Genomic DNA, 72,089 nt, shown 5'->3' on the forward strand with positions numbered 1-72,089 from the left:
CCACGCCTCCATGCCCATCTCCACACCTCCACGCCTCCATGCCCATCTCCACGCCTCCATGCCCATATCCACGCATCCATGCCCATCTCCATGCCCATCTCCACGCCTCCATGCCCATCTCCACGCCTCCACGCCTCCATGCCCATCTCCACGCCTCCACGCCTCCATGCCCATCTCCACGCCTCCATGCCCATCTCCACACCTCCACGCCTCCATGCCCATCTCCACGCCTCCATGCCCATCTCCACGCTTCCATGCCCATCTCCATGCCCATCTCCACGCCTCCATGCCCATCTCCACGCCCATCTCCATGCCCATCTCCACGCCTCCATGCCCATCTACACGCCTCCACGCCTCCATGCCCATCTCCACGCCTCCACGCCTCCATGCCCATCTCCACACCTCCACGCCTCCATGCCCATCTCCACGCCTCCATGCCCATCTCCACGCCTCCATGCCCATCTCCATGCCCATCTCCATGCCTCCATGCCCATCTCCACGCCTTCACGCCTCCATGCCCATCTCCATGCCTCCATGCCCATCTCCACGCCTCCATGCCCATCTCCACGCTTTCACGCCTCCATGCCCATCTCCATGCCTCCATGCCCATCTCCACACCTCCACGCCCATCTCCACGCCTCCATGCCCATCTCCATGCCCATCTCCATGCCTCCATGCCCATCTCCACGCCTCCACGCCTCCACGCCTCCATGCCCATCTCCACGCCTCCACGCCTCCATGCCCATCTCCACGCACTGTAACCAGTTGCTGAAGTGTCAGACAAAGGCGAAACACCCTCCAAAACATTTTTGTCATGTAGGAGTCGCTCTTAACCAGAGCGATTTACAGGAGCCTTGCTCAGGGGCACATCGACAGATTTTTCACCTTAACCGCTAGGCTACCTGCACCAGTCTTAATGGGCTGAAGTGCTCCCACAAACAGCCATTTCTCTAATTTTTCTGTTTCAACTTAGGACACTCAGAGATAATGTGTTCTTTCTCACGGCAGTAATGACAAACTGTAGGATACGAAAAACCAGTTTTCTGCGGCTCTTTATCTTTGGGCACTGTAGAAATGGACTGAAACCTTGGCAGTAGGAGGTGACTTCTCTGGATAGCTTTTTGCGTAGGGATAACTTTCGTGGAGGCAATTCTTGAACTGCTCTGTATGAATGTATTTAAATCATTGACCTCTTGAGAACCATACCACCAATCAAAAAGACATGCTTGCGAACTCAACATGGCTTTGTGATTCTGTCTTTCGTAATTTACGGAACTGTTGTCTGTATACCTCTGGGACCAACTCGTAAGCCCAAAGGATAGCAGCTTTAATAGTTTCAAAATCTGAACTCTGGTCAAGAGATAAAGTGGCGTACACTTTCTGAGATTTTCCCACAAGATCACTTTGGAGGAGCAGTGACCACTTATGTTACGGACATTTTAGGGATGTGGCAATCCTCTTAAACAGAGTAAAATATACAGTACCAGTCAAATTTTGGACACAAACCAAATGGGATGGCGATTCGCTGCAGAATGCTGTGGTAGACATGCTAGTTAAGTGTGCCTTGAATTCCCAAAAAATCCCAGATTGTGTCAACCTCAAAGCAACCCCACACCATCCCACCTCCTCCTTCATGCTTCACGGTGGGAACCACGCATGCAGAGATCATCTGTTCACCTTCTCTGCATCTCACAAAGACACGGCGGTTGGAACCAAAAATCTCAAATTTGGACTCATCAAACCAAAGGCCAGATTTCCACCTGTCTAATGTCCATTGCTCATGTTTCTTGGCCCAAGCAAGCCTTTTCTTGTTATTGGTGTCCTTTAGTAGTGGTTTCTTTGCAGCAATTCGACCATGAAGGCCTGATTCATGCAGTCGCCTCTGAACAGTTGATGTTGATATGTGTATGTTACTTGAACTCTGTGAAGCGTTTATTTGGACTGCAATCTGAGGTGCAGTTAATTGCCGATTTCTGAGGCTGGTAAATCTAATGAACTTATCCTCTGGTGTTTGCGACTGCACTTGAAGAAACTTTCAAAGTTCTTGAAATTTTCCGGATTGACTGACCTTCATGTCTTAAAGTAATGATGGATTGCAGTCCTTATTTGAGCCGTTCTTGCCATAATATGGACTTCATATTTTAGCCCTACCCTCACAACACAACTGATTGGCTCAAGAAGGAAGGAAAGATATTCCACACCTGTTAATTGAAATGCATTCCAGGTGACTACCTCATGAAGCTGGTTGAGAGAATGCCAAAAGTGTGCAAAGCTGTCATCAAGGCAAAGGGTGGCTACTTTGAATAATCTAAATATAAAATATATTTTGATTTGTTTAAATCTTTTTTGGTTACTATATGATTCTATATGTGTTATTTCATAGTTTTGATGTCTTCACTATTATTCTACAATGTAGATAATAGTACAAATAAAGAAAAACCCAAACTTTTGACTGGTACTGTATATTCACTATAACCCCTGAGGACTACCTGCCTGTGGCATGATACAAGTGAATCACACATCCAATATGGAGTCTTATGGGGCATTCTTTCATCCAGATCAAAGATGTGTGAGACCATAAAATAATCACAAAGAAATTCAGAAATATCAGAGGGACTTTGGGAGAAGTACAATGTAAACACGATAAAAGCATAACAACGTCAGTGAGATAACGTCGCTAGCAGATCACAATGAAACAACAAAGAAAATACCACATACAATGTTCATTAGCTTATGCACTGTGTGGGGAAAGACAGAATATGGTTGTGATCAAAAGACACGAAACAAGAACATAACAAAAACAATGGAGGTTCTTGTCCAATAAGGAATGTTCAGGAGGGGGGTTCCGTAGCAAAAAGAATTGCCACTGTGTGCCCTAATATAGGTTTTCCCAAACTCGGTCCTGGGGCACCTGCTGACTGCACGCTTTGGTTTTTGCCCTAGCACTACACAGCTGATTCAAGCTGTAATTATTTGAATCAGCTGTGTATTGCTAGGACAAAAAACTAAACGTGCACCCAGGGGGGCCCCAGGCCCGAGTTTGTGAAACCCTGCCCTAATGAACACGACCCAGGTCAGGTCAACTCTGGTTCTCATTAGATCATATTGTCGTCTTCAATATACCGGACGGGTCGAAGCCAATGAGGGTATGGAACCAGAGCAGTGAACAGTGTTACCACTGCTATAGTAGTTGAAGTATAGGGAGTGCTCTGTAGTGTTCTTAGCAAATATTCACATCACAACATAATTTGGTACAATTTATACAGAACATTCTAGAACTGATTGTCAATCTTTCATAGATTAAACCATGTTGATTTATAATTTCTGTTCAGAAGAAAATGGCTTTTCAATGCTCAATAGGTTTAATTTTAGCCCTGTGGGTACTTTCAACAGAATTCCCATTTTCAACTGAAGCTGCTCTCCAACTCCATATAATACATTATATAACTGTCAGCCCACATATTCTGTCCTACACAAGTCCTGCTTGTTCTACTTTGCGGTCTGCCCTTCAGTGCTGACTGAGTGAGCATCCTCTCCCACTCTATGTCCTCTCCTCCTCCTCCAGTCTCTCTCACTCCCCTTTTCTCCTTTGTGTTAGGAGCCCTCTATCTATCTATTTCCCTCCCTCCTCTCATCTCCCCTCCCTCCCTCCCTCCCCTTTCCTCTAACCCTCTCTCCCTTCCTCTCCCATTTCCTCTCTCCCTTCCTTTCCCTTTTCCTCTCCTCCGCCCTCTCTCCCTTCCTCTCCCCCTCCCTCTCTCCCTCCTCTCACTCTCTCCCGTCCCTTCTTCCCCCTCTCTCTCTCTGTCTCCATCTCTCTCAGCACTCTGTCTCCTTGCTGTTGATGCAGGCCTGTCTCTGTAGTCTGAAGGGTAGGGCCTTGTCGCTGTGTTGGACCAAGGGCCCGTGCTCCGTCAGGTCCTCAAAGATTGTGGAGCTGAACTCCCCATGGGAAAGTCCCCCTCCAGGGCCTCCTCATCAAAGCTGGGGTCCTTCCGGATAGTGGCCATGCGTGGGCTCTCCAGGGGGGGCAGGGGGCTCTGGCTGGGGATGGGGGTGGAGGTTGGGACTGAGGCCTCAGGGGTTGGGGCTGGAGCTGCGGCTTGGATCCGGGGAGTACTGGTCTGCTGGGGATCAGAGGCCTGGAAGCGCAAGACTGAGACTGCTCATAAACTCTGCAATCTGGATAAACACAAAGGGTCAAAGCCAAGGGTGAGATAACCAAGATGACTACAGTGAAGAAAATATATTTATACAGTGCCTTCGGAAAGTATTCAGACCCATTGACTTTTACCACATTTTGTTAAGTAACAGCCTTACTCTAAAATGTATTCAATAAATAAAAATCCTCAGCAATCTCCACACAATACCCCATAATGACAAAGCGAAAACAGGTTTTAAGAATTGTTTGCAAAAGTATTCAAAATAAAAAACTGAAATACCTTATTTACATAAGTATTCAGACCCTTTGCTATGAGACTAGAAATTGAGCTCAGGTGCATCCTGTTTCCATTGATCATCCTTGAGATGTTGCTACAACTTGATTGGAGTCCACTTGTTGTAAATGAAATTGATTGGACATTATTTGAAAAGGCACACACCTGTCTATATAAGGTCCCACAGTTGACAGTGCATGTCAGAGCAAAAACCAAGCCATGAGGTCGAAGGAATTGTCCATAGAGCTCCGAGACAGGATTGTGTCAAGGCACAAATCTGGGGAAGGGTACCAAAAAATGTCTGCAGCACTGAATGTCCCCAAGAACTCAGAGGCCTCCATCATTCTTAAATGGAAGAAGTTGGAACCACCAAGACTCTTCCTATAGCTGGCCACCCGGCCAAACTGAGCAATCGGGGGAGAAGGGCCTTGGTCAGGGAGGTGACCAAGAACCCGATGATCACTCTGACAGAGCTCCAGAGTACCTCAGTGGAGATGGGAGAACCTTCCAGAAGGACAACCATCTCTGCAGGACTCCACCAATCAGGCCTTTATGGTAGAGTGGCCAGACAGAAGACAGTCCTCAGTAAAAGGCACATGACAGCCCGCTTGGAGTTTGCCAGAAGGCACCTAAAGACTCTCAGACCATGAGAAACAAGATTCTCTGGTCTGATGAAACCAAAATTAAACTCTTTGGCCTGAATGCCAATGTCACGTCTGGAGGAAACCTGGCACCATCCCTACGGTGAAGCATTGTGGTGGCAGCATCATGCTGTCAGGATGTTTTTCAGCAGCAGGGACTGGGAGACTAGTCAAGATCGAGGCAAAGATGAATGGAGCAAAGTACAGAGAGATCCTTGATGAAGCCCTGCGCGCTCTGGAGCAGGTTCTCTGACTGGGGTGAAGGTTCACCTTCCAACTGGACAACGACCCTAAGCACACAACCAAGACAACGCAGGAGTGGCTTCGGAACAAGTCTCTGAATGTCCATGAGTGGCCATGCCAGAGCCTGGACTTGAACCCAATCGAACATCTCTGGAGAGACCTGAAAATAGCTGTGCAGCGACACTCCCCATCCAGCTTGACAGAGCTTGAGAGGATCTGCAGAGAAGAATGGGAGAAACTCCTCAAATACAGGTGTGCCAAGCTTGTAGCGTCAAACCCAAGAAGACTCGAGGCTGTAATCACTGCCAAAGGTGCTTCAACAAAGTACTGAGTAAAGGGTCTGAATACTTACGTAAATGTGATATTTAAGCATTTCACTGTAAGGTCTACACCTGTTGTATTCAGTGACAAATACAATTTGATTTGATTATTTACGTTTACATTTTTTATAAATTAGCAAAAATAAATTAAACAACTGTTTTTGCTTTGTCATTATGGGGTATTGTGTGTATTTATTTATTTTTATTTCACCTTTATTTAACCAGGTAGGCCAGTTGAGAACAACTGCGAACTGGCCAGGATAAAGCAAAGCAGTGCGGCAAAAACAACAGATTGATGCGGGGGAAAGATTGATGCAGGGGAAAAAAACAGAATAAGGCTGTAAGGTAACAAAATGTGGAAAAAGTCAAGGGGTCTGAATAGTTTCAGAATATTTTTTTTATTTAATCTTTATTTAACTAGGTCAGTCAGTTAAGAACAAATTCTTATTTACAATGACGGCCAAACCCGGACGACGCTGGGCCAATTGCGCGCCGCCCTATGGGACTCCCAATCACGGCCGGTTGTGATACAGCCTGGATTCAAACCAGGGTGTCTTTAGTGAAGCCTCTAACACTGAGATGCAGTGCCTTAGACCGCTGCGCCACTCAGGAGCCCGAATGCACTGTATATACAAAGATATATGGACTCCCCTTCAAATGAGTGGATTTGCCTATTTCAGCCAAACCCGTTGCTGACAGGTATATAAAATCGATCACACAGCAATGCAATCTCCATAGACAAACATTGGCAGTAGAATGTGCTTACTGAAGAGCTCAGTGACTTTCAACGTGGCACCGCCTTAGGATGCCACCTTTACAAAAAGTCAGTTAGTCAAATTTGCTGCTGTAACCGAAAAGTTGCTAGATCGAATCCCTGAGTTGACAAAGTAAAAATCTGTCGTTCTGCCCCTGAACAAGGCAGTTAACCCACTGTTCCTAGGCTGTCATTGTAAATAACTTGCCTAGTTAAATAAAAAATAAAATGATACAGCCTGGAATCAAACCAGGGTCTGTACCTCTTCCCCTACTGTATTTATTGATTTTGCTCCTTTGCACCCCATTATTTATATTTCTACTTTGCACATTCTTCCACTGCAAATCTACCATTCCAGTGTTTTACTTGCTATATTGTATTTACTTCGCCACCATGGCCTTTTTTTGCCTTTACCTCCCTTAGCTCACCTCATTTGCTCACATTGTATATAGACTTATTTTTCTACTGTATTATTGACTGTATGTTTGTTTTACTCCATGTGTAACTCTGTGTTGTTGTATGTGTCGAACTGCTTTGCTTTATCTTGGCCAGGTCGCAATTGTAAATGAGAACTTGTTCTCAACTTGCCTACCTGGTTAAATAAAGGTGAAAAAAAAAAAAATTAAATGATGCCTCTAGCACTGAGATGCAGTGCCTTAGACTGCTGTGCCACTCGGGAGTCCAATGTAGTCTACATGTGGTTTGGATTTAAGAGTTATGAGGGACAGGATTAATTTGGGAAAGCACAGGGGATTCGGTTTGAGGTCAGTGTTTCCTCCTCCCTTACTCAACCTCTTCCTGCAGTCTAGCTGACCTCACGCTCTCAGGCAGTAGGTTAGTATAGTCAGTCTTCACGTAGCCACAGACTGCAGGAAGAGGCCAGTCGGCTGATGTCCTCAGAGCGGTATACCAGCAGACGGCCATCGGGGGGCGCCGCCGTGAACCTCCATAGGGGCTGAGGAGGGAAAGAGATTTGATTTAATTTGATTTGTTAGGAGGTTTGATAAGGATAATGAGTGTGTGTGTCTCAAATGGTACACTATTCACTATGCACTACTTTTGATCAGGGCCCATAGTGACAAAAGTAGTGCATTATATAGGGGAAAGTGTACTACTTTTGACCAGAGCCTCGTGGGTCCTGGTCAAATGTAGTGCAGTGTGGAATAGGGTGCAATTTGGAAGGTAACCTAAAAACTCCAGTTGTTTATATGCAGTATGTCCACAACACTGAGGCATTTCAGATGATTGTCATATTGGTTTCGTATCATAATCTGTCGTTGAAATAGTACAAAATGATACCTCTATGTTGTACTCTGCTTTGTCAGTGAGGATGTGTGCCGAGAAGTTGTTGTCATCGATGTGCGCCTGTACTCTGGAGTTCTCCTCTCCTTCAAATGGACAACACTGAGTAAACAACGTTGCTGAGAAAGAGCACAACATATAAACATGGGACAAAGCCAAAGCAAATTCTTGAGGCTCTAAGAGACATTAAAGTGATAGTTCATTCCAAAATTAGATGTTCGCCAGATGTTTTCAGACCTCAAAAGGGGTGTAAAGTTGATGAGTCCATTTCTCAGGCTACCTGTAGATTCATCTATATGCCGCAATCTCAAATGAATGCACTTAAAGGCCCCTTGACAATGTATGTGACCTAAGTCTGATGGTTTCTGTGTCCAACCAGTGGCGTCTGTCTTACCAATGACATGGCCGTTGAAAAAGTTCTGTCTGTTGACCTCGTAGCTGTCCTCCTGTCCATCCTCATCCATGAACACGGCCCTGAAGTCTTCTGTGAACAGCTCTGTGTTGGTCCTCAGGTACAGCCTAAAATGCCTAGCACAAGTGAGAAACGGGGAATCACAATGCTCATGATGATTAAGACAAGCGACAAGTGCAACTGAGGCATTGACATTTGATGTACATCCCAAATGGCACCCTATTCCCTATATATTGCACTACTTTAGACCAGGCCCATAGGCCAGGCACAGCCTTGGAGTTCCTACCTCTATAAGTCAGTGAAGCTGAGATGTCGTTCAACATGGGTCTGTGTCTGGACATCCCGCCGCCGAACTGAGTGAGTCTGGAGACTGGCAAGGGGCAGCACCTCGAAGTCTGAGAGCATGGAACTGAGGTAGTCTGGGAGAAAAGCAGAGGAATAACAGAACAGAAAAGTACAGAACACATTTTTCCTCACTAAATTGCACCGACACAAGAATGTTCATATACCAACCTATTCTATCATATTCAACCTCAAACTATTCAGTTTTATTTTATTCTATGTCAGAACAGTTTTCTCATAACTCTCAGTGCCAGCTAACCCAGTGTTTAGAGAAACAGCTCTCTGCCAAATAATAAGGATGGTTAACCCACTGTTATTGGTTCTACTATCATCATTATGCTCCCATGCCATGCTGCCATGCCCATGATTGCTACATTGGCCCATACTGTGCCAGTGTGTGGGATGTTTGTGACCATTCCCATCTCAGGAATCATCATAAATAACTCATGACATTCGTTTAACGGAAAATCAAGTTAGGCTACTCTCCACTCACCATATTACGTATCTACGACCTCCGCTGCCGGTTTTGTTGCACCATCCTTTAAAAATAGGGACATTTTAAATAAATAGAATATTTGCATATCAGCATGTATCGGTTAAACAATATGTAAAAAAAAATCCATACACTGGTTAAAAAACAGCTTCGACAGAATTTGTCCTATCGGGATATGATCTTCCCAAAAGCGCACTTTTTTCTGCATACTCAAGGAAGGTAACAATGTAACGAAATTAGTACAGTGACAATATAACCAAACGTTCTGTCGTTCGGCAACTGTAACAGAGTGGAGTTCAGATTGTAAAATCGGACTTCTAGTTTGGGCCAAAAAATCATATTTTTTAAACCAGGGCCGCATACTCGGAAGTGTTGTGAGAGACAATAATTCACATTAATGATGGGGGGGATATACAGTCGCCTATAGTTCACTCGAGTTAATATTATAGCTCAATGACAGTAACAGGACGCGGTACTCAAATATTTATTTCGCAGTGAATCTACCTGCTATCATAGACTGATTTTACTTATGAAAATAAGAACTTGTTCTGTTCATCTGTCGATCTGAGTTCGGAAGATATTGCAGAAAATTGTAGTTTCGGTTACTGCAGCACTCTTACATAAGGATAATAAAAGTTTAGCAGCAGGAGAGTGATTTCAAACACGAGCAACATCTGGGCTGATACATTTTTTAATGCTTGGTCATCCCATTTTAACTTCTAACATTTGCATTTAAAATCTGAACCAATATTTGACTGGGTTGTAGTGTTTGTAGACCCATAATGTGAAATTACTGTCCATTTTACAGTCAAATATAACTTTTTATTTTTGCCATTTACTGACAAGACAATGAAATAACCTAAATGATTATACAGTTCCATTTGCTTGACATCTATTCCTGCACAAACGGACATTACATAATAAGTGTCAAATTAAGTACAGTATGACATACATTAAATTGGCGAACACTATTCGTGAAGTGATGTGAGATGGGCTCAAAAGCCAGCTATTTTCATTCTGAAGTCCCTAGTCTATTAATATGTCTGGGATTTAATGAGGCTACTGGGACATAGTATTCCCACTCTGTATGAGGATACTGTATGAACCTCATGCAGTCACAGTTTTACCAGACACATACTGTATTATCTTTGTCCCAAATGGCACCATATTCCCTATTTACTATTGACTAGTACTATTGACTATGGCCCTGGTCAAAAGTAGTGCAGTATAGGGGAGGGTTTCCCAAAATTGGTTCTGGGGCCCACCATGGGAGAGTCTTGGTTTTTGACCTAGCACTACACAGCTGATTAAAATAAATCAAAGCTTGATGAGTTGGTTATTTGAATCAGTTGTGTAGTGCCAGGTCAAAAACCAAAACATGCACTCAGGGGCCCCAAAACCCTGCTATAGGGAAGAGTGCCATTTGGGATAGAACAGCTTGTTGTCCATGTACAGCTCCAAGACAAAATGAAAGTGAATATATTTAGTCCAGCGTAACCAATGTGAAATGGCTAGCTAATTAGCGGGGTGCGCGCTAATAGTGTTTCAGTCAGTGACACTCGCTCTGAGACCTTGAAGTAGTTGTTCCCCTTGCTCTGCAAGTGCTGCGGATTTTGTGGAGCGATGGGTAATGATGCTTCGAGGGTGGCTGTTGATGTGTGCAGAGGGTCCTTGGTTCGAGGCGAGGGATGGAAGCGATACTGTTACACACACAGCCAAGTAAAACATGCTGTATAGCAGGGATCAACTAGATTCAACCGCGAGCTGATTTCTTTCTTGAGCGTATGGTAGTGGTGCCAGAGCATAATTAGAAATTGGCCGCAAGAAACCAACAGATTTGACAAAAACTATCATTTCGAACCTTGCTTATATTTGTATATGATCACACCTCTATTATGCGTGAGAATACTTTGGAACAGATTTCCAAAATATAAAATGACGTGGAACTGATTGCCTGGTGTTTTTAGTAATGTCCAACGAAACAAATTAATTGGGCGCCAAATAAAACCACAACATGACTGGTTCATAAACACTGTCTGCTCACAAATTATGGTTTACAAAATGTCATTTTTATTGATGTTACATAGGTGTTACATAACATCAGGGCATTAAACATTCTCACAAAGGTTTGGGGCCTACAATCAATGATTAGCAAAAACACTAGTGGTCTCAATCTCTAATGACAATCACTGGACAAACCAAACACCCTCTGACATGTGCACAAACCTGCAAAGAAAAGTACTGAACAAAAACGGGACTTTCTGTATGCAATATTGATTCCCATTCCAGTGTACATTGAAACCAAATTAAAGGGGCATGCATGTATTTATTCTATTGTCATTCCACATTCTTTTTTTTGTCTTAAAGTACCAACTTTTTATTGTCAGACATGCTACAAAGTAACACATTGAGGTGAATAATATAACTAGGATACCTTTCCCTCCCCAGCATATGCCCAGGCTGCACGATACTTGCCGTTTGCAAATGGCCTTTCAAAATTCAGAAAACCGATCTTTCTGGACACACACACATCCTATATTGTCATGTTGAACAGACAGTTGTTAAAGTGAAGCGAATATTTTTCTAAAGCAGAAACTGCACATTAGGAAGGCAGGGACAAGCAAACTGAGGAATGGCGATAATATTATTTACTTAATTGAGCTTTTCTTCATACCAAAAAGCAGAGTCGTGGTGAAAACTAAAATGATCAATGTCCCACACACACACACTGCAGCTCCATTGTACAACGGGCATTCATTACTAGAATAATTTCAAGTGGAACAATAAGGAATGAAGGTGTAAAAATGATTGTTTTCCTCATTTTTTTTGTTGTATTTCTTGGCGAGGGTTGACAGGGAGCATCTCAGTTCTCTCCTCCATCTCCAGACTCTGGCTCATCTGCTGCATTGTCAGACGTCCATAGCTGAAACACACAAGACAAAATACCATTAAACTGACAATAAGCATCTCAGATATCCAAGACCCTGCTGGAGTGAAGTCAGACAAAATGTACTGACTGTACCGTAAATCACTTTGGAATCAATTGTCTGCTAAATGGTAAACAGTGCATTCGAAAAGCATTCAGACCCCTTCACTTTTTCCAACTGTTGTTACAGCCATTTCTGAAATTGACTAAAAGTAGTTTTTTCTCTCCATCACAATACCCCATAATAACAAAACAAAAATAGGTTTTTCTCCAATTTCTTAAAAATAATTATGACATGTACATAAGTATCAAGGATCTCGCTGTACTTTGCTCCATTCATCTTTTGCTCGATCCTGACTAGTCTCTCAGTCCCGACAGCAAAAAAAAAAAAAAAAATCCCCACAGCATGATGCTGCCACCACCATGATTCACAGTAGGATGGTGCCAGGTTTCCTCCAGACGTGACACTTGGCATTCAGGCCAAAGAGTTCAATCTTGGTTTCATCAGACCAGAGAATCTTGTTTCTCACGGTCAGAGTCCTTTAGGTGCCTTCTGGCAAACTCCAAGCGGGCTGTCATGTGCCTTTTACTGGAGGAGTGGCTTCCGTCTGGCCACTATCATAAAGGCCTGATTGGTGGAGTGCTGCAGAAATGGTTGTCCTTCTGGAAGGTTCTCCCATCTCCACAGAGGAACTCTGACAGAGATCTAGAGTGACCATCGAGATCTTGGTCACCTCCCTGACTAAGGCCCTTCTCCCCCGATTGCCAAGTTTGGCCGGATGACCAGCTCTAGGAAGAGTCTTGGTGGCTCGAAACTTCTATTTAAGAATGGAGGCCTCTGGGTTCTTGGGGACCTTCAATGCTGCATAAATGTTTTGTCACCCTTCCCCAGATCTGTGCCTCAACACAATCCTGTTTCGGAGCTCAACGGACAATTCCTTCGACCTCTCGGCTTGGTTTTTGCTCTGACATGCACCGTCAACTGTGGGACCTTACATAGACATGTGTGTGCTTTTCCAAATCATGTCCAACCAATTGAAGTTACCACAGGTGGACTCCAAGTTGTAGAAACATCAAGAATGATCAATGGAAACAGGCTGCACCCTGAGCTAAATTTCTAGTCTCATAGCAAAGGGTCTGAAAAATATGTTTTCGCTTTGTCATTATGGGGTATTGTGTGTAAATTGAGGAGAAAAATGTCATCCATTTTTATAGAATATGGCTGTAACGTAACAAAATGTGGAAAACGTGAAGGGGTCTGAATACTTTCCAAATGCATTGTGTGTGTTTAAAATACTGAAATGAGATGCACATACACTAGACTGGGTTGCAGTCACAGTGCCTGTGGGTGTATGGTATGTGTGGGATGTGTTGATGAAGCGACCAATCGCGTGGCTCGGTGGGGGGTGGTCAGAGGATACTTACTGTGAGGTTGTCTCTAAGCAACTGCATGATGAGGGTACTGTCTTTGTACGAGTCTTCGCTCAGCGTGTCGAGCTCGGCGATGGCATCGTCGAAGGCCTGCGAACACACAAATAACAAATGGTTGATATGCATATAAACAGGGAGATGAGGCAAAGATAGAGATAGACAGGAGAGAGATGGCACAATGCAGCTGTGTGTGTGTGTGTACACTGAGTAAACAAAACATTAAGAACACCTTTCTTAGATTGAGTTGCAGCCCCCCTCCCCATTCTCCCGGATGGACTCTACAAAGGTGTGGAAAGCGTTCCACAGGGATGCCGGCCCATGTTGACTCCACAGTTGTATCAAGTTGGCTGGATGTATTTTAGGTGCAAGACCATGCTTGATACACACAGGAAACTGTTGAGCGTGAAAAACCCAGCAGTGTTGCAGTTCTTGACATATTCAAACCTACTACCATAACCAGTTCAAAAGGCACTTTTTTTTTTTAACACGTTTGTCTTGACAATTCACCCTCTGAATGGCACATATACAAGCCATGTTGTAATTGTCTCAAGGCTTGAAAAAAATGTAACCAGCCTCCTCAACTTCATCTACACTGATTGAAGTGATTTAACTAGTGACATCAATAAGGGATCATAGCTTTCACCTGGATTCACCTGGTCAGTCTATATCATGGAAAGAGCAGGTGTTCTTAATGTTTTGTACACTCAGTGTATATAGTACACCCCATAATCTCACCCTATTCCCTATATAGAGCACTACTTTGACCAAAGCCCCATAGGCCCTGTCTCAAAAGAAAGCACTATATAGGGGATCTGGTGCCGTTTATGTGGGCTGCTGTGTTGTCTCATCATCCCTACCTGTTTGGCCAGTGAGCAGGCCTTCTCTGGAGAGTTGAGGATCTCGTAGAAGAAAACGGAGAAGTTGAGGGCCAGGCCTAGGCGGATGGGATGTGTGGGCTGCATCTCCTTCTTGCTGATGTCAAACGCCTCCTGGTAGGAGTCTTGAGAGTTGGATATCGTCTCTGTGGGAAGGGGAGGAACCATTGAGATAGACAATGTTTTAGAGTTGGAGCTTACGTCCCAAATGGCACCCTATTCCTTATATAGTACACTACTCTTCAAGGCCCATAGGGTCAAAGGTAGTGCTCTATAAAGGGAATAGGGTGCCATTTGGGACAGACACAGTCTTTCATTACACATTTTAAATATAAAATATTACTCCTCTAGGTAGGCCTATCCATCATTGCTGCAAATGGGGTCACTTTCCTTTCCCTGGTCTGGCCACTGTAAGCGGTCCTGAAAGCTAGGCTACATGAGGTAATGGGCTTATAAATATCCTTTGTTGAGCACCGGAGCTACATTAAGTTTGCCGACGACAGGACGGTGGTAGGCCTGATAACCAACAACGAGATAGCCTATATAGGGAGGTCAGAGACCTGGCAGTGTTGTGCCAGGACAACAACCTCTCCTTCAACATCAGCAAGACAAAGTCGCGGATCGTGGACTACAGGAAACAGAGGGCTGAGCACGCCTCCATTCACATAGACGGAGCAAGTTGAGAGCTTCCTCAGTGTCCACATCACTAATTATCTACAATGGTCCACACACACCAACACAGTTGTGAAAAGGGCACGACAATGCCCCTTACCCCTCAGTAGGCTGAAAAGATTTGGCACGGGCCCTCAGATCCTCAAAGTTATACAGCTGCACTATCAAGAGCACCTTGACTGGCTGCATTAATGCTTGGTATGTCAACTGCTTGGCATCCGACCACAAGGCGCTTCAGAGAATAGTGCGTATGGACCAGTACATTACTGGGGCCGAGCTCCCTGCCATCCAGGACTTTTATACCGGGCGCTGTCAAAAAATAATTGCCAGACCCCAGCCACCCGTCATAGACTGTTCTGTCTATTACCGCACAGCACCAAGTCTGGAACCAACAGGACCCTGAACAGCTTCTACCCCAAAGCCATAAGACTGTAAAATAGTTAACCAAATAGCTACCTGGACTATCTATTTATCTGCATTGACCCTTTTTGCACTAACCACATGCTGCTGCTACTGCGTATTATCAGTCACTTTATTCCAAGTTATATGTACACACCTACCTCAAATTATCTTGTACCCCTGCACATCGACTCGGCTATATACACACACAGGGTAGCAGTACCAAGTTATTGTTAGTCATTGTTTATTATTAATGCGTTTTACTCTATTTCTCTATAACAAATGGAAGGGCCTGTAAGTTAGGTGTAGACTAGCAGGGAAATTTGGTTGTTTACCAAGCATGTGACAAATAAAATCTGATTTTGATTTGAATATTAACATGGCATTTTCTAAGAACAACAATGTAACAAATAATCCCCGGGTATGATACATGTGGATCAAGTTGCAAAGTCCCTGGCCTGGCTGCCAAAATAAGCCAGCAAGCGTTAGGCTACTAACTAACGAGGCCTACATTTCAACATCCTCCCTCCTCTGCTCAAACCTCCTCAGTTGGGGCGGTGCTGTAAGGGGAAAACCATGACAGTAATTCTGTGTAGTCTCGTGTTCAGTGGCTGAGGCTTGCCAGGGAGGAGGTGGCTGGCAGATAGGGCTCTCACTGGGGGGGAGGGGGGCATGGCAGGAGGAAAAGAGAGAGGGAGGGGAGAGAAGTATGGAGGGGGGGGAAGGTAAACGTGGATGGATGAGATAGGGAGACATGGGAGAGGGATGAGGGAGGGAAAGAACCTCGCAGCAGCAGGGAGGGAACATTCATATACCCATCACCACGTTCACAGCCCAAACTCACTCAGCCTGCATTAAACCAACAAGCTTGCATCCCCTGGAGCGAGAGGTCTGGATGGAGCTCCAGACACACAGAACATTTGCTAGTTGCGCTTGTTTTGAGATCAAAGCGAGAGCTGAATGTAACCACATTTGTTCATATTCTTTGTTAGTGAGTTATTAGCACAGTTACAGCTAATTTCTCGTCAGCAATGGGGGAGGGGTTGCTTCCTACAAGAGCACAAAACATGCATTTCTAGCCATCTTTGGAAAGCAAGTCAGGTAAAGAGTTTTTTTTTAGGTCTTAAAGGGTCAGTGCTGTATTTTGAGACAGGCTTGAATAAGATAAGTAGCCAATAAGGGAAAGGGAGATACCTCGTCAGCTGTACAACAATGCATTCAACAGAAATGTACCTTCCGCATTTAACCCAACCCCTCAGCAATAGGCAGAGGGTAGCATAATTTGTCTGAGTCGCTGAAATAATGGCATGGGAATAATAATTCATTTTGTAAAGTGGTTTCTTGAATCAAACAACATTTTCAGTCAGCTTGTCTGAAGGACAAGTGAAAAAAAAAAAGGTTAATGTAAATCCCTACATGTTTTTTTTAAGTCTCATGAACGTAGGCCTACATTGAAAACCACACATTGGCTGCTACTGTAGGCTGAATGATAAAACAGCTGGTAGGCCACTTATAGGCCTACATTACGATCAAAATAGCCACAGTAGTCTACTTGGCCACTGTTCTAACTAACTTAAAAGCAGGTATAGCCTTAATGGTCACAGTAAACGCGTGGCAGAAGCAGGTATAGCCTTAATGGTCACAGTAAACGCGTGGCAGAAGCAGGTATAGCCTTAATGGTTACAGTAAACGCGTGGCAGAAGCAGGTATAGCCTTAATGGTCACAGTAAACGCGTGGCAGAAGCAGGTATAGCCTTAATGGTCACAGTAAACGCGTGGCAGAAGCAGGTATAGCCTTAATGGTCACAGTAAACGCGTGGCAGAAGCAGGTATAGCCTTAATGGTCACAGTAAACGCGTGGCAGAAGCAGGTATAGCCTTAATGGTCACAGTAAACGCGTGGCAGAAGCAGGTATAGCCTTAATGGTCACAGTAAACGCGTGGCAGAAGACGCAGAGAATTTCTAAAGTGCGTGCAGACGTCCCCGAAAATGTGCTTAGTGCAGAAAAATTTGATGAAACATTGCTTGGTAGCCTACAAAATATTGCTAAATAACCACCAAATACTTCGTCTTTATAAAATAATTCCTTCCAGGACTCAAAATTAACGGCATCCTGTCGGGGATGACATATCTAAAAATAATACAACCATTGCACATTAAATAAGAATTAAGAATACATTGTAGAATATTAGTGAAGATGTCAAAACTATGAAATAGACATACGGAATGTAGTAACCAAAAAGTGTTAAAAACAAATCAAAATATACTTTATATTCGTCAAATATAGCCCACCCTTTGCCTTGATGACAGCTTTGCACACTCATTTGTTTTTCTACAGGACAATGTCCCAACACACCTCCAGGCTGTGTAATGGCTATTTGACCAAGGAGAAGGATAGTGGAGTGCTGCATCAGATGACCTGACCTCAACCCAATTGAGATAGTTTGGGATGAGTTGGACGGCAGAGTGAAGGAAAAGCAGCCAACAAGTGCTCAGCATATGTGGGAACACCTTCAAGACTGTTGGAAAAGCATTCCAGGTGAAGCTGGTTGAGAGAATGCCAAGAATGTGCAAAGCTGTCATCAAGGCAAAGGGTGGCTACTTTGCCTTGGTGTAGAAAATAGTACGATGTAGAAAATAGTAAAAATAAAGAAAAACACTTGAGTAGGTGTCCAAACTTTTGACTGGTACTAATATAGGGAGAGACAGCAAGGCCAGTTGGAGCCAGCAGCCCAAGAACTCCTGAGAGACTAGATCTGAGTCCCAAATTACACCCTATTCCCAATATAGTGCACTACTTTTGACCAAAACCCATATGACTGTAGTGCACCTTATAGGGAATATGGGGCCATTTGGGTCATGGGTCCTGGTCCAAAGTAATGCACTATGGGACGTAAACTGGAGACCCACTTACCCTTCTTGTCGTCTCCAGAGGCCACCTCAGCCAGGTATCTGTAGTAGTCTCCCTTCATCTTCAAATAGAACACTTTGCTCTCCGCATTAGGGGCATTTTCAATCAAATATTTGCTCAGCAGCCCCTGGGGGAGAAAACAGACAGGAAGGAGAGTTCATTTAAATTTTACGAATTGTATGTGTGCGTCCTAAATGGCACCCTATGCACTACTTTATAGGGGTGTCATATGGGATGCATCTTATCACAACTAGCTAGATATTTTTTGTGACACCCATAAAAATGTGATGACTCCTTCATTTGGCTTGATTCCATCTCATTAAAAACACCCTAATCTGCATGCCTGGCTGTCTCGCACAAAAACACAATGGAAAATGGGGGTTTTGTGCAACAACAAAAAAACAGGATGTAGTAACTTTACTTTGATGCATCATTCGATTAGTTGAGGCGTGAAAATCAGAGCATCTACAGTGGCAGGCCTTAACTTCAGTTGCAAAAAGGGGCATCTCACTTTCGATCCCCATCAGTCATCCAAGCTGTACTCGATGGCTTCACCGTTGCCTCAATTTGTTGTGGGTGTAACACAAAAACAGGTTGTGGTGGCATTCACATAACACCGGTACGAAACAATGAGCACTCTACAGCCAGCTTCCTGTGTGAGCCAAACGCCTCTCCACTTCCTTTTAAGGGCAAGCTGCTAACAGCCGAAGACAATAGTCCTGCCTAGAGACCACGTGTCCTGCCTAGAGACCACGTGTGACAGGTAGCCTGGTCCCACATCAGTTTGTGTCCTTGTCTCCTCCATTGCCGTCATTGGCACGTCAAACTTGTTTCACATGGCAATGAGTGACATGGAGTTGGCATGGCAGCACAAACGCTGGCTCTAAGACTACATGTGTGGTATGGTAACAGCTAACCAGTTGCCTGCGGAGGTCAGTAGTTCCACATGGAGAGGCCACTGTTCAGCCCAAAGGAAGGAGGGAGGAAATACAAAGGCAGTTTAATCTGGGTCCAGAGGGAGCACTGACCTGAACCCGGATAACTCAGTGAAAGATGCTGAGGCATAGAGATAACCCAGTGGAAGGCTTGAGTGAAGGTGATACCATCCACAAGCTGCCGTTCATGCTGGCTCTCTAATACCCGATTATCAGCTCGGCATGGGCTGACGACAACCTGAGTGAGACGCACTTACAGGCAACTATACTCTGCCCTACCAACTGTTCAGTGAGATGACATAATACTGCTATAGATATGGACAGCCAGAGGGGAGAGTGCAGCTTAACTGCTGCTTGTTCTGAGAAGTCACTTGCTTAAACACACGTTTCAGCCGAGCAGCCAACCCAGGAACAGGGCTGGACCAGCCACCACTTCCTCTGCGTGGCATCACCACCAACATGGAGAAAGGGGCACTCCTGTATCCTCAGCAGCCACAGCAGTGTGTGGGTGTTAGTAGCAGGCTAGCAGACCAGTGAAGCAGAGGTCCCTCTCCTCACAGGCTCAAGGCATGATTTAGTACCGCTGACCATTTTACCAGGAAAAATAAAAACCTCATAATCCAGCATGACAGTTATAGTGAAGAGCATACTTGTAGATCCCTCAAAACGAACATGAAGGGTCAAGACTTATTGAATTATATAGACAACTTCTCACCCATAGAGGATGAAGGCAGAGTTACAAATGACACCTCATTTCCCATTTAGTGCACCACATTTGGTCAGGACCTATAGGACTCTGGTCAAAAGTACTGCACTATGTAGAGAATGTGCCATTTGGGTCATCCCTAGTGGGAGGATGGGAATCAGGACAGAAGATCCCTTTTCTCCACCTGTCGTCGGCAGCAACCTTGTCGCCTCACATGTGCTCAGACATTCAGTATGCGTACCAAATGGTACCCTATATAGTGCACTACTTTTAAACAAGGGCCCTATGGGTAGTGCACTATAGGATGCCATTTTAGACAGCCATTTAAAAAAGACAGACAGCAAAAGAGCTGGGCCCTGCCATGTCCCTAACCGTAGGCTAGCACTGTCTTTCCCTCTGCACCACAAAAAGCTAGCCACTGGGGCTATTTTACCACACACACTGATGCAGGGACCAGTTTGAGTTTACTTTACCTTCTTTAAAAATGTATTTCGATGTTTGGTTTGTTAAATGTGATACGCAACTCCGGCGTGTATGTCAGTTATAGTTTACTCTGTTTCCTACTTGAGTCATCGCTCGCCCTCATCCTGCATGCCGCTAACCACACAAAGCCATGCCCCGTCACTCAAGGAGAGAACAGTTGCTCAACCACAGTCACAAGCACTTTGTTGACGTTCACTTTGCATGGTCAGATGGACACAATGTTGGTGACATGATGCTTTCCATAAGCATTCTATAACTACACTATTAGTGTGTGGTGTCTTACTATATGCAAACTACTGTTTGATCATTTTTATTTAGCAACACCCTGCTAAGAAAATAAACTAAGGAGCAACAATAAAATAACAGTAGCGAGGCTATATACAGGGGGTACCGGTACAGAGTCAATGTGTGGGGTTAGTCAAGGTAATATGTACATGTAGGTAGAGTTATTAAAAATTGACGATGCATAGATAAACAGAGTAGCAGCAGGGTAAAAGAAGGGGGGGGCAATGCAAATAGTTTGGGTAGCCATTTGATTAGATGTTCAGGAGTCTGCCCTTCTAGACAGAGTTGCAAAGAAAACGCCATCTCAAACTGGTAAATAAAAATAAAAGATTAAGATGGGCAAAAGAACAGACACTGGACAGAGGAACTCTGCACCAAAGGCCAGCATCCCAGAGTTTCCCATTCACCGTTGATGTTGAGACTGGTGTTTTGCGGGTACTATTTAATGAAGCTGCCAGTTGAGGACTTGTGAGGCATTCGTTTCTCAAACTTGACACCAATGTGCTTGTCCTCTTGTTCAGTTGTGCACCGGGGCCTCCCACTCTTTCTATTCTGGTTAGAACAATTTGCGCTGTTCTGTGAAGGGAGTAGTACACAGCGCTATATGAGATCTCAGTTTCTTGGCAATTTCTCGCATGGAATAGCCTTCATTTCTCAGAACAAGAATAGACTGATGAGTTTCAGGAAAAAAAGGTCTGTTTCTGGCCATTTTGAGCCTGTAAATCAAACCTGTAGGATGAGTTATTAAAGTGACTATGCATAGATAAAGAGTAGCAGCAGCGGTAACAAGGGGGGGGGGGGGGGGGGGCAATGCAAATAGTCTGGGTAGCCATTTGATTAGATGTTCAGCAGTCTTATAGCTTGGGGGTAAAAGCTGTTTAGAAGTCTCTTGGACCTAGACTTGGCGCTCCGGTACTGCTTGCCGTGCGGAAGCAGAGAGAACAGTCTATGACTAGGGTGACTGGAGTCTTTTACAATTTTTAGGACCTTCCTGACACCGCCTGGTATAGAGGTCCTGGATTGCAGGAAGCTTAGCACCAGTGTGATACTGGGCAGGACGCACTACCCTCTGTAGTGCCTTGCGGTAGGAGGCTGAGCAGTTGCCATACCAGGCGGTGATACAACCAGTCAGGATGCTCGATGGTCCAGCTGTAGAACCTTTTGAGTGTCTGAGGACCCATGCCAAATCTTTTCAGTCTCCTGAGGGGGGAATAGGTTGTCGTCATTCCCTCTTCACAACTGTCTTGGCGTGCTTGGAGCATGTTAGTTTGTTAGGGGAATGCTCAGTCCTTTTCCTGTAGTCCACAATCATCTCCTTTGTTTTGATCACGCTGAGGGAGAGGTTGTTGTCCTGGCACCACACGGCCAGGTCTCTGACCACCTCCCTATAGGCTGCCTCGTCGGTGAGCAGGCCCACAACTGTTGTGTCATCTGCAAACGTGGTGTTGGAGTCGTGCCTGGCCATGCAGTCATGAGTGAACAGGGAGTACAGGAGGGGACTGAGCCCGCAACCGAGGGGCCCCCGTGTTGAAGATCAGCATGGCGGATGTGTTGTTACCTACCCTTACCACCTGGGGACAGCCCATCAGAAAGTCCAGGATCCAGTTGCAGAGGGAGGTGTTTAGTCCCAGGGTCCTTAGCTTAATGATGAGCTTTGAGGGCACTATGGTGTTGAACACTGAGCTGTAGTCAATGAATAGCATTCTCACATAGATGTTCCTTTTGTCCAGGTGAGAAAGGGCAGTGTGGAGTGCAATAGAACCTGCATCATTTGTGGATCTGTCGGGGCAGTATGCAAATTGGAGTGGGTCTAGTGTTTCTGGGATAATGGTGTTGATGTGAGCCATAACCAGCCTTTCAAAGCACTTCATGGCTACAGATGTGAGTGCTACGGGTCGGTAGTCATTTAGGCAGGTTACCTTAGTGTTCTTGGGTACAGGGACTATGGTGGTCTGCTTGAAACATGTTGGTATTATGGACTCGGACAGGGAGAGGTTGAAAATGTCAGTGAAGACACTTGCCAGTTGATCAGCGAATGCTCGGAGTACACGTCCTGGTAATCCGTCTGGCCCTGCGGCCTTGAATGTTGACCTGTTTAAAAAGGTCTTACATTGGCTGCGGAGAGCGTGATCACACAGTAGTCCAGAACAGCTGGGGATCTCATGAATGCTTCAGTGTTGCTTGCCTCGTAGCTCGTCAGGTAGGTTTGTCACTGGACAGCACGCGGCTGTGATTCCTTTTGTAGTCTTGTAGTTTGCAAGCCCTGCCACATCCGACGAGCGTCGGAGCCGGTGGAGTACGATTCAATCTTAGCTCTGTATTGACACTTTGCCTGTTTGAGGGTTCGTCGGAGGACATAGTGGGATTTCTTATAAGTTAGCTAGCTACATGAAGAAAGAAACATTAATTAGGGTCACCTGGAAACAGTGAACAGCACTTTGGTTCCAACCTTATCAAAAATTCCTTACTGGCTTGTCACGTAGAGTAGGCCAGAAGGCTAAACTGAAAAACCTAACCTCTATCAAATAAAAAGATGGTGGAGCCACAAAAGTATTTCTGTGCAAGGGTGTTTATTTACATAGTGAATCCAGAAGAAAAACAGTACTGCCATCCAAAGTATACATTAAGGGGACAGCTTAAAAAACAATGCTGCCACAACAGCTCAAACCAAAACGGTTCCACCCCTGAACTGAGAGACTGCTTTTGTAGGGGAAGCCCCTCCCATCAGAACATACCCAGCACTAATTAATTAAGCAATTACCTTCATCAAAGCCTACATTTTCCACTCAGCTAAACATAATTAATTATATACATTGCAACACGTTTCTCATGATACAATAAACCAATATAACACATTTACAAAATCCCATCCCTACTGACATGGAGTCTTCCAATATGCTCATTCACATGAACGAGCCAGTCGGGACAGGAACAACAAAGCCAGCCCGATTACCATAGCTCTGGTCCTTATCCCAGCCCGATTACCGTAGCTCTGGTCCTTATCCCAGCATACCCGGAAGCAACAGAGATGGAGAGGAACAGAACCAAACAAACAACGTGCTCATCCATAACATTGACAGGTACAATAAATGTTGCTTAAATTAAACATGAAAGCTTGTCTGTATATTATTTACACCATAAACTGTTACTGACGGGAGGTAAGATTTGTTTTATTTCACCATTATTTAACCAGGTCGGCTAGTTGAGAACAACTTCATTTACAACTGCGACCTGGCCAAGAAAGCAAAGCAGTGTGACAAACACAGAGTTACATGGAATAAACAAACATACAATCAATAACACAAGAGAAAATGTCTATATACAGTGTGTGCAAATGAAGTAAGATAAGGGAGGTAAGGCCAGTGGCGAAATAATTACAATTTAGCAATTAAACACTGGAGTGATAGATGTGCAAGTAGAGATACTGGGGTGCAAAGGAGCAAAAAAATAACAGTATGGGGATGAGGTAGTTGGATGGGCTATATACAAGTATCATGATCTGCTCTGACAGCTGGTGCTTAAAGAAGAATTGGCTTTGGGGGTGACCAGTGAAATATACCTGTTGGAGCGCGTGCTGCTATGGTGACCAGTGAGCTGAGATAAGGCGGGGCTTTACCTAGCAAAGACTTGACCTGGAGCCAGTGGGTTTGGCGACGAATATGAAGCGAGGGCCAGCCAACGAGAGCATACAAGTCGCAGTGGTGGGTAGTATATGGGGCTTTGGTGACGAAACGGATGGCACTGTGATAGACTGCATCCAATTTGTTGAGTAGAGTGTTGGAGGCTATTTTGTAAATGACATCGCCGAAGTCAAGGATTGGTAGGATAGTCAGTTTTATGAGGGTATGTTTGACAGCATGAGTGAAGGATGCTTTGTTGCGAAATAGGATGCCGATTCTAGATTTGGATTGGAGATGCTTAATGTGAGTCTGGAAGGAGAGTTTAGTCTAACCAGACACCTAGGTATTTGTAGATAGAATAAAGTGTGACATTTCTGTACTAAGATAGGGAAGTTAACAATGTGGGTCAACAACCAAGTTAACGTAGCTGATAACGGAGCAGGGAGGCAGATGAGTCAACAGGTTCAGCACATTTTTATATGGCTCTTGTATCTCTGCAGCAGACATATAGTAAGCAATATGTTTGTAAAATCTAATTGCAATTCAATCGCATTATCGAATCGCAGTGAGATCAAATTGTGAGGTCCCCGGCAAATCCCAGCCCTACTATCCATGGTGGTCAGATCAAACGAACAGCATGCACGATCAGCATGCACGATGATCACAAGAGGAGTAGGCCTATATGGTAAAGAAGGTTATCAGTACCATACACAATAATACTGAGACTCCAGTATATCAGCAGCTGTAATCATTCTGTATAGTTATCCATCACCCGAGTGGCACAGCAGTCTTAGGCACTGCATCGCAGTGCTAGAGGCGGTCACTACAGACCCTGGTTCGATTCCAGACTATCACAACTGCCGTGATTGGGAGTCCCATAGGGTGGCGCACAATTGGCCCAGCGTCGTCTGGGTTAGGGTTTGGCCGGGGAAGGCCGTCATTGTAAATAAGAATGTTCTTAACTTGTTATGGATAGGGGGCAGCATTTTCACGTTTGGATGAAAAGCGTGCCCAGAGTAAACTGCCTGCTACTCAGTCCCAGTTGCTAATATATGCATATTATTAGTATATTTGGATAGAAAACACTGAAGTTTCTAAAACTGTTTGAATGATGTCTGTGAGTATAACAGAACTCATATGGCAGGCAAAAACCTGAGAAAAAATCCAACCAGGAAGTGGGAAATCTGAGGTTGGTCGTTTTTCAACTCATTCCCTACTGAAGATACAGTGGGATATGGGTCATGTTGCACTTCCTAATGCTTCCACTAGATGTCAGTCTTTAGAACCATGTCTGATGCTTCTACTGTGAAGTGGGGCCGAATGAGAGGGGAATGAGTCAGAGGTCTGGCAGAATGCTTTGAGCTCGTGACGCTCTTTCACGTGAGAGCGAGCTCTGTTCCATAGCTTTTCTACAGACAAAGGAATTCTCCGGTTGGAACATTATTGAAGATTTGTTAAAAACATCCTAAAGATTGATTCTATACTTCGTTTGACATGTTTCTACGGACTGTAATATGACTTTGTCTGAACTTTTGCATGGACCTGCCCGCGCGCCGTGAGTTTAGATTGTGTACTGAACGCGCGAACAACAAGGAGGAATTTGGACATAAATGGACTTTATGGAACAAATCAAACATTTGTGGAACTGGGATTCCCGGGAGTGCATTCTAACGAAGATCATCAAAGTGAATATTTATAATGCTATTTCTGACTTATGTTGACTCCAACATGGCGGATATCTTCTTGGGTTGTGTTGGTCTCTGAGCGCCGTACTCAGATTATTGCATGGTTTGCTTTTTCCATCAAGTTTTTGGGAAATCTGACACAGCGGTTGCATTAAGGAGAAGTATATCTTTAAATCTGTGAATAACACGTGTATCTTTTATTAATGTTTATTATGAGTATTTCTGTGATTTGATGTGGCTCTGTGCAAATTCACTGGATGTTTTGGAGGTAAAGCCAAATGTAAACTGAGGTTTTTGGATATAAATGTGAACTTGATCTAACAAAACATACATGTATTGTGTAACATGTCATCCCGTGAGTGTCATCTGATGAAGAATATCAAAGGTTAGTGATTAATTTTATCAATATTTCTGCTTTTTGTAATGCCTCTGGTTGGAAAATCGCTGTATGCTTTCTGTGACTAGTTGCTGACCTAACATAATGATATGTTCTGCTTTCGCCGAAAAGCTTTTTTTGAAATCGGACACTGTGGTTGGATTAACAAGAATTTTATCTTTAAAATGGTGTCTAACACTTGTATGGTTTGAGAAAATCGAATTATGAGATTTCTGTTGATTGAATTTGGCGCTAGCGGAACCCCAGTCCTAGACAGGTTAATAACCTCTCTGAACCACCCATCCCGGATCATTGTCATCAGAAACGCTGACTAGCATAGCCTAGCATAGCGCCACAGGTAAATAATATAATATCATGAAATCACAAGTCCAATACAGAAAATGAAAGATAAACATCTTGTGAATCCAGCCAACATGTCCGATTTTTAAAAATGTTTTACAGCGTAAACACAACATATATTTATGTTAGCTCACCACCATATCCCCAAAAACACAGCCATTTTTTCACAGCAAAGATAGCTTTCACAAAACCCACAAATAGAGATAAAATTAATCACTAACCTTTGAACATCTTCATCAGATGACACTCATATGACATCATGTTATACAATACATTTGTTTTGTTCGATAATGTGCATATTTATAGCCACAAATCGTGGTTTTACATTGGCGCCACGTTCAGAAATGCATCCAAAATAGCCAGAGTAATTACAGAGAGCTACGTGAAATACAGAAATACTCATCATAAACTTTGATGAAAGATACATGTTTAACATTAAAGATACACTGGTTCTTAATGCAACCGCTGTGTTAGATTTAAAAAAATAACTTTAGTAAAAAGCACACAATAATCTGAGACGGCGCTCAGCCATTCTCCGCCATGTTGGAGTCAACAGAAATATGAAATTACATCATAAATATTCCCTTACCTTTGATGATCTTTCATCAGAATGCAGTGCCAGGAATCCTAGTTCCACAATAAATCGTTGTTTTGTTTTATAATGTCCATTACTTGTCGAATTAGCAACTTTGGCTAGCATGTGTAATACACGTGTCCATATACATTAGCGCAATGAACGAAAACTTCAAAAAGTAATATTAAAAGTCGAATAAACTGGTCAAACTCAGTTGAGAATCAATCTTCAGGATGTTTTTCTCATATATATCCAATAACGTCCCAAACGGAGCATTTCTTCATGTCTATATGACTCATGGCAAACAAGGACATCACATGCCGAGAGTGCGTGGCCAGGAACTGACAATCTGCCTGACCACGCACTCCAATAGCTCTCATCCGGCCCCACATCATGCTAGACGCTTCATTCCACGTTCTACTGCCTGTCGACATCTAGTGGAAGGCGTATGAAGTGCATACAGATCCATAAATATAGGAGATTTGAATAGGCGTTGACTTTCAGATCGACCCATTTCAGATTTTTACTTCCTGTTTGGAAGTTTGCCTGCCATACGAGTTCTGTTTTACTCACAGATATAATTCAAACAGTTTTAGAAATTTCAGAGTGTTTCCTATCCAATAGTAATAATAATATGATCTAGGACAGAGTGGGAGGCTGTTCAATTTGGGCACCAATTCATCCAAAAGTGAAAATGTCGCCCCCTATCCTAGAGAAGTTAACTAGCTTGCCTAGTAAAATAAAGGTTAAATAAAATCAAACATTGGTTGAGTTTGTAAGTTCATAAGCTTACCGTAGGTTACACAAATGACCTACAATAATCAAGACAGAGGGCCACTGAAGAGTGTAGGGCACTAGCCCAGAGGGGCCCCATGTAGAGGGCACTGGCCCAGAGGGGCCCAGTGTAGAGTGTTGGGCACACTGGCCCAGAGGGTCCCCGTAAAGCAGGGCGCTTTAACAGATGGCCAGTGCAGAATTAGAGCACCCAGATGTGGCTCAGTGTGCGCGCTAGCTCAGTGCTGAGCCTGCCACACCAGCACACCCTCAATGAACAACCGTCTATCAGGGTCACAACTTCCTATACAGGAAGTGACAGCAGGATAATGCCATATGTGTAGTTTATTTTTAAAGGAGAGTTCCACTTAACCATATGAGGCTATTGGACAGGCCTCGGTGTGGAGGAGTGTATGCATGGCTTGTGCCCTGAGTGTCACCCACTTGATCATGGCTCTGCACGCCATGTGTGTAGGTTAAGTTCAGGGTCTGTGTGGACGAGAGCTTGGCTTGCGTCGATGAACACCCAGACACCATCACAGACCAGATCAAAGGGTGTTGAGTAGAGGATGGACCCATCTGGATTACTAGTGATCGGCTTTAATCCACCAGAGTGATTGATCTAAGCCTGATCTACAAGATACACAATGTATGTGAGCTTTTCCTCCATCACCAAACATCTAGCTAATGTACAATAAGTGTGTCTGGACAACTGTAAAAGCCACATGTGCTCAGGACTCGTGTGCCTGTCTACCTTGTTATATGTTAAATGTTTCAGACACAGCCTGTTGAATGAAGTCACTGCCACACAAGCCCCCCTTTTGACAGGAAACCACTCTTCCTCAGTGTCAAGGATGTGCATTAGGTTCTGAATCAAACTAGCCTGGCTTTTAGAACCGATCCATCCCCTTTCCTTTGAGGTCCAGGTCTGCGTTCCAAACGACATATTCCCCATAGGGCCCTGGTCAAAAGTAGTGCACTATATAGGGGATAGGGTGCCATTAGGGACACAGACCTGATGTGGAGGACACCTCACTGTTCGGAGGGATAAACTGAACAATACAGCTAGACGTCGCGGAAACATCTCTTAATCTGCCAACAGCACTAATATCGCTGCCCTATTTAGAGTAGGGCGGCTACATACATTCTTTAGACACAGACGGTTATTGTGCTGGTTGAGTAGTTAACACTAGAGAATAGAGTACTACATTAAAGCTGAATACAGTGAGCCCACGGGAAGGTCATGAACAACCAATGAGAAACTAAATCTCGGTTTTAAGCATTGGGCAAGTATGTCAAGAACGCCAAAGAAGCTCTGAGTCGAGGGCCGACACTTAAAATAAATAAACACAAGTGATACTGGCAAGCGCAGTGTGGAATTAAGCGTAAATTAGCCTTGTTTGACATTTAGCCCATAGCCTCTGTACAATTTGGATGTCAAGCAGCAGTATTTGTTAAAGTGGATGAACACTCGGGCTGTGACATGTAATCTGTGAGAGATTACAGGTGCTGTCTTTCACCATGGCCACACCTACTCAAACCCTACAGCCAGGTGCAACAATACACTTTCCCATAATGGCAGTAGATGGGACACTGGGAGCAAACAGGTCAGGTAACTTCCAGCTAACACACGTTATGCGTCTCAAATGGCACCCTATTCCATATATAGTGCACTACTTTAGACCAGGGCCCTACGGGCTGCCATTTCAGATGCAACCATGGCCTTCTGTTGAACAAAGAACTGAGGGGCAGCAAAGGCCACAGGATCCACCAGATAGGGTTGGGGGATATGACCAGCCCATGACAGTCAAACTTACAAATTTACAGTTGATCCCCAAAATAGTGTTCCCATGGGAAGGAAGGTGTGTGCTTAAAATTAGTTCAGTTCCACAGGAAATGCATGAAACAACCATCCTGTACAAAAGCAAATATAAAATGGCCTTGGATTGAAAAAAAGATGGGGTGGGGGCACACATTCTCAAAATGTAGTAGTAACAGAATTATTGCAGCGCTGTCAGTCATTTGCCAATATTATCAGTAGCACAGGTCCAACTCAAATATTTTTTTTGTTTTACACGTCAACAAATCTAGATGCTGTAACATCTCCACTGGAGACCCAGTTCACTGGCTGCTGCTCTGCCTTATTGATCTGGCATATCAAACTCAAGCAGACAATCAAACTAAACCACACAAGTCTGCCAAGTAAAAGTAGAGCCCCTTACGTGAACATTTGCCATAGCCTTTGACTCAGAATGTCTGAATAAACTATTCAGTGAAATTTAAAGAGGAAGGAAAGAGGTGCTGCCTGCCTTACGACACATTATTGAATGGGCGCAGCAGTGGAAAGGGGAGATCATGCCACTTCACCACTGTGGCTCAGAATCAATTGGGGCAGCCTTTCTGCATAGTTTCAGATAAACGTCACACAAATAGAAGCATTGCAATGTCAAAGTCCATGAATGAGGGACTTATGACAGCGCCATTGTGCACTACTAGTAAATAGATGATTTTCATACAGAGAGGGGGATACCACTACTCAGTCAACCGAATCACCATTTATTCCCCAAGAAAAGGAATGATGACAGCTTCTTTTGCTTTTCAGTATCTCAAATCAAGAGCCCATTGGTAATTGTATGAATCCTTGTGTTAGGCTACCATCTATCCAAGTTGGTGCCGCCCTCAGCCTCACAGAAACATAGTGTGTTGGTGATTCTATCAATCAAGAGGCTTTTTATAACACAAGTGACCCCGTTTGTTGCTTGTGCTGAGCCTACAGGCTCAGAGCTGGTTTATTGCTGTCGTCACCGAGTATCTGTCCTCAATTTACAGCAGAGAAGGTGAACGAGGTAAATCAAATGTTGCTCTCTCAAAGCCATGCATGCCCATACTGGCTAGAAGAAATACATTAACTCACCAATACATCGTTGCAGATGTCTCGTAACTCTGTCTCCACCTTCTCCCGGTACTCCTTGACCATCTGAAGCTTCTTGTCACTGCCTTCTGTCTTCTGCTCGATGGCGGAGATGACCCGCCATGCAGACCTCCGGGCCCCGACAACGTTCTTGTAGGCGACCGAGAGAAGGTTCCTCTCCTCGCATGACAGCTCTGCACCCTTCTCCGTTACCTCCTTCATGGACGAAGCCATGTCGTCGTAACGCTCCGCCTGCTCCGCCAGCTTGGCTTTTTGAATCAGCTCCGTTTTATCCATGTTTATGAGTTATCGTATGTTCAAACTGTCACTTGCAGTTTCAAAGAAAGTCCGAAGATGTGAGAAGGGGACAACGGTGTGGGGACAGATCGTGTATAACGATAGTTATAATCTTTGGGCAGGTGGGTGGAGGTACAGGTATGTTATCCAGACACCTGAGGAAGAAAATGTGTTGATTGTTTAGGATGGTCAATACATGAGCACCTTGTATGGCCGTTTGGTTGGCTAGCTAGTCAACGTAACTCCTGTTAGTTCACCTGTAACAAAAATAAATCAATTCAATAACTTGTTAAGATAACATTAGCTAGCTGGGATACCAAACTGCCTTGGCTTGACACCTCTTACGCCAGCTAACATTGACTGCACACAGCTTTCACTCCCAGCATCAGTCAACTCAGTCACATTGAGTGACCCAGTTCAGTGAAATAGCACTACCTAGCCAGACAATGTGTACCCTTCCCGCATCCCCAATACTACAGTAACATTACTGCTTTTGAAAACGTATGCTGACACTTAGCTAGTTAACGTTAGATAGCTATCTGCAACCGAGGCTAGCCAGATAACTTCACACCAGAGATACTTTTGAGGAGATGGGGAAACGCCATTTAAATTCTACTAATGCCCATTGTGTACGTTGCCCATGAGTCGTCAATGGGCCGCACGGTGCTATCTGGACGATTCTGAGCTCTCATTCAAGGAGTCAATTGGGCGCTAGCTCAAAAACCCAACATTAGCATGAATTTCATTAACAAGTACAACATTGCAAATCTTTTCAGAGATGTGAGAATTAACTGTCTCTCTATAATATTGTATAGATTTGGAATCATCACATTATGTACTTTCGAGGAAAATGGGAAGGTTTCGCGCAACAATTAGTTTAGCACCCGCGTGATGCACCATGACACCATTGGTCGACAGTCTGCTGGGTGGGGCATTATACGTTTCTCCATACATTTCCCAATGGGATTCTTATCTCCTTCATTCTCTAATATCTCTGATTATACCATAATGAACATGGAGCCAGATGTCTCACCGGATGTATAAATCTGAAGCATCTGGTAGGAATTTCCACTCCACAACAAATATGGTGAGGAGAGGAAGATCAGTGGCCGGCAGTGTTACGAATAGACTGCACTAAGTTATGTAGATAATGTTTTGCTGGTTTCAAAATATTGTGTTTACAAGGCGTGCAAGGGCACAAACACACTAAACAGACAGAGAAGGCATTCCCTAAAGGAAATAGGCATACTAGAACGTGCCAAACGGATTTCACTAACTCCTGCTTGGCTCTGCCCACCTCCTTGCCTGTTCTCTCCACTATGCTTAATTTCCTCCCATTGAAAACGACACAGGTGAACCATCTTGGGTTAGTTCTAAATATCTTTGGATATACCTTAACTTTTCTGCTAGTTAGCTAAAGTAACATACTCTTCGAATTAGTTGCTAAGGTTAGTTCCCGAGGGGCGCAGCAGTCTAAGGCACTGCATCTCAGTACTAGGGGCGTCACTACAGACCCTGGTTCAATCCCGGGCTGTATCACAACCGGCCGTCATCGTGAGTCCTTTTGGGCGGCGCACAATTGGCCCAGCGTCGTCCGGGTTAGGGGAGGGTTTGTCCGGGGTAGGCCGTCATTGTAAAATAAGAATGTGTTCCTAACTGACTTACCTAGTTAAATAAAAAAGGTACAAAAATAAAAATGCATTCACCACTTGGCTAGCTAACATTAGACAGTTAATGGTTGGAGGACTGATATGTTGTAACTCAAAAGACTTGTTCAAGAGTTAACATCCTAGCCGTTACAACTGCTGCTATCTCCTTTACAAGCAAGTGTGTTGTTTTGCCCTGACAAGCTAATGCTAACTAGCTTGCTTGACTAACCCGCGCGAGACCGAATGAATCATTTGTATGAAGTACCACTGCACTGGCGACCAAACGACATCGTATACTAACTATCCATAGACAGTTTACATTTCCTTACAAAATTGGAACAATCGAACTTCATGTTAAATGTAATAACCTACAAATTAATTTCCAAGATTTAAAGAAAAAAAAATGTTAATATATTTCCCAACCTTTACCTGGTTCCAATCCGCCACTCCGAGCAAATACCTTACGAAAATCTTCTGGCAGGGAAATAATCTATGCCTTCAACCAAACCTGACCAAAGGGCGTGTCCAACAAAACGATAGCCCAATGAGAACCCGTCTTTGAGACGGATCAACCAACACTGTTAAAAACAAGAAGCAATAGGATGATAGCGCGGGGGAAGAGGCGGGCTTTGAGGCCACGGGGTTTCCTCAAATGAAAGCAAGGGAGAAGACGTCATCATTACCATGGATATCTAACATTTTTCCTCATCACATATGCCGCGTTCAAAACAACTGGGAACTCGGAAAAATGCGAAGTCAAATCATGACGTCAGTGATCTTCAGGTCGGAAAGTTGGAGCTCGAGAAAGAGGTCCGAGTTCCCGGATTGGAATTCCGAGGTGGATGACCATTCAAATCGATTTTCCCAGTTGGAGCTCGTTTTTTACGAGTTCCCAGTTGTTTTGAACGCACTGAAGTCCTAAATCGGAGATTTCCGAGTTCCCAGTTCCGAGTTCCCAGTTGTTTTGAACGCAGCAAAACGCACACACAACAACACACAAACAGTATCAGTAGGCCGCTAGTGGGTGTGGCAGGGGGAAATGATACACACAGCTTTGCAATAAACTTTGCATTTAACATGTAATTGATGGATGTATCAGCCTATTCTGTTTTTCCCAAAAGTGTGACCACCTCGGATTAAAGAATATGCTATTACAAGGTTTATGAATCAGTACACTTGTTTTATTTGCATCGGATAGATTTGCATAGAATAGATTGCCTACAGTCATCATGGGTTAAGGAAATAGTTATTCACTGGTCAAAAGTAGTGGACCATGTAGGGAATAGGGTATGACTTCTCTTTGGCAGCTGGAAATGAACACATTAGGATGATTAGTAGCATTAAATGTAGAACATTTAACAAAAGTAATTGTGAGCGCTTTGATGATATTTCATGGGGAAATGTTTATAATCAAGTCGATGTAGAGTCTGCTTCCCAGACATTTCTCACATCTTTCAATTCTGTATTTCACCACTGCTTTCCCGTAGTTAAACCACATAAGAGAGCCGCAGAAGGGTTCTGGGAACCTTGGTTTACAACCGTTCTCAAAAAATTCTCTATTAAAAATCCCTGTCCCGTGAATTCTGCAAATTACAAAAATTAGAAGAACAAATTTACTCACCTACTTTGGATATCCCCAAATATATATTTTACTAACAAATTCCAAGAATCCTTAAATAATATGAAGTCATCTTGGAAAATCTTCAATCAACTGTTTAAGAAAAAGCATCTACAGTAGAACTATTCCATCTAAATTTACTGTTCGAAATAAGACCTATAGTGACACCGATGTTATTTCATGTGAATTTAATAACTTTTTAGTGAATGTTGGTTCCTCTCTGTCAAATACATTTTTGAAAACTGATGGAAATCCCTTGGATTACATTAAGGGACATTTGGTGTATAAGAGAATGTTGAAACATGTAAATCAACACTGTGTTCTATACGAGCACCAATATGGTTTTCGTAGAAACTACTCTACAGATATTGCTTTTTTGCAGAGTTGCAAAGAAAAAGCCATATCTCAGACTGGCCAATGAAAATAAAAGATTAAGATGGGCAAAAGAACACAGACATTGGACAGAGGAACTCTGCTAAGAAGGCCAGCATCCCGGAGTCGCCTTTTCACTGTTGACGTTGAGACTGGTGTTTTGCGGGTACTATTTAATGAAGCTGCCAGTTGAGGACTTGTGAGGCGTCTGTTTCTCAAACTAGACACTCTAATGTACTTCTCCTCTTGTTCAGTTGTGCACCGGGGCCTCCCACTCCTCTTTCTATTCTGGTTAGAGACAGTTTGCTCTGTTCTGTGAAGGGAGTAGTACACAGCGTTGTACGATATCTTTAGTTTCTTGGCAATTTCTCGCATGGAATAGCCTTAATTTCTCAGAACAAGAATAGACTGATGAGTTTCAGAAGAAAGTTATTTGTTTCTGGCCATTTTGAGCCTGTAATCGAACCCAAAAATGCTGATGCTCCAGATACTCAACTAGTCTAAAAAAGGCCAGTTTTATTGCTTCTTTAACCGGAACAACAGTTTTCAGCTGTGCTAATATAATTGCAAAAGGGTTTTCTAATGATCAATTAGTCTTTTAAAATGCTAAACCTGGATTAGCTAACACGACGTGCCATTGGAACACAGGAGTGATGGTTGCTGATAATGGGCCTCTGGACGCCTATGTAGATATTCCATTAAAAATTTGCCGTTTCCAGCTACAATAGTCATTTACAACATTACCAATGTCTACACTGTATTTCTGATCAATTTTATGTTATTTTAATGGACAAAATATGTTATTTTCTTTCAAAAACAAGGACATTTCTAAGTGATCCCAAACTTTTGAACGGTAGTGTACAGTACCAGTCAAAAGTTTGGGGACACCTACTCATTCCAGGGTTTTTCTTAATTTTTACTATTTTCTACATTGTAGAATAATAGTAAAGACATCAAAACTATGAAATAACACATATGGAATCATGTAGTCACCAAAAAAGTGTTAAAGAAATCAAAATATATTTTATATTTGAGATTCTTCAAAGTAGCCACCCTTTACCTTGATGACAGCTTTGCACACGCTTGGCGTTCTCTCAAGCAGCTTCATGAGGTAATCACCTGGAATGCATTTCAATTAACAGGTGTGTCTTGTTAAAAGTTAATTTGTGAAATGTCTTTCCATCTTAATGTGTTTGAGCCAATCAGTTGTGTTGTGACAAGGTAGAGGTGGTATACAGAAGATAGCCCTATTTGGTAAAAGACAAAGTCCATATTATGGCATGAACAGCTCAATAAGCAAAGAGAAACGACAGTCCATCATTACTTCAAGACATGAAGGTCAGTCAATCCAGAAGATTTCAAGTGCAGCCATAAATACCATCAAGCGCTATGAGGAAACTGGCTCTCATGAGGACCGCCACAGGAAAGGAAGACACAGAGTTACCTCTGCTGCAGAGGATAAGTTCATTAGAGTCAACTGCGCCTCAGATTGCAGCCCAAATAAATGCTTCACAGAGTTCAAGTAACAGACACATCTCAACATCAACTGTTCAGAGGAGACTGCGTGAATCAGGCCTTCATGGTAGAATTATTGCAAAGAAACCACTGCTAAAGGACAACAATAATAAGAAGAGACTTGCATGGGCCAAGAAACACGAGCAATGGACATTAGACCGGTGGAAATCTGTCCTTTGGTCTGATGAGTCCAAATTTGAGATTTTTGGTTTCAACCACTGTGTCTTTGTGAGACGCAGAGTAGGTGAGAGGATAATCCCGCATGTGTGGTTCCCACGGTGAAGCATGGAGGAGGTGTGATGGTGTGGGGGTGCTTTTCTGGTGACACTGTCTGTGATTTATTTAGAATTCAAGGCACACTTAACCAGCATGGCTACCACAGCATTCTGCAGCGATACACCATCCGCCATGATTTGCGCTTCGTGGGACTATCATTTGTTTTTCAGGACGATGACCCAACACACCTCCAGGCTGTCTAAGGGCTATTTGACAATGCAATTATCACAACACATAGGTTGTAATATGGAGGGGGCTTGGCTTCCCCAGTGATTTTACCCACGCACCGCTACTGGTTGGAGGTAGAATTCCCTATCCCTCAGAAGACCACAGAAGACACAGACAACATTTCATCTCCCATGTTTATCTATGACAAAAGGCATTGATGCAATGAAACCCCTGTAGGTGTGTCAGCCAGGAAAACACCCCATTCTGCAAATATCACAGGATGATTGAGTTTAATTGTGAACTCTTCCGAATGTGGCACTTTGAATCGCCTCAGGACATTAGATTCATTGGTACTTTGACTTTACTCATTACATGCACCCAATCAGTCAGTCTATGTCAAAGGTGTGTTTTTTAAAAAGCAAGATGTATTAGCACAAAACAAATCACAAAACAAATCACATTAAACAAGGAAAGAGGTGTCTTGCATCTCCTGTTGTGCTGTTTAATTATGGTATTACACAGGCTTTAAGAAGGGCAAGTCTGGGCATATGCATGGTGAGGTAAGGCTGAACAGTGAATAGACAGGGGAGACGGAGCTGTATGTGTCAGTGGAACTAGAAGGAAGCATTATCTGAGCTTTTTACCACTTTGTGTTGGCTACGCCCTCCAGTATTAGGAAAGCTTTGATGAAAACTTTGGAGAGGGTTTATTGGTCTGCAAAATGTTCTATTGCTGATAGTTAGAACAATGATGTGATTCTCTCCCTAGCAGAGTTAGTTACCTATGGGCCAGATTCTGGAAGTCTGGAATGTTCTTCTGAGCTGTAATCCCATCCCTATATGCCAGAGGCAGAATGATACAACACATAGCAATTTTTCTGTCCTTGCTAAATCTTATTTCGTACTCCCCAGAAAAATGTGTGACACTCACAGACGTCAACATAATCCAGAGAAAGCTATAGGGCTTTGTATCTGAAGCTAATACATTTTTTATGTTGCGCTGTTAATGAGTCACTGAGAACAAAAGTAGCACTGTACTGTCAATTGATCACCATCCTCTCCTTTCATTTACGTATGACCATTGTCAGTCAGCAGCCTCACCCACCTCATTAGACAAACACAGTTCAGTGACACGTTAATGTGTCAGAGACGTGTCATGGGTTCAACGACCACAGCCAAAGCTTTATCTCCGAGGATTTCTGATATACTGCACCAGCTCTGGAAGGAGAGGGATATAGCGAGGACGAGTGAAAAAGAGAGGGAAAGAGAGTCACAGGGACAGAGAAAGAAAAAAGAGACCAGGTGTGGTTAAGGGTAACAGCTACAGCCATCTGAGTGTGTGTAGAGGGGGGGGTCAACAGAAGGGCGAGGAGGGAGGAGATGTGAAGTACTATGGCTAGAAGTAAGAGTAGCCATTACCCACTCTCTGGATTCCAGCTGGAACATCGACACTGCTTTGTCAGGACTCTCCCTCTGTGTGTGTGAGTGTGTGTGTGTGGGGGGAGAGGTAGCTGGGGAGTGGCTGTGCCCCTGACAGATGCCAGTAACCTCCACCCCCACACCCCTTCTAACACACACCCATCCTGCTTCTCTTCCCGCCAGCAAAGTGGATCACCCAGGCCGCCGTGTAAGGCCTGAGCTGCCGAGCGGCATTACGTAACAGCCACTCTTTCAGAAAAGAGAAAGAGAGAGAAAAAAAAGCCTTTGGGCGTTGTCTGGTCTCCTGAAACCTGCCTGGAAACAGGGCTCACTAACTCAGCCTGAGCAGTGAGTACCAACCCCCACTCCACCTACCCTCCTCAACCCCACACTCCCTGTCTGCTACTGCTGTGCCCTGTAGTGCAGTCAGCATGGTATTGGAACACACAGCCTTACATATGTCCTCCTGACTGTCCCAAAATCACCCTATTTAGAGGGTACATTGATTGTGGTGAGCTGTGATTACACAGGCATGGTTTTATCCATGTACTCCCTCCTCCTTTGTCCTCAACAATGCCTCTAAAAAATAGGTAAGTCAAACTTTGCACCAAGCTCGAGAGAAATGTCTAAAACCATTATATTTTATTGCAGTTTCATCACTCACATTTGCATGCACAATGTCCCTCGAAAGATCTGTGGTATTGCTCTGCTCGTCAGTACTGGAACTAATTCCCCAACACAATTAGTGAGTTTTCTCCTTTTTTTCTCTACCATGAAATTGAGAAAGAAAACGTTTTTAACAAAGCTTAAGGGACTTTAATGTCATTTTCAGATCAGTGAATTTCCCACTCTTGATGAGTTAACCTTGAAATGCTGAGTCATCATGATGCTCCAGGGGTGGCTAGCTTTACATGGTTCTTTCTGTCCCCACAGGTAGGCAGACATCACTCAGCCATGTCTAAGGCTTAGTCATACCTCCCAGACCAGATCACCTTCCCACCAGGCAGGTTGTGGCCTGAGTGACATGAAGGATGAAGCTGCCCCTAAGGACTTGATTTGAGATCTGAGAGACTTTAACCTTCTAAAGGACAAGACACACCATAACAAACGTTGGCTGTGCGCAATATCTCACCTGCTGGCCGTGTACTGAGGTGATTCAACATGTAGAATCGTTGGGAAATTAACAGAAAATGACAGCCGATGTTCTGTGGTCAGAGGCGATAGAACGGCCAACCGCTGCCCACAGATGACATTCGTTATGGTGAGTTTTAGCCATAATAGTTATGGTTAGCACCACAAGATGGAGTCTTGTCCATCAGCATTGGTAGAGATCAAGTTGAGTGGGGTGGGCTTTTTACACAATGTTCCTTCAGTCAGATACTATACATAGCTTAGATTTACATATGAAGAGTTTCATTCCAAAACGACAAACAACCATTTTCAGAAATGTTGATAAATTAGTTTTTATTGTTTAAAGAACTTGTTAAATAGATTAGTGTGTTTCTTCACCGTCTAATCATGACATGGGGTAGTTCGATGACAGACATGTATTTGTTTGAAATGTATCACTTGATGGTTTCATTTCAGAGAGACAATAATCAGGTTTTGTAGCAAAACGCTACATATCCGCTTCACTCTCATAAAAATAAGTAGTATTGTTAGGTTTTACACAGTAAAATGTAATAAATAACTACATTTTTTTAATAATGTACTGTACAAATGATACATTTGTGCCATCAATATTTAATGATCAATACAGTAATATATTTGACATTTTAGTCATTTAGCAGATGCTCTTATCCAGAGCGACTTACAGTTAATGTATTCATCTTAAGATAGCTGTTGAGACAACCACATATCCAACTAGCTCTCGCAGTCTCACGTCAGAATTTGACGTTCATCCATCTTTCTCAAACGTCAAATTTTGAAGTTGTTGCAAACTTCACATTTCAAAGTATTTAAGGTTAAGTTTAGGAATTAATTTAGAAATATTCATGTTAGGCATTAACTCAGAATGGTTAAGGTAAGGGTTAAGGTTTGGGATAGGCTTAAAATAAAAATCTCACTAACAACTTTCTATCGCTGGATTTGAACATGCAACATTTGGAATCAGAGGCAGATGCTTACACCCATCCGCCACAACGCCCTAGCAAATCTGAAACCTGGTTAAAAGTAACAGTGCTCAATTTTGCCCCTAGCGGCCGGTTTCCACTTCATCTTCCAACTTACTCACACATGGATGGACGTCGAATACTGACTTGTATCATGGGTGACCTGGCTGACATATCACAGTCAAATGTACAGAATACGAACATTCCATTCCAGCTAAACAATGAATATCCAAGGATCGTACAAAACATTATGAACATTATGAACAGGGCCCATGGGGCTTTGGTCAAAAGTAGTGGACTATATAGGGAATAGGGTGAGATTATGGGGTGCACTATATACACTGAGTGTACAAAACATTGAGAACACCTGCTCTTTCCATGAAATAGACTGACCAGGTGAACGCAATGATTGATGTCACTTAAATCCACTTCAATCAGTGTCGATGAAGGGGAGGAGACAGGTTAAAGACAGATTTTTAAGCCTTGAGACATGGATTGTGTATGTGTGCCATTCAGAGGGTGAATGGGCAAGACAGAAGATTTAAGTGCCTTTGAATGGGGTATGGTAGTAGGGTGCCAGGCGCACCGATTTGTGTCAAGAACTGCAACACTGCTGGGCTTTTCACGCTCATAAGTTTCCCTTGTGTATCAAGAATGGTCCACCACCCAAAGGACATCCAGCCAACTTGACACAACTGTGTGAAGCAATGGAGTCAACATGGGCCAGCATCCCTGTGGAATGCTTTCGACACCTTGTAGAGTTCATGACCCGACGAATTGAGGCTGTTCTGAGAGAAACATTAAAATATTATTAGCAAGGTGTTCTTAATATTTGTACACTCAGTGTGTAGCGTTTTGCAACAAAACACATTTTAATACACATCTAAATTCTATGAATAAAAAATCTGAGAACAGCAATGTTTTACACACACATGGAGGTACTCATGAGCAATAATTTCTGATGAAAAAACACATGTGAAAATTGGTGGATATAGTGTTTTGGAACAAAACTCTCCATACATACAGTACCAGTCAAAAGTTTGGACACAGCGACTCATTCAACGGTTTTTCTTTATTTGTACTATTTTCTACATTGTAGAATAGTACTGAAGATATCAAAACTATGAAATAACACATATGGAATAATGTACTAACCAAAAAACTGTTAAACAAATCTAAATATATTTTATATTTTAAATTCTTCAAAGTTGTCACTTTGCCTTGATGACAGCTTTGCGCACTCTTGGCATTTTCTCAACAAGCTTCACGTGGAATGCTTTTCCAACAGTCTTGAAGGAGTTCCCACATACACTGAGCACTTGTTGGCAGCTTTTCCTTCACTTAGCAGTCCAGCTCATCCCAAACCATCTCAATTAGGTTGAGGTCGGGTGATTGTGGAGGCCAGGTCATCTGATGCAGCACTCCATCACTCTCCTTCTTGGTCAAACAGCCCTTACACAGCCTGGAGGTGTGTTGGGTCATTGTCCTGTTGAAAAAAAAATTATAGTCCCACTAAGCGCAAACCAGATGGGATGGCTTATCTCTGCAGAATGCTGTGGTAGCCATGCTGGTTAATTGTGCCTTGAATTCTAAATAAATCACAGACAGTGTCACCAGCAAAGCACACCCCCACCGTCACACCTCCTCCTCCATTCTTTACGGTGGGATGATCATCTGTTAACCTACTCTGCGCCTCACAAAGACACGGTGGTTGAAACCAAAACTCTCAAATTTGGACTCATCAGACCAAAGGACAGATTTCCACCGGTCTAATGTCCATTGCTCGTGTTTCTTGGCCCAAGCAAGTCTCTTCTTCTTGTTGGTGTCCTTTAGTAGTGGTTTCTTTGCAGAAATTCGACCATGAAGTCCTGATTCACATAGTTTCCTCTGAACAGTTGATGTTGAGATGTGTCTGTTACTTGAACTCTGTGAAGCAGTTATTTGGACAGCAATTTCTGAGGCTGGTAACTCTAAATCAAATCAAATCAAATCAAATCCAATTTTATTAGTCACATACACATGGTTAGCAGATGTTAATGCGAGTGTAGCGAAATGCTTGTGCTTCTAGTTCCGACAATGCAGTAATAACCAACAAGTAATCTAACCTAACAATTCCACAACTACTACCTTATACACACACAAGTGTAAAGGGATAAAGAATATGTACATAAAGATATATGAATGAGTGGTGGTACAGAACGGCATAGGCAAGATGCAGTAGATGGTATAGAGTACGGTATATACATATGAGATGAGTACTGTAGGGTATGTAAACATAAAGTGGCATAGTTTAAAGTGGCTAGTGGTACATGTATTACATAAAGATGGCAAGATGCAGTAGATGATATAGAGTACAGTATATACATATGAGATGGGTAATGTAGGGTATGTAAACATTATATTAAGTGGCATTGTTTAAAGTGGCTAGTGGTACATTTTTACATAGTTTCCATCAATTCCCATTTTTAAAGTGGCTGGAGTTGAGTCAGTATGTTGGCAGCGGCCGCTAAATGTTAGTGGTGGCTGTTTAACAGTCTGATGGCCTTGAGATAGAAGCTGTTTTTCAGTCTCTCGGTCCCTGCTTTGATGCACCTGTACTGACCTCGCCTTCTGGATGATAGCGGGGTGAACAGGCAGTGGCTTGGGTGGTTGTTGTCCTTGATGATCTTTATGGCCTTCCTGTGACATCGGGTGGTGTAGGTGTCCTGGAGGGCAGGTAGTTTGCCCCCGGTGATGCGTTCTGCAGACCTCACTACCCTCTGGAGAGCCTTACGGTTGTGGGCGGAGCAGTTGCCGTACCAGGCGGTGATACAGCCCGACAGGATGCTCTCGATTGTGCATCTGTAGAAGTTTGTGAGTGCTTTTGGTGACAAGCCGAATTTCTTCAGCCTCCTGAGGTTGAAGAGGCGCTGCTGCGCCTTCTTCACGACGCTGTCTGTGTGGGTGGACCAATTCAGTTTGTCCGTGATGTGTACACCGAGGAACTTAAAACTTTCCACCTTCTCCACTACTGACCCGTCGATGTGGATAGGGGGGTGCTCCCTCTGCTGTTTCCTGAAGTCCACAATCATCTCCTTTGTTTTGTTGACGTTGAGTGTGAGGTTATTTTCCTGACACCACACTCCGAGGGCCCTCACCTCCTCCCTGTAGGCCGTCTCGTCGTTGTTGGTAATCAAGCCTACCACTGTAGTGTCATCCGCAAACTTGATGATTGAGTTGGAGGCGTGCATGGCCACGCAGTCGTGGGTGAACAGGGAGTACAGGAGAGGGCTCAGAACGCACCCTTGTGGGGCCCCAGTGTTGAGGATCAGCGGGGTGGAGATGTTGTTACCTACCCTCACCACCTGGGGGCGGCCCGTCAGGAAGTCCAGGACCCAGTTGCACAGGGCGGGGTCGAGACCCAGGGTCTCGAGCTTGATGACGAGTTTGGAGGGTACTATGGTGTTAAATGCTGAGCTGTAATCGATGAACAGCATTCTCACATGGGTATTCCTCTTGTCCAGATGGGTTAGGGCAGTGTGCAGTGTGGTTGCGATTGCGTCGTCTGTGGACCTATTGGGTCGGTAAGCAAATTGGAGTGGGTCTAGGGTGTCCGGTAGGGTGGAGGTGATATGGTCCTTGACTAGTCTCTCAAAGCACTTCATGATGACGGAAGTGAGTGCTACGGGGCGGTAGTCGTTTAGCTCAGTTACCTTAGCTTTCTTGGGAACAGGAACAATGGTGGCCCTCTTGAAGCATGTGGGAACAGCAGACTGGGATAAGGATTGATTGAATATGTCCGTAAACACACCAGCCAGCTGGTCTGCGCATGCTCTGAGGACGCGGCTGGGAATGCCATCTGGGCCTGCAGCCTTGCGAGGGTTAACACGTTTAAATGTTTTACTCACCTCGGCTGCAGTGAAGGAGAGCCCGCAGGTTTTGGTAGGGGGCCGTGTCAGTGGCACTGTATTGTCCTCAAAGCGGGCAAAAAAGTTGTTTAGCCTGTCTGGGAGCAAGACATCCTGGTCCGCGACGGGGCTGGTTTTCTTTTTGTAATCCGTGATTGACTGTAGACCCCGCCACATACCTCTTGTGTCTGAGCTGTTGAATTGCGACTCGATTTTGTCTCTGTACTGGGACTTAGCCTGTTTGATTGCCTTGCGGAGAGAATAGCTACACTGTTTGTATTCGGTCATGCTTCCGGTCATCTTGCCCTGGTTAAAAGCAGTGGTTCGCGCTTTCAGTTTCACGCGAATGCTGCCGTCAATCCACGGTTTCTGGTTTGGGAATGTTTTAATCGTTGCTGTGGGTACGACATCGTCAATGCACTTCCTAATGAACTCGCTCACCGAATCAGCATATTCGTCAATATTGTTGTTGGACGCAATGCGGAACATATTCCAATCCGCGTGATCGAAGCAGTCTTGAAGCGTGGAATCAGATTGGTCGGACCAGCGTTGAACAGACCTGAGCGCGGGAGCTTGTTGTTTTAGTTTCTGTTTGTAGGCTGGAATCAACAAAATGGAGTCGTGGTCAGCTTTTCCGAAAGGGGGGCGGGGGAGGGCCTTATATGCGTCGCGGAAATTAGTATAACAATGATCTAGGGTTTTTCCAGCCCTGGTAGCACAATCGATATGCTGATAGAATTTAGGGAGTTTTGTTTTTAGATTAGCCTTGTTAAAATCCCCAGCTACGATGAATGCAGCCTCAGGGTGTGTGGTTTCCAGTTTACAAAGAGTCAGATAAAGTTCGTTCAGGGCCATCGATGTGTCTGCTTGGGGGGGAATATATACGGCTGTGATTATAATTGAAGAGAATTCTCTTGGTAGATAATGCGGTCGACATTTGATTGTGAGGAGTTCTAGATCAGGTGAACAGAATGACTTGAGTTCCTGTATGTTGTTATGATGATCACACCACGTCTCGTTAATCATAAGGCATACCCCCCCGCCCCTCTTCTTACCAGAAAGATGTTTGTTTCTGTCGGCGCGATGCATGAAGAAACCAGCTGGCTGCACCGACTCCGTTAGCGTCTCTTGAGTTAGCCATGTTTCCGTGAAGCAGAGCACGTTGCAATCCCTGATGTCTCTCTGGAATGCTACCCGTGCTCGGATTTCATCAACCTTATTGTCAAGAGACTGGACATTGGCGAGTAGTATGCTAGGGAGTGGAGCGCGATGTGCCCGTCTCCGAAGCCTGACCAGGAGACCGCCTCGTTTGCCCCTTTTACGGCGTCGCACAGGGTCGCCGGCTGGGATCAGATCCATTGTATTGGGTGGAAGGCAAAACACTGGATCCGTTTCGGGAAAGTCATATTCCTGGTAGGAACGATGATGAGTTGACGTTAATCGTATATTCAGTAGTTCCTCCCGACTGTATGTAATGAAACCTAAGATTACCTGGGGTACCGATGTAAGAAATAACACATAAAAAAACAAAATACTGCATATTTTCCAAGGAACGCGAAGCGAGGCGGCCATCTCGTGTCGGCGCCGGATGTAGGCGCTAATGAACTTATCCTCTGCAACAGAGGTAACTCTGGGTCTTCCTTTCCTGTGTTGGTCCTCATGAGAGCCAGTTTCATCAGAGCGCTTGATGGTTTTTGCAACTGCACATGAACTTTCAAAGTTCTTGACATTTTCCGGATTGACTGACCTTCATGTCTTAAAGTAATGATGGACTTCTCTTTGCTTATTTGAGCTGTTCTTGACATAATATTGACTTGGTCTTTTACCAAATAGGGATATCTTCTGTATACCAATCCTACCTTGTGGCTACTTTGAAGAATCTCAGATATAAAATATATTTTGATTTGTTTAACACTTTTTTGGTAATTTCATGATTACATATGTGTTATTTCATAGTTGTGATGTCTTCACTATTATTATACAATGTAGAAAATAGTAAAAATAAAGAAAAACCCAAACTTTTGACTGGCATTGCATGTAGGATCTTAATTTGAGACAGTTTGCTACAGCTGTCACGGCCGTTGGAAAAAGAGGACCAAGGTGAACGCGTGGTGAACGTACATTTTCTCTTTATTGATAAAAATGACACCGAACAAAACAACAAAAACTACAAACACTACAAAAACTAACCGTGAAGCTACATGCTATGTGCCCTAAACAAAAGTCAACTTCCTAAGTATGATTCCCAATCTGAGACAACGATAGACAGCTGTCCCTGATTGAGAACCATACCCGGCCAAAACATAGAAATAGAAAATCATAGAAACACAAAACATAGAATGCCCACCCCAACTCACGCCCTGACCAAACCAAAATAGAGACATAAAAAGGATCTCTAAGGTCAGGGCATGACAACAGCAGGAAAATAATCTTGCAGCAACAGGAAATGTGGATTATTATTTTGTGAATTATTATGTGGATTAGAACTAATGCATTTTTTTTGTAGGAGTTGATATATTTTTCTTTAGGTCAAATTAGGTCTGACATTTTAAAATGCAAATTACAAACTTTAGAAACCTTTATAAACCTTGAATACATTACAAGTTTGCATTTCCTGCTGCACAGGAAAATTCTCAGCAACAAAAGAGTGATATGAAAAAGGCATCTATTCCATCTCAATTTATTGTTGTAAATAAGACCTATAGTGATCCTGATGTTATTTCATGTGAATTTAATAACTTTTTTTGTGAATGTGGGTTCCTGTCTGTCCAAGAAAATTGAGAAAACTGATGGAAACCCGATGGGTTAAATTAAGGGATGTTTCCCTTCTCTGCTTCAGTTTGATCCTTCTGATGTAATGGAGGTGATGATATAATGGAGGTGATGATGTAATGGAAGTGATGGAGGTAATTGGTCACTTTAAGATATCAGTAGCTGTGTATTCATTGACTCTGTACTGGTACCCCCTGTATATAGCCCCGCTATTGTTATTTACTGCTGCTCTTTAATTATTTGTTATTCTTATCTCTTATTTTCTTAAAACTTCATTGTTGGTTAAGGTCTTGTGAGTAAGCATTTCACTGTAAGGTGAAATGTTGTATTCGGGCGCATGTGTCAGAGCTGCTAGGAGAACTGGGTGGATGAAGTCAAGCGCAGAGAGCAGGTTTCAAGAAACGTGGATTTAATTTTCCAATACACAGGGAAAACGATCATGCCCTAAAACACACGGGCGCATGAAAAGATGAGTCCAAAAACATCGGACTAAACTGCCCTTAAATAGCCTACCCACCAAACTAAACTCAAAACAGGTGCACCCAATCAGCCCAAACTAACAGAAACAAAAAGAAAATAATCGATGGCAGCTAGTAGGCCGGTGACGACGACCGCCGAGCGCCGCCCGAACAGGAAGAGGCACCATCCTCGGCGGGATTCGTGACAGTACCCCCCCTCTGACGCGCGGCTCCCGCAGCGCGCCGACCCCGGCCTCGAGGACGACCCGGAGGGCGAGGCGCAGGACAATCCGGGTGGCGACGGTGGAAATCAGCCAAGAGGGAAGGATCTAAAATGTCTCTCCCCGGTACCCAGCACCTCTCCTCCGGACCGTACCCCTCCCAGTCAACGAGGTACTGCAGGCCCCTCACCCGGCGTCTCGAGTCCAGAATAGCTCGTACAGCGTACGCCGGGGACCCCTCGATATCCAGAGGGGGCGGAGGGACCTCCGGTACCTCACCTTCCTGAAGGGGACCAGCTACCACCGGCCTGAGGAGAGACACATGAAACGAGGGGTTAATACGATGGTAAGAAGGGAGTTGTAATCTATAACACACCTCGTTTATCCTCCTCAGGACTTTAAATGGCCCCACACACTGCGGCCCCAGCTTCCGGCAGGGCAGGCGGAGGGGCAGGTTTCGGGTCGAGAGCCAGACCCTGTCCCCTGGTGCGAACACAGGGGCCTCACTGCGGTGGCGGTCAGCGCTCCTCTTCTGCCGCTCACTGGCCTGCCTGAGAGAGGCCTGGACTGCCCGCCAGGTCTCTTTAGAGCGCTGTACCCACTCCTCCACCGCAGGAGCTTCGGTCTGGCTCTGATGCCACGGAGCCAGGACCGGCTGGTACCCCAATACGCATTAAAATGGCGACATGTTAGTTGAGGAGTGGCGGAGTGAGTTCTGGGCCAACTCTGCCCACGGGACGTACCTTGCCCATTCTCCTGGCCGGTCCTGGCAATACGACCTCAGAAACCTACCCACCTCCTGGTTCACTCTTTCCACCTGCCCATTACTTTCGGGGTGATACCCAGAGGTAAGGCTGACCGAGACCCCCAGACGCTCCATAAACGCACTCCATACCCGGGACGTGAACTGGGGACCTCGATCAGATACGATGTCCTCCGGCACCCCGTAGTGCCGAAAGACGTGGGTAAATAGAGCCTCCGCAGTCTGTAGGGCCGTAGGGAGACCAGGCAATGGAAGGAGACGACAGGACTTAGAAAAACGATCCACAACGACCAAAACGGTAGTGTTCCCCTGAGACGGGGGAAGATCAGTCAGGAAATCTACCGATAAATGAGACCATGGCCGTTGTGGAACCGGGAGGGGTTGTAACTTCCCTCTAGGCAGGTGCCTAGGAGCCTTACTCTGTGCGCATACCAAGCAGGAAGAGACATAGAGTCTCACGTCCTTAGCCAAGGTGGGCCACCAGTATTTCCCCCTAAGACCCCGCACTGTCCTCTTAATCCCTGGATGACCCGAAGAAGGTAGTGTATGAGCCCACCGAATCAATCGATCACGAACACCAAACGGTACGTACCTCAGGCCAGTAGGACACTGAGACGGCACAGGTTCTACCCTCAACGCCCGCTCGATGTCCGCGTCCAACTCCCATACTACCGGGGCCACCAGACACGAGGCTGGAAGAATGGGAGTCGGATCGATGGGCCGGTCATCCGTGTCATAGAGACGAGACAGCGCGTCGGCCTTAGTGTTGAGGGAACCTGGTCGGTAAGAGATCGTAAATCTAAAACGAGTAAAGAACATGGCCCACCTAGCTTGACGCGGATTCAGTCTCTTCGCCTCTCGGATATACTCCAGATTGCGGTGGTCAGTCCAGATGAGAAAAGGGTATTTAGCCCCCTCAAGCCAGTGTCTCCACACCTTCAGGGCTTTTACCATAGCTAGTAACTCCCGGTCCCCCACATCATAGTTCCGCTCCGCCGGCTCCAGTTTCTTAGAAAAGAAAGCACAGGGACGGAGCTTCGGTGGTGTGCCCGAGCGCTGTGATAGCACGGCTCCAACACCAGCCTCGGACGCATCCACCTCCACTATGAACGCTAACGAAGGGTCCGGATGCGCCAACACTGGAGCCTCAGTAAACCTTGCCTTCAACTGGTTGAAGGCTCCATCTGCCTCGGCCGACCACCGTAGACGCACCGGGCCCCCCTTCAGCAGTGAGGTAATGGGTGCCGCCACTTGGCCAAAACCCCGGATAAACCTCCGGTAGTAATTGGCAAACCCTAAAAACCGCTGCACCTCCTTTACCGTGGTTGGAGTCGGCCAATTACGCACGGCGTTAACGCGGTCACACTCCATCATCACCCCCGAGGTGGAAATGCGATAACCCAGGAAGGAAACGGCTGGTTTGGAGAACACACATTTCTCAGCCTTGACGTACAGGTCATGCTCCAGCAGTCGCCTAAGCACCCTGCGCACCAGGGAGACATGCGCGGCGCGTGTGGCAGAATAGATCAAGATGTCATCAATATATACTACCACACCCTGCCCCTGCAAGTCCCTGAGAATCTCATCTACAAAGGATTGGAAGACGGCTGGAGCATTCTTCAACCCATACGGCATGACGAGGTACTCATAGTGGCCTGATGTGGTACTAAACGCTGTTTTCCACTCGTCTCCTCCCCGAATACGCACCAGATTATACGCGCTCCTGAGGTCCAGTTTTGTGAAAAAACGTGCTCCGTGGAATGATTCCATCGCCGTAGCGTTGAGAGGTAGTGGATAACTAAATCCCACTGTGATTGAATTTAGACCTCGATAATCAATGCACGGACGCAGACCTCCCTCCTTTTTTCTCACAAAAAAGAAACTCGAGGAGACGGGTGACATGGAGGGCCGAATGAACCCTTGTCCCAGAGCTTCCGTGACATATGTCTCCATAGCCAACGTCTCCTCCTGTGACAATGGGTACACGTGACTCCTGGGAAGTGCAGCGTTCTCCTGGAGGTTTATCACGCAATCCCACCGTCGATGAGGTGGTAATTTAGTCGCTTCCTTCTTACTAAAAGCGATAGCCAAATCGGCATATTCTGGGGGAATGCGCACAGTGGAAACCTGGTCTGGACTCTCCACCGATGTGGCACCGATGGAAACTCCCACACACCTACCTGAACACTCATCTGACCACCCCTGAAGAGCTCCCTGGCGCCAGGAAATGAGGGGATTGTGAATGGCTAGCCAGGGAACCCCCAAAACCACTGGAAACCCAGGTGAATCGATAAGGTAAAAGCTGATCTGCTCCCTATGATCCCCCTGGGTTACCATGTCCAGCGGAATCGTGGCCTCCCTGACCAACCCTGATCCTAACGGTCGGCTATCTAGGGAGTGCACGGGAAAAGGTGGGTCTATCTGCACCAGCGGAATACCCAACTTACGGGCGAGTCCGCGATCCATAAAACTCCCAGCTGCGCCTGAATCGACTAGCGCCTTATGCTGAAGAGAGGGGAAAAACACAGGGAAAAAAATAACCAAAAACATGTGACCAACAGGGAGCTCTGGGTGAGTCTTGTGCCTACTCACCTGGGGTGGCCGAGGAGTATTCCGCCTGCCATCTCGACTCCCAGATGGACTCCTCCAGCACCGGTCCGAAGTGTGTCCTCTCCGGCCACAGTAGGTGCAAGAGGAGCCACCTCCTCTGGTCCCCCTAGATGCAGCTCCTCCCAACTCCATCGGAGTTGGAGCGGGAGGGCTGGGAGGTGGAATGGACAGGACCCCCTCTGAACGCCCGCGGGCAGCTAGCAAGTTATCTAGTCGGATCGACATGTCTATCAGTTCATCGAGGGAGAGTGTGGTGTCCCGACAAGCTAGCTCCCGACGGACGTCCTCCCGGAGGCTGCAACGGTAATGGTCTATTAAGGCCCTGTCATTCCACCCCGCACCAGCAGCCAAGGTCCGGAACTCTAAAGCGAACTCCTGGGCGCTCCTCGTCTCCTGTCTGAGGTGGAACAGACGCTCACCCGCCGCTCGGCCCTCTGGTGGGTGGTCGAACACAGCCCGAAACCGGCGGGTGAACTCCGCGTAATGGTCCCGAGCCGAGTCTGGGCTGTTCCAGACTGCGTTGGCCCAGTCCAGGGCCCTCCCCGACAAACAGGAGACAAGGAGGCTTACACTCTCCTCACCCGAGGGAGTCGGACGCACGGTAGCCAGATAAAGCTCAAGCTGGAGCAGAAATCCCTGGCAACCAGCCGCTGCTCCATCGTACACCCTCGGGGGGGTGAGACGCAAAGTGCTGGTCCCAGCCGATGACCCTGTAGGAGTGGGTTGTGTCGTCTGCAGGGGAGCTGAAGGGGCCGTCGGGAGACCACTCCTCTCCCATCGTTCCATCCTCTCCATCATCTGGTCCATCGCTGACCCGATACGATGAAGGACAGCGGTATGATGATGGACACGCTCCTCCATAGTTGGGAGAGGGGTGGTCGCTGCTCCTGCTGACTCCATATGGTGGTGCGGGCTTCTGTCAGAGCTGCTAGGAGAACTGGGTGGATGAAGTCAAGCGCAGAGAGCAGGTTTCAAGAAACGTGGATTTAATTTTCCAATACACAGGGAAAACGATCATGCCCTAAAACACACGGGCGCATGAAAAGATGAGTCCAAAAACATCGGACTAAACTGTTCCGAGAAAATAACAAAATCCACATACAAATCCAACACCAACATAACAGAATACAAGCCCGCACAACAGCCAGCGGGCTACCTGCCCTTAAATAGCCTACCCACCAAACTAAACTCAAAACAGGTGCACCCAATCAGCCCAAACTAACAGAAACAAAAAGAAAAGAATCGATGGCAGCTAGTAGGCCGGTGACGACGACCGCCGAGCGCCGCCCGAACAGGAAGAGGCACCATCCTCGGCGGGATTCGTGACAGCATGTGACAAATAAATGTGATTTGATTTGATTTGAGCTGAACATTTAACATTTAAATCAACACTGTATTCTATATGAATACCAACATAGTTTTTGTAAAAACTAATCCACAGATATGACTCTTTTGCAACTTGTGCCCTGAACAACAATGAATACGCCCCTGCCATATTTTTAAATGTATCCACTGCACTTGATATGGTTGATCATGAAATATTACTTTCTAAACTGCATTATTACGGTTTCATGGTTATACATATAATTGGTTATATAGTTATGTTTATGATAGAGAACAATTTGTTTATGCAAACAGCTGAGCATCTACCAGGGCCAAGATATCCTGTGGTGTGCCACAGGGTTGAAGAATTGTTATTCCTAATCTATATCAATGACCTTGCTGCTGTGTCTTAAAATCAAATCAAACTTTATTTGTCACATCCCTCGAAAACAACAGGTAGACCTTACAGTGAAATGCTTACTTACAAGGCTTTAACAAACAATGCAGTTCAAGAAAGAGCAAACAAAATATTTACCAAATAAACTAAAGTAAAAAAGAATAAAAAGTAACACAATAAAATAACAATAACGAAGCTATATACAGGGGGTACCTGTACCGAGTCAACGTGCGGGGGTACAGGTTAGTCGAGGTAATTTGTACATGTAGGTAGGGGTAAAGTGACTATGCATAGATAATAAACAGCAAGTAAAAACAAATTGGGGGGGAAGGGGGGTCAACGTAAATAGTCCGGGTGGCCATTTGATTAATTGTTCAGCAGTCTTATGGCTTTGGGGTAGAAGCTTTTAAGGAGCCTTTTGGTCCTAGAATTAGTGCTCTGGTACCGCTTGCCGGGCGGTCTTCTACTGTACTTCCCATTCTCTTTGCTGATGATACCAATTCGATTTTATCACACAATAATTTTGATTCACTAATTAATGAAGCTAACTCAGGCATGGCCACATGTTCTGAATGGTTCCAGATAAACAATCTTTAAATGTAAAAAAAAAAAATCTAACATTATTGTATTAACTAATAAGAATAAGAAATATTGTTTAAAAACAAGAGAGACAGAATCTCGATTGGTGGGAATGAAATGGAACAAGTCACATCCACTGTCACGCCCTGACCTGAGATATCTCTGTTTTCTTTATATTTTGGTTAGGTCAGGGTGTGACTAGGGTGGGTACGTTAGTTTTGTATTGTCTAGGGTTTTTGTATGTCAAGGGTTGTTGTAGGTCTAGGTGTTTTGTATGTCTATGGTGGCCTGATAAGGTTCCCAATCAGAGGCAGCTGTTTATCATTGTCTCTGATTGGGGATCATATTTAGGTAGCCATTTTCCCTTTAGTGTTTGTGGATTCTTGTTCTATGTTTAGTTGCCTGTCTGCACTATCCATATAGCTTCACTGTTAGTTCAGTGTTCATTCGTTAAAATAAATAAAAATGTACGCATACCACGCTGAGCCTTGGTCTCCTCCTTACAACGGCCGTGACATCCACTTGATTTTAATTGATGAAAAGTTATTAAATTTGTCTGCAGCAAAGTAATGAAATCTGTTGGTTTCATCAGAAAGATTATTGGTTTCGTTGATCAAGCTTGCTTCACACTAAAGGTTCACTTACCCATATCTCATTTACTGTAATATTGTCTGGGCCAGTACATATGCCTCCTACTTACACAATTTACTCATCATACAAAATACATTTGAGTAGCCACCTCTAATTACCTGCCTCCATCTGCACCTTTGTTTAAGAACCTCAATATCTTGTCTATTTATGACATTAATGTATGCAAATTATGCACTTTCATCTACAAATACTCATACCTCCCAGACAGTTTACCTAAACCCTTCAATTGATTCTTCCAGGTTAATTCTGAAATCCTTCTATATAACACAAGACACTGCGATAACCTTCACCCTCCCCACTGCCGTACCTCACATAGTCAATTCTCTATCAGATACAGAGGTACCATACTTTGGAATTCTTATCTTCACATTGCCAAAACCTCATCATCCCTCAATAACTTCAAGGGAAGACTGGGGGTCAGTCTGATGAACCAAACTACTCAGTAATCTCCTCCATATAATAACTCTCACACACTCACATGCACACATGCATTCATATTGTCTTTCTTCAAGATTACTGATCAATTCATTTATACATTACTAATTAGTAGGTTTTGTTATCTGTTTTAGCAAAACTGTTTTATTTTATTATTATTTATTTTATTGTATATTGTTTTGTTGTGAGCTTTTCATATTATAAGCCCTTGGGCTTCCAACCACACCTGCACACTGTAAAAAAAAAAAGAAAAAAAAAAGGTGTTTTTATCTGTTCATTTTTCTTGGTGCAAATAACTAAATAAAATAAATCACCTCATTGATTATCTGTGCCTTAGTGTACAGAGAGAGAGATGTGTCATGTTGTTCATCATAAAAAATTCCATAATACTTTCTCTGTACAACTAAAGGGTGCCTTGGTGTTCCTCATGGATGTGTCTACAGTCTAATGACTTTCACCGTTTAGTGATCAAATAAGCATGTCATCTACATAATGCAAATGGGTTATCGATTTTTTGTTTGCTACATGAGCTGTGGGGTACAGCGGTAACAATCAAACATGATAAATGTGTATGACAACTGTTTCAGTCAGCTGTATTAATATTAATCAGACGATATCCTTCCCGTTCTTGTATCAGCGTGGAACTGAAAACAGACAGAAAGACAGACAGAAAGAAATCTGCCATAGTATATGGGGATGGAGAGAATAGAATGAATAGGAAGAGGCCGAGATAAAACATTTTTTATCACGATTCAATTTGTCTGACAGTGTACAGATGAGAGCATGTGGTGATGATCTGATATCTCTGTAATCAGAAGGAGACTGTCTGGGAGCGGGATAATGAGACAGAGTGTTTGTCCCAAATGGCACCCTGTTCCCTATATAGTGCACTACTTTTGACCATGGGCTCATAGGGCTCTGGTCAAAAACAGTGCACTATATGGGGAATAGGGTGCCATTTGGGATGTAGGCAGAGGGAGATAGGATAGCAGGGAGGAAATTCAGACGTGTGGGTCCGTGTTAATCCATGGCAGGTCAGGCAGGACCCAGACACGTTGGATGGGAGAATATATCAGCTTTGATCAGTTTGGCATTGTGGGATGAATAGTAAGACCCGTTGTCATGCAAACTAATTGCAGTCGTGAGTGTTGTGACAATAGATATTAGAGGAAGTGTTTTGTATTCTGTTCTAGACTAATACTGTCTGGAACAAGTGAAACACATGGACGTACGGGCGTGCACACACACACACACACACACACACACACACACACACACACACACACACACACACACACACACACACACACACACACACACACACACACACACACACACACACACACACACACACACACACACACACACACACACACACAGTGAGTTGAAATGTGCCAGAACTTATTAATCAGATACTGTATATTCCTCTGAAGAAGGGAGAGAATGGGCCAGTTGACATGCTGAGATATTTCTCAGTGTCACACTTTAATGCCTCCGTGGAACCACATGATTACATGAATAATAGAAGATAGTGAGCTAAAAGGGAAGAGAACTCAGTCTATGTCCCAAATGACACCGTATTCCCTATATTTTGCACTACTTTTGACCAGGGCCCATAGGGGCACTATATGGGGAATAGGGTGCCATTTGTGACGCAAAATTTAGTCACGACGCAGGGGAAGAACAGCCCACAGCACTGTTTCTTAGAAAATGGTTAAAAACACTAATTAAAAACACTGTCAGACAAGATTCCAGACATAACTGTCTGACTGGGTGATTTGACGAGTTCTTCCTCAGCGATGCATCGAGTCCAGTGCCTCTTGACAGCGCCAGACATGAAAGGGATTTCTCCTCCAAAGTGCTTACATGGCATTAAACACCAAGGGAGTGCTGCCTGCTGCCGTGTAGATTGACTGACACCGTAGATTCTGGGCTTAGCCGGCCAAGCCGACCGGCCTCGACCAAGCTATTCTATTTTTCATAACCAGCTTTTAAACATAGACAGATCAGGCAACCTCTCGCATCCCTCAGTGTATGTGTGTGTGTGTGTATGCAGAGAGAGAGTGAAATAGAATAGCTCACACTGTACACTGAATATACAGTGAGAAACACTGTATCACAAACTGTTGTCATTACGGTGAGCCAACAAACTGTTGTCATTACGGTCAGCCAACAAACTGTTGTCATTACGGTCAGCCAACAAACTGTTGTCATTACGGTCAGCCAACAAACTGTTGTCATTACGGTGAGCCAACAAACTGTTGTCATTACGGTCAGCCGACAAACTGTTGTCATTACGGTGAGCCAACAAACTGTTGTCATTACGGTCAGCCGACAAACTGTTGTCATTACGGTCAGCCAACAAACTGTTGTCATTACGGTCAGCCAACAAACTGTTGTCATTACGGTCAGCCAACAAACTGTTGTCATTACGGTCAGCCAACAAACTGTTGTCATTACGGTGAGCCAACAAACTGTTGTCATTACGGTCAGCCAACAAACTGTTGTCATTACGGTCAGCCAACAAACTGTTGTCATTACGGTGAGCCAACAAACTGTTGTCATTACGGTGAGCCAACAAACTGTTGTCATTACGGTCAGCCAACAAACTGTTGTCATTACGGTGAGCCAACAAACTGTTGTCATTACGGTCAGCCAACAAACTGTTGTCATTACGGTCAGCCAACAAACTGTTGTCATTACGGTCAGCCAACAAACTGTTGTCATTACGGTGAGCCAACAAACTGTTGTCATTACGGTCAGCCAACAAACTGTTGTCATTACGGTGAGCCAACAAACTGTTGTCATTACGGTCAGCCAACAAACTGTTGTCATTACGGTCAGCCAACAAACTGTTGTCATTACGGTGAGCCAACAAACTGTTGTCATTACGGTGAGCCAACAAACTGTTGTCATTACGGTGAGCCAACAAACTGTTGTCATTACGGTGAGCCGACAAACTGTTGTCATTACGGTGAGCCGACAAACTGTTGTCATTACGGTCAGCCAACAAACTGTTGTCATTACGGTGAGCCAACAAACTGTTGTCATTACGGTCAGCCAACAAACTGTTGTCATTACGGTCAGCCAACAAACTGTTGTCATTACGGTCAGCCAACAAACTGTTGTCATTACGGTCAGCCAACAAACTGTTGTCATTACGGTCAGCCAACAAACTGTTGTCATTACGGTGAGCCAACAAACTGTTGTCATTACGGTCAGCCAACAAACTGTTGTCATTACGGTCAGCCAACAAACTGTTGTCATTACGGTCAGCCAACAAACTGTTGTCATTACGGTCAGCCAACAAACTGTTGTCATTACGGTGAGCCGACAAACTGTTGTCATTACGGTCAGCCGACAAACTGTTGTCATTACGGTCAGCCGACAAACTGTTGTCATTACGGTCAGCCAACAAACTGTTGTCATTACGGTCAGCCAACAAAATGTTGTCATTACGGTCAGCCAACAAACTGTTGTCATTACGGTCAGCCAACAAACTGTTGTCATTACGGTCAGCCAACAAACTGTTGTCATTACGGTCAGCCAACAAACTGTTGTCATTACGGTGAGCCAACAAACTGTTGGCATTACGGTCAGCCAACAAACTGTTGTCATTACGGTCAGCCAACAAACTGTTGTCATTACGGTCAGCCAACAAACTGTTGTCATTACGGTCAGCCAACAAACTGTTGTCATTACGGTCAGCCAACAAACTGTTGTCATTACGGTCAGCCAACAAACTGTTGTCATTACGGTCAGCCAACAAACTGTTGTCATTACGGTCAGCCAACAAACTGTTGTCATTACGGTCAGCCAACAAACTGTTGTCATTACGGTCAGCCAACAAACTGTTGTCATTACGGTCAGCCAACAAACTGTTGTCATTACGGTGAGCCGACAAACTGTTGTCATTACGGTCAGCCGACAAACTGTTGTCATTACGGTCAGCCGACAAACTGTTGTCATTACGGTCAGCCGACAAACTGTTGTCATTACGGTCAGCCAACAAACTGTTGTCATTACGGTCAGCCAACAAACTGTTGTCATTACGGTCAGCCAACAAACTGTTGTCATTACGGTCAGCCAACAAACTGTTGTCATTACGGTCAGCCAACAAACTGTTGTCATTACGGTCAGCCAACAAACTGTTGTCATTACGGTGAGCCAACAAACTGTTGTCATTACGGTGAGCCAACAAACTGTTGTCATTACGGTCAGCCAACAAACTGTTGTCATTACGGTGAGCCAACAAACTGTTGTCATTACGGTCAGCCAACAAACTGTTGTCATTACGGTGAGCCAACAAACTGTTGTCATTACGGTCAGCCAACAAACTGTTGTCATTACGGTGAGCCAACAAACTGTTGTCATTACGGTCAGCCAACAAACTGTTGTCATTACGGTCAGCCAACAAACTGTTGTCATTACGGTGAGCCAACAAACTGTTGTCATTACGGTGAGCCAACAAACTGTTGTCATTACGGTGAGCCGACAAACTGTTGTCATTACGGTGAGCCGACAAACTGTTGTCATTACGGTGAGCCGACAAACTGTTGTCATTACGGTGAGCCGACAAACTGTTGTCATTACGGTCAGCCGACAAACTGTTGTCATTACGGTGAGCCAACAAACTGTTGTCATTACGGTCAGCCAACAAACTGTTGTCATTACGGTCAGCCAACAAACTGTTGTCATTACGGTCAGCCAACAAACTGTTGTCTATACGGTCAGCCAACAAACTGTTGTCATTACGGTCAGCCAACAAACTGTTGTCATTACGGTGAGCCAACAAACTGTTGTCATTACGGTCAGCCAACAAACTGTTGTCATTACGGTCAGCCAACAAACTGTTGTCATTACGGTCAGCCAACAAACTGTTGTCATTACGGTCAGCCAACAAACTGTTGTCATTACGGTGAGCCAACAAACTGTTGTCATTACGGTCAGCCAACAAACTGTTGTCATTACGGTCAGCCGACAAACTGTTGTCATTACGGTCAGCCGACAAACTGTTGTCATTACGGTCAGCCAACAAAATGTTGTCATTACGGTCAGCCAACAAACTGTTGTCATTACGGTCAGCCAACAAACTGTTGTCATTACGGTCAGCCAACAAACTGTTGTCATTACGGTCAGCCAACAAACTGTTGTCATTACGGTGAGCCAACAAACTGTTGTCATTACGGTCAGCCAACAAACTGTTGTCATTACGGTCAGCCAACAAACTGTTGTCATTACGGTCAGCCAACAAACTGTTGTCATTACGGTCAGCCAACAAACTGTTGTCATTACGGTCAGCCAACAAACTGTTGTCATTACGGTCAGCCAACAAACTGTTGTCATTACGGTCAGCCAACAAACTGTTGTCATTACGGTCAGCCAACAAACTGTTGTCATTACGGTCAGCCAACAAACTGTTGTCATTACGGTCAGCCAACAAACTGTTGTCATTACGGTCAGCCAACAAACTGTTGTCATTACGGTCAGCCAACAAACTGTTGTCATTACGGTCAGCCAACAAACTGTTGTCATTACGGTCAGCCAACAAACTGTTGTCATTACGGTCAGCCAACAAACTGTTGTCATTACGGTCAGCCAACAAACTGTTGTCATTACGGTGAGCCAACAAACTGTTGTCATTACGGTCAGCCAACAAACTGTTGTCATTACGGTCAGCCAACAAACTGTTGTCATTACGGTCAGCCGACAAACTGTTGTCATTACGGTCAGCCAACAAACTGTTGTCATTACGGTCAGCCAACAAAATGTTGTCATTACGGTCAGCCAACAAACTGTTGTCATTACGGTCAGCCAACAAACTGTTGTCATTACGGTCAGCCAACAAACTGTTGTCATTACGGTCAGCCAACAAACTGTTGTCATTACGGTCAGCCAACAAACTGTTGTCATTACGGTCAGCCAACAAACTGTTGTCATTACGGTGAGCCAACAAACTGTTGTCATTACGGTCAGCCAACAAACTGTTGTCATTACGGTCAGCCAACAAACTGTTGTCATTACGGTCAGCCAACAAACTGTTGTCATTACGGTCAGCCAACAAACTGTTGTCATTACGGTGAGCCAACAAACTGTTGTCATTACGGTCAGCCAACAAACTGTTGTCATTACGGTCAGCCAACAAACTGTTGTCATTACGGTCAGCCAACAAACTGTTGTCATTACGGTCAGCCAACAAACTGTTGTCATTACGGTCAGCCAACAAACTGTTGTCATTACGGTCAGCCAACAAACTGTTGTCATTACGGTCAGCCAACAAACTGTTGTCATTACGGTCAGCCAACAAACTGTTGTCATTACGGTCAGCCAACAAACTGTTGTCATTACGGTCAGCCAACAAACTGTTGTCATTACGGTCAGCCAACAAACTGTTGTCATTACGGTCAGCCAACAAACTGTTGTCATTACGGTCAGCCAACAAACTGTTGTCATTACGGTCAGCCAAAAAACTGTTGTCATTACGGTCAGCCAACAAACTGTTGTCATTACGGTCAGCCAACAAACTGTTGTCATTACGGTCAGCCAAAAAACTGTTGTCATTACGGTGAGCCAAAAAACTGTTGTCATTACGGTGAGCCAACAAACTGTTGTCATTACGGTCAGCCAACAAACTGTTGTCATTACGGTCAGCCAACAAACTGTTGTCATTACGGTCAGCCAACAAACTGTTGTCATTACGGTCAGCCAACAAAATGTTAGCCCATATGACCAAGCTGACCGATAAGAGGTTAAACATCTTGAAGCGTTGTCAGATAATCGACTCCAGTTGTTTTAGCCCAAGCTTTCACACACACACACACACACACACACACACACACACACACACACACACACACACACACACACACACACACACACACACACACACACACACACACACACACACTTCGCTGTCCTGTTGAGCAGTAACAACAGCAGCTATCCAACAGCCCTGCTCCTCACTTGAGAATGCATGGCTCTGTGGGGTCCTTCTTGTCATCACTACAGCTCGTCTCATGCTGGCGGAACAGCTCTCAGAGAGCACTGCCCTACTGAGGGGCTCATAAAGAGATACTCTCCACACAATTAGCCCACACATTTGGCCCACACATTTAGCCCACACAATTAGCCCACAGAATTAGCCCACACATTTAGCCCACACAATTAGCCCATACAATTAGCCCACACAATTAGCCCACACATCTAGAGTTTATTTTACTCTCTTTCTCTCTCTGTCAGTTAGTTATCTATCATCAGTTGTTACTGGGCTATTGATCTTAGTTGTAACTGAACTTTTCATATACTAGAGCTGGAAATAGTTATCTACTGAATAAGCAAACAGTAGCCTACTACAGTGTAAACTGGTTTGTAGGAGTTTGATTGGGGGACAACTGCATACAGTAGAAAATATAATCTACAGATCCACTACACACAAAAACATCCCAATTCAACCTCTGCTTTTTTGCCATAGTTATCTTCAATTCCAGCGGGGTGACTGCTTTGTTGTTGTTTGAATCCCATATTGTAACTTTAATACTGAACAAGGCCATGTGGATAGTGTTGGCCACATCCAGTATTTGTCCCACAATATTGGCAGTGGTAGAGTGAGACTTAATAACACAAGAGCCCCTCTTAAACAAGGCTGTGTGCTTTTAACCCAACACCTAACACCATACAGCTTATTTGACACTTGAAAGGATTCTTCTTTCAAAAGCCGCTTGATATGTAGCAGAAATATTGTATATTGGCCAATAGTCCTAAATTCTTCAAGTTGATCGATCATCCTGGTAAGCCAACCACACGCAATACCACTAATGTTAATCACCTTGATTCTAAAAATGTCTTCTTATCTAAGTGGCTTCATGTCCTTTGTGTTGTCAACAGCAAATGTCAGCCTTACCTCTGGGCCCTGGTTAAAAGTAGTGCACTATGTGGGGAATGGGGTGCCATTTGGTTGGGATGTACCCCCTGAGTGTTTTGTTTTAGATGATGTGACTGCTCCCTCCCTCCGCCAGTCACTTTTAGGACTTGACACGCCTCTGGGGTAGCAGTAGATTTACATGTACATTTCAGTTATTTAGCAGGCGCTCTTATCCAGAGCAACTTATAGTTAGGGGGTTAATTAAGATGAATGCCCTAAGGTCTAAGTCCCAGGGCTCGGTTTCTACTTAGCTAACATATGGAATTGTTTAGCTATTTGATTGTGAATTTAGGGGACACTGTAGCCAACGAGGCATGATATAACCCCATTTTGCCAATGCACAGGCCCCACACCACCTGAGGGATATCAACCGACCACCAATTAACTACCCTAAGACAAGGCGTAGAATAGCCCTCAAAGATCTCCCCCACCGCACGAGCCCAAGGGGGCACAAAACCGGACAAGAAGATCACATCAGTGACTAAACCAACTCAAGTCGAGTACAGTGCATTCGGAAAGTATTCAGACCCCTTGATATTTTGTTACGTTACAGCCTTATCCCCATAATGACAAAGCGAAAACAGTTTTCTTTACATTTTTGCAAAACGTATAAAAAAAAACAGAAATACCTTATTTACATTAGTATTCAGACACTTTGCTATGAGAATCAAAATTGAGCTCATGTGCATCCTGTTTCCATTGATCATCCTTGAGATGTTTCTACAACTTGATTGGAGTCCACCTGTGGTAACTTCAATTGATAGGACATTATTTGGAAAGGCATTATTTGGAAATATTACATTTACATAAGTATTCAGACCCTTTACTCAGTACTTTGTTGAAGCGCCTTTGTCAGCGATTACAGCCTCGAGTCTTCTTTGGTTTGATGCTACAAGATTAGCACACCTGTATTTGGGGAGTTTCTCCCATTCTTCTCTGTAGATCCTCTCAAGCTCTCTCAGGTTGGATGGGGAGCGTCACTGCACAGCCACGTTAGATCGGGTTCAAGTCCGGGCTCTGGCTTGGCCACTCAAGGCCAGTCAGAGACTTGTCCCGAAGCCACTCCTCCATTGTCTTGGCTGTGTGCTTAGGGTCGTTGTTCTGTTGCAAGGTGAACCTTCGCCCCAGTCTGAGGTCCTGAGCGCTCTGGAGAAGGTATTCATCAAGAATTTCTCTGTACTTTGTTCCGTTTATCTTTCCCTTGATCCTGACTAGTCTCCCAGTCCGTGCCGCTGAAAAACATCCACACAGCATGATGCTGCCAGCACCATGCTTCACCGTAGGGATGGTGCCAGGCTTCCTCCAGACGTGACGCTTGGCATTCAGGCCAAAGAGTTTAATCTTAGTTTCATCAGACCAGAGAATCTTTCCCCATGGTCTGAGAGTCCTTTAGGTGCCTTGTAGCATCTAACTCCAAGCGGGCTGTCATGTACCTTTACTGAGGAGGGGCTTCCGTCTGGCCACTCTATCATAAAGGCCTGATTGGTGGAATGTTACAGAGGTGGTTGTCCTTCTGGAAGGTTCTCCCATCTCCACAGAGGAACTCCAGAGCTCTGTCAGAGTCACCATCGAGTTCTTGGTCACCTCCCTGACCAAGGCCCTTCTCCCCCGATTGCTCAGTTTGGCCAGGTGGCCAGCTCTAGGAAGAGTCTCGGTGGTTCCCAACTTCTTCCATTTAAGAATGATGGAGGCCACTGTGTTCTTGGGGACCTTCCATGATGCAGACATTTTTGGTACCCTCCCCAGATCTGTTCCTCGACACAATTCTGTCTCGGAGCTCTATGGACAATTCCTTCGACCTCATGGCTTGGTTTTTGCTCTGACATGCACTGTCAACTGTGGGACCTTATATAGACAGGTGTGTGCCTTTCCAAATCATGTCCAATCAATTTCATTTACCACAAGTGGACTCCAATCAAGTTGTAGAAACATCTCAAGGAAGATCAATGGAAACAGGATGCACCTGAACTCAATTTCGAGTCTCATACCAAAGGATCTGAATACTGAATATTAATTTGTAAGTCGCTCTGGATAAGAGCGTCTGCTAAATGACTTAAATGTTAAATGTTAAATGTGCATACATTTCTAAAAACTTGTTTTCACTTTGTCATTATTGTGTGTAGATTGTTGAGGAATTGTTTACATTTAATCAATTTTAGAATAAGTCTGTAATGTAATAAAATGTGGGAAAAGTCAAGGGGTCTAAATACTTTCTGAATGCACTGTACATCGAAAAAAGCCTGGCACAACGTGATGCACCCCTCCTAGGGATGGCATTGGAGACCACTAGCAAGCCAGTGACTCAGCCCCTGTAATAGGGTCAGAGGCAAAGAATCCCAGTGGAGGAGCCAGCCAGGCACCCCAGTGCCTTGCCGTTCACTTTCACACTCCTGGGCCAGACTACACTCAATCATAGGACCACTGAAGAGATGTGTCTTCAGTAAAGACTTAAAATTTGAGACTGAGTCTGCATCTCTCACATGGATTGGCAGACCATTCCAGAAATATTTAGCTCTATAGGAGAAAGTCCTGCCTCCAGCTGTTTGCCCTCGAAATTCTAGGAACAATAAGGAGGCCTGCGTCTTGTGACCATAGCCTATGTGTAGGTATGTATGGCAGGAACCAATCGGAGAGATAGGTAGGAGCAAGTCCATGTAATGCTTTGTAGGTTGGCAGTAAAACCTTGAAATCAGCCCTAACCTTAACAGGAAGCCAGTGTGGAGGGGCTAGCACTGGAGTAATATGATCACAATTTGGACATCTAGTCAAGATGTCTAGCAGCCGTATTTAGCACTAACTGAAGTTTATTTAGTGTTTTATCCGGGTAGCCGGAGAGTAGAGCATTTCAGTAGTCTAATCTTGAAGTGACAAAAGCATGGATTAGCTTTTCTGCATCATTTTTGGACAAAAAGTTTTCCGATTTTTTTGCAATGTTACGAGGATGGAGACAAGTTGAAATATTTTTGATATGTTCGTCAAAAGAGAGATCAGGTCCAGAGTAACGCTGAGGTCCTTCAGTTTTATTTGAGACGACTGTACAACCACCAATATTTATTGTCAGATCAAACAGCCAATCTCTTTGCTTCTTGGGACCTAGAACTCTTTTTAGCAGAGTTTAAAAGTTAAACTTTTTCCGCCATCCACTTCCTTATGTCTGAAACACAGGCTTCCAGGGTAGGCAATTTTGGGGCTTCACCATGTTTCATCGGAATGTACAGCTGTGTGTCGTCTGCATAGCATGGACGTTGACATTGTGTTTCCGATTGACATCCCCAAAAGGTAGAATTAATAGTGAAAACAATAGTGGTCCTAGAACGGAACCTTGAGGAACACCAAAAATTACCACTGATTTTTCAGAGGATATCTTTCCGACAGATCAAATCTAAACCAGGTAAGAACTTGTCTGTGGAGACCAATTAGGGTTTCCAATCTCTCCAAAAGAATGTAGTGATCGATGGTGTCAAAAGCGACATTAAGGTCTAGGATTACGAGGACAGACGCAGAGCCTTGGTCTGCAACCATTAAAATGTAATTTATCACCTTCACGAGTGCGGTCTCAGTACTATGATGTGGTCTAAAACCAGACTGGAACATTTCGTACAAATTATTTGCCTTCAAGAAGGCCCTGAGATGATGAGCAACAGTTTTTTCAACAACAAAAAATAGAGGAATGTGATATTTGATATAGGCTAATAGTTTTTAAGTTTTCATGGTCAAGGTTTGGCTTTTTCAGGAGAGGCTTTATTACTGCCACTTTTAGTGAGTTTGGTACACATCCAGAGGATAGGGAGACGTTTATCATGTTCAACATAGGAGGGCCAGGCACAGGAAGTAACTCTTTCAAGAGTTTAGTTAGAACAGGGTCCAGTAGGCAGCTGGAAGGTTTAGAGGCATGACTATTTTCGTGAATGTGTCGAGAGATTCAGGATTTTAAAAAATGGAGTGTCTCCATTAATCCGAGGTCCTGGCAGTTCTGTGCAGACTCGGGACAAATAAGTCTTGGAGAAATACACATATTCAAAGAGGAGTCCGTAATTTGCTTCCTAATGATCATGATCTTATCGTCAAAGAAGTTCATGAATTCATCGCTGTGGAAGTGAAGGCCATCCTGATTTGGGGAATGCTACTTTTTAGTTAGCTTTGCGACAGTTTCAAAAATAAATGTTGGACTGTTTTATACTCCTCAATCAGATTGGAAAAGTAGGCTGATCGAGCAGCAGTGAGGGCTTTTCGATATTGCACGGTATTGTCTTTCCAAGCTAGTCAGAATACTTCCAATTTGGTGGAGCATCATTTCCGTTCCAATTTTCTGGAAGCTTACTTCAGGGCTCGGGTATTTTCTGTATACCAGGGAGCTAGTTTCTTGACAAATGTTTTTTGCGGTGTGATTACATTTAGGGTATTACGCAAGGTTTAGTTTAGATCCTCGGTTGGGTGGTTAACGGATTTTTGTACTCAGGTGTCCTTGGGTACAGTGCATTCAGAAAAGTATTCAGGTTTTTTAGCAAATGTATTAAACATTTAAAACAGAAATACCTTATTTACTGCCAAAGGTGCTTCAACAAAGTAAAGGGTCTGAATACTTACGTAAATGTGATATTTCCGTTTTTTATTTTGAATACATTTGAAAACATTTCTAAAAACCTGTTTTTGCTTTGTCATTATGGGGAATTGTGTGTACATGTATGAGGGAAAACAACTATTTAATCAATTTTAGAATAAGGCTGTAACGTAACAAAATGTGGATTAAGTCAAGGGGCCTGAATACTTTCAAATCAAATCAAATTGTATTAGTCACATGCTCCGAATACAACAGGTGTAGACCTTACAGTGAAATGCTTACTTACGAGCCCCTAACCGACAATGCAGTTAAAAAAAATACAGATAAGAATAAGAAATAAAAGTAACAAGTAATTAAAGAGCAGCAGTAAAATAACAATAGCGAGACTATATAAAAGGGTTTGGTTCCAGTACAGAGTTAATGTACGGTGGCACCGGTTGGTTGAGGTAATATGTACATGTAGGTAGAGTTATTAAAGTGACTAGGGATAGATGATAACAACAGAGAGTAGCAGCGGTGTAAAGGGGGGCGGGGGGGGCAATGCAAATAGTCTGGGTAGCCATTTGATTAGGTGTTCAGGAGTCTTATGGCTTGGGGGTAGAAGCTGTTTAGAAGCCTCTTGGACACAAGACTTGGCGCTCCGGTACTGCTTGCCTTGCGGTAGCAGAGAGAACAGTCTATGACTAGGGTGGCTCGAGTCTTTTTAGGGCCTTCCTCAGACTCCGACTGGTATAGAGGTCCTGAATGGCAGGAAGCTTGGCCCCAGCGATGTACTGGGCCGTTCGGACTACCCTCTGTAGTGCCTTGCTGTCGGAGGCCGAGCAGTTGCCATACCAGGCAGTGATGCAACCAGTCAGGATACTCTCGATGGTGCAGCTGTAGAACATTTTGAGTATCTGAGGACCCATGCCAAATATTTTCAGTCTCCTGAGGGGGAATAGGTTTTGTCGTGCCCTCTTCACGACTGTCTTGGTGTGCTTGGACAATGTTAGTTTGTTGGTGATGTGCACACCTAGAAACTTGAAGCTCTCAACCTGCTCCACTGCAGCCCCGTTGATGAGAATGGGGGCATGCTCGGTCCTCTTTTTCCTGTAGTCAACAATCATCTCCATTGTCTTGATCACGCTGAGGGAGAGGTTGTTATCCTGGCACCACACGGCCAGGTCTCTGACCTCCTCCCTATAGGCTGTCTCGTCGTTGTCGGTGATCAGGCCTACCACTGTTGTGTCATCAGCAAACTTAATGATGGTGTTGGAGTTGTGCCTGGTCGTGCAGTCATGAGTGAACAGGGAGTACAGGAGGGGACTAAGCACGTACCCCTGAGGGGCCCCTGTGTTGAGGATCAGCATGGCGGATGTGTTGTTACCTACCCTTATCCTGGAAGTCCAGGATACAGTTGCAGAGGGAGGTGTTTAGTCCCAGGGTCCTTAGCTTATTGATGAGCTTTGAGGGCACTATGGTGTTGAATGCTGAGCTGTAGTCAATGAATAGCATTCTCACATAGGTGTTCCTTATGTCCAGGTGGGAAAGGGCAGTGTGGAGTGCAATAGAGATGGCATCATCTGTGGATCTGTTGGGGCGGTATGCAAATTGGAGTGGGTCAAGAGTTTCTGGGATAATGGTGTTGATGTGAGCCATGACCAGACTTTCGAAGCACTTCATGGCTACAGACGTGAGTGCTACGGGTCGGTAGTTGTTTAGGCAGGTTACCTTAGTGTTCTTGGGCACAGGCACTATGGTGGTCTGCTTAAAACATGTTGGTATTACAGACTCGGACAGTGAGAGGTTGAAAATGTCAGTGAAGACACTTGCCAGTTGATCAGCGCATGCTCGCATTACACGTCCTGGTAATCCGTCTGGCCCTGCGGCCTTGTGAATGTTGACCTGTTTAAAGCTCTTACTGACATTGGCTGCAGAGAGCGTGATCACACAGTCTTCCGGAACAGCTGGTGCTCTCACGCATGTTTCAGCGTCATTTGCCTCGAAGCGAGCACAGAAGTAATTTAGCTCGTGGCTAGTAATAGTAGGCTCGTGTCACTGGGCAGCTCTCGGCTGTGCTTCCCTTTGTAGTCTATAATGGTTTGCAAGCCCTGCCACATCCGACGAGCGTCAGAGCCCGTGTAGTACGATTCGATCTTAATCCTGTATTGACGCTTTGCCTGTTTGATGGTTCGCCGGAGGGCATAGCTGGATTTCCGGGTTAGAGTCCCACTCCTTGAAAGTGGCAGCTTTAGCCTTTAGCTCAGTGCGATGTTGCCTGTGATCCATGGCTTCTGGTTAGGGTATGTACGTACGGTCACTGTGGGGCGACATCATCGATGCACTTATTGATGAAGCCAATGACTGATGTGGTGTCATCGGAGGAATCCCAGAACATATTCCAGTCTGTGCTAGCAAAACAGTCCTGTAGCTTAGCATCTGCTTCATCTGACCACTTTTTTATTGAACTAGTCACTGGTGCTTCCTGCTTGAATTTTTGCTTGTAAGCAGGAATCAGGAGGATAGAATTATGGTCAGATTTTCCAAATGGAGGGCGAGGGAGAGCTTGTATGCGTCCCTGTGTGTAGAGTAAAGGTGGACCAGAGTTTTTTTCCCTCTGGTTGCACATTTAACATGCTGATAGAAATTCGGTAAAACGGATTTAAGTTTCCCTGCATTGAAGTCACCGGCTACAAGGAGTGCCGCCTCTGGGTGACAATTTTCTTGTTTGCTTATGGTGGAATACAGCTCATTCAATGCTGTCTTAGTGCCAGCCTCTGACTGTGGTTGTATGTAAACAGCTACGAAAAATATAGATGAAAATTCTCTAGGTAGGTAGTGTGGTCTACAGTTTATCATGAGATACTCTACCTCAGGCGAGCAATAGCTCGAGACTTCCTTAGATATCGTGCACCAGCTGTTATTTACAAAATACATAGTCCGCCGCCCCTTGTCTTACCAGACGCCGCTGTTCTATCCTGCCGGTGCAGCGTATAACCAGCCAGCTGTATGTTGATAGTGTCGTCGTTCAGCCACGTCTCCGTGAAGCATAAGATATTACAGTTTTGAATATCCCGTTGGTAGTTTAATCTTCCGTGTAGGTCATCGATTTTATTGTCCAAAGATTGCACGTTTGCTAGCAGAATGGAAGGAAGTGGGGGTTTATTCGATCGCCTACAAATTCTCAGAAGGCAGCCCGCCCTCCGGACCCTTTTTCTCCGCCTCTTCACGCAAATCACGGGGATCTGAGCCTGTTCCCGAGAGCTTTCCCAAGAAAGCAGTATATAGTTCGCGTCGGCCTCGTCAGACTTGTTAAAGGAAAAAAAGGATTCTGCCAGTCCGTGGTGAGTAATCGCAGTCCTGATGTCCAGAAGTTATTTTCGGTCATAAGAGATGGTAGCGGCAACATTATGTTCAAAATAAGTACAAAAATAAGTTACAAACAACGCAAATAAACAAACAAAACAATCGGTTCGGGGCACGTAAAACGTCCGAATGGACTTTAGGTGGAGGTAGTCTGAAAGGGCATTTAGGAATCTTTGGGTTGTCTGAGAATTTATAACACAGCGTTTGATCATCCTTGGTTGGGGTCTGAGTAAATGAGTCCACAATTATGAAGAAAAACATTTAGATCCATAATATCTATTCAACGGGACAATTCGAGATCCAGGGTATGATTGTGGCAATGCGTAGGTCCCAAGACATGTTGGACAACACCCGCTGAGTCGATGATGGCTCTGAAAGCCTTTTGGACTGGGTCTGTGGACTTCTCCATGTGAATATTGAAGTTACCAAAAATGTGAATATTATCTGCCATGACTACAAGGTCCAATAGGAATTCAGGGAACTCAGTGAGGAACACTATATACGACCCAGGAGGCCTGTAAACAGTAGCTATACAAATTAATTGAATAGGCTGCATAGATTTCATGACTACTAGCTCAAAAGACAAAAATGCAGTCTTAATTTCGTAAATTGAAATTTGCTGTCATAAATGTTAGCAACACCTCCGCTGTTAGGGGATGCGTTGGGGATATGGTCACTAATGTAACCAGGAGGAGAGGCCTCATTTAACACAGTAAATTCATCAGGTGTCACGCCCTGACCTTAGAGAGCCTTTTTATTTCTCTATTTGGTTAGGTCGGGGTGTGATTTGGGTGGGCATTCTAGTTTTTAGATTTCTTTGTTGGCCGGGTATGGTTCCCAATCAGAGGCAGCTGTCTATCGTTGTCTCTGATTGGGGATCATACTTAGACAGCCTTTTCCCACCTTTAGTTTGTGGGAACTTGTTTTTTATGTAGCTGCCTGTGAGCAAGCCAGAACGTCACATTTCGTTTGTGCTTGTTTGTTTTTTGTTTGGTGAGTTTCGATTTATTAAAATATGTGGAACTCTACGCACGCTGCGCCTTGGTCCGCTCATTTCAACCAACATGACATCAGGCTTGAGCCATATTTCAGTCAGGCCAATCAAGTTTATGATCAGTGATTAGTTCATTGATTATGACTGCCTTGGAAGTGAGGGATCTAACATCAAGTAGTCCTACTTTGAGATATGAGGTATTATCACAATCTCCTTCTATAATGACAGGAATGGAGGAGGTCTTTATTCCAGTGAGATGGCTGAGGCGAACATCGCCATGTTTAGTTTTGCCTGACCTAGATCGAGGCACAGACACAGTCTCAACGGGGAAAACTGAGCTGACAACACTGACTGTGCTAGGGCAGACTCCACTAAGCTGGCAGGCTGGCTATATGCCTGCTGCCTGCACCCTATCTCATTGTGGAGCTAGAGGAGTTAGACCCTGTTTATGTTGATAGATTAGATAAGAGCACCCCTCCCAGCTAGGATGGAGTCTGTCACTCCTCATCAGGCCAGGCTTGGTCCTGTTTGTGGGTGAGTCACAGAAAGAGGACCAGTTATCTACAAATTCTATATTTTGGGAGGGACAGAAAAGAGTTTTCAACCAGCGATTGAGTTGTGCAAGTCTGCTGTAGAGTTCATCACTCCCACTAACTGGGAGACAATTACTCAATGCCAACCTCTGACTGTTTCATCCTAACATTGTTGGTGCCGACGTGAATAACAATAACCCTATACTATCTACACTTGCCAGTTTTAGCCTCAGCCAGCATCAACTTCAAATGAGCCTTTACGTCAGTAGCCCTGCCCCCTGGTAAACAATGTATGATCGCTGGATTTTTTTATTGAGTAATGGAGTTGCCAATGACTAGGTTTTTCAAT

At 44.4% G+C, this 72,089-nt stretch overlaps 2 protein-coding genes across 5 annotated transcripts in view; one reads left to right on the forward strand and one right to left on the reverse strand.

Moving 5' to 3' along the window:
- Positions 1-897, forward strand: part of LOC139555843 (putative proline-rich protein 21) — a 1,311-nt gene extending 414 nt beyond the window's left edge. The window contains exon 1 of the mRNA XM_071369231.1: positions 1-897. This exon is cut by the window's left edge and continues 414 nt beyond it. Within this exon, the coding sequence (XP_071225332.1) occupies positions 1-897 (897 nt within the window).
- Positions 898-10,990: 10,093 nt separating this feature from the next.
- On the reverse strand, positions 10,991-33,373 carry LOC139556127 (14-3-3 protein zeta-like). Of its 4 annotated transcripts, none has more exons than XM_071369682.1 (6): positions 33,242-33,373; positions 30,870-31,318; positions 18,161-18,284; positions 14,158-14,321; positions 13,295-13,390; positions 10,991-11,866 (listed from the first exon to the last, which is right to left on the reverse strand). In XM_071369682.1, exons 2-6 carry the CDS (start codon positions 31,161-31,163, stop codon positions 11,807-11,809), a joined length of 738 nt encoding a protein of 245 aa, XP_071225783.1. In that variant the 5' UTR covers positions 31,164-31,318; positions 33,242-33,373; the 3' UTR covers positions 10,991-11,806. The 4 variants fall into 4 exon arrangements, with proteins under 4 accessions (XP_071225783.1, XP_071225784.1, XP_071225785.1 ...); XM_071369683.1 differs by having other exon boundaries at positions 33,236-33,347; XM_071369684.1 differs by having other exon boundaries at positions 30,870-31,420; positions 33,242-33,322.
- Positions 33,374-72,089: the final 38,716 nt, after the last annotated feature.

This window comes from Salvelinus alpinus, chromosome 27 (genome assembly GCF_045679555.1).
Source record: "Salvelinus alpinus chromosome 27, SLU_Salpinus.1, whole genome shotgun sequence".
Taxonomy (NCBI): domain Eukaryota; kingdom Metazoa; phylum Chordata; class Actinopteri; order Salmoniformes; family Salmonidae; genus Salvelinus; species Salvelinus alpinus.

Excerpts from the sequence above, each read along its gene's own strand:
- LOC139556127 (XM_071369682.1), bottom strand. The coding sequence starts at position 31,163 with ATGGATAAAACGGAGCTGATTCAAAAAGCCAAGCTGGCGGAGCAGGCG. Across the intron at positions 14,322-18,160 it reads CTCTGGAGACGACAAGAAGG|AGACGATATCCAACTCTCAA; the intron begins GTAAGTGGGTCT and ends CCCTTCCCACAG. Across the intron at positions 11,867-13,294 it reads TGCTTAGAGACAACCTCACA|CTATGGACGTCTGACAATGC; the intron begins GTAAGTATCCTC and ends TGTGTGTTTCAG.